At 44.0% G+C, this 71,294-nt stretch overlaps 2 protein-coding genes across 2 annotated transcripts in view; both read left to right on the forward strand.

The window, feature by feature from the left end:
• The first annotated feature begins 6,068 nt into the window (after positions 1-6,068).
• Secisbp2l (SECIS binding protein 2 like) lies at positions 6,069-54,191 on the forward strand. The gene is made up of 18 exons (XM_055620093.1): positions 6,069-6,266; positions 14,231-14,409; positions 15,679-16,003; positions 17,508-17,643; positions 20,893-21,095; positions 21,366-21,390; positions 21,712-21,827; positions 29,191-29,325; positions 31,291-31,371; positions 32,018-32,185; positions 32,323-32,464; positions 36,055-36,227; positions 38,222-38,354; positions 39,809-39,971; positions 42,597-42,817; positions 44,333-44,487; positions 46,225-46,444; positions 50,271-54,191. Exons 1-18 carry the CDS (start codon positions 6,243-6,245, stop codon positions 50,879-50,881), a joined length of 3,210 nt encoding a protein of 1,069 aa, XP_055476068.1. The 5' UTR covers positions 6,069-6,242; the 3' UTR covers positions 50,882-54,191.
• An 11,012-nt stretch (positions 54,192-65,203) lies between these two features.
• The window catches only part of Shc4 (SHC adaptor protein 4), a 92,383-nt gene continuing 86,292 nt past the window's right edge, over positions 65,204-71,294 (forward strand). The window contains exon 1 of the mRNA XM_055620222.1: positions 65,204-65,782. Within this exon, the coding sequence (XP_055476197.1) occupies positions 65,204-65,782 (579 nt within the window). The remainder of the gene's footprint in view (positions 65,783-71,294) is intronic.

Genomic DNA, 71,294 nt, shown 5'->3' on the forward strand with positions numbered 1-71,294 from the left:
ATTACAGGTCTGGCTTAGAGGTGCTGCTGCTTTTACAGTGGTGATCGGAGAGAGCCTCATTCTAAGGTCACCTGCAAGCAGAGGTCTCAAGCAAAGGCCTGAATCCTACCTTATGTGGTGGGAGAGTGCTCCAGGCAGCAGAAGCAGCAAGGCCAGAGCTGAGGTAACAGCTGAGACTCAGAGTGAGTGTGCTCAGAACGCTTGGGGACAAGACTGGAGGTCAGTGAACTGGAGCCAAATGAGACAGAGGTATGGTGCAGCCTTATCAGGGACTCCAGCTGATTTGAGATTTTACTCTGTCTGATTGCCACATTATTTGCCCCAGAGGTTGTCTCCCAGTTGGAAAACTGCCTCCCATAGGGCTGAGGGTGCAGCCCAGTGCCAGAGAGTTTGACCCACATGCCCAGGGCCTTGGGTCCAATCCCCAGAACCTTTTTACTCTTATTTATCACGTGTGTGTGTGTGTGTGTGTGTGTGTGTGTGTGTGTGTGTACAACTTCTGGAGGTGGTTCTCCTGCTGTGGGCTCTGGAGCTGGAGCTCAGGTGTCAGGCTTGGGAACCACTTTCAGCTTCTGAGCCTCTCATCACTGTAATGCAACAAACCAATTCTTGAACAAACATCCAGATTTGGTTTTAGATATAAAGTACTAATTCTGATAGTTAGCCCTTCAACTTTATGACAAATATAAGTTTGTCAAACTTTTTCAAAATTCTCTTTGTGTGTGTGTGTGTGTGTGTGTGTGTGTGTGTGTGTGTGTTAGGGATGGAATCCAGAGCTTTGGCAAGCTCTTTGACCACAGAACTTTGTCCCTATCCCAAATGACTTTTTAACTTTAAATTCAAACACTTTACCATAGATCACATAGATCTGCCATTGGTATGTATTCTCTTTTCACCATTCATTCTCTATTTTGCATTGGGTTTCCTTTCTGTTTCTCCAGTGTGCATTTTTCTCTGTCTTCTCCTCTTTTTTTTTTTTTTTTTTCTGTGTTTTCTCAGGTCAGGTATCATCTTCTCAGAGGTCCACCCATCTAGAGGGACTCCAGCTGCAGTTGCCATAAACAAGGCTTTTATTTCCTTCATGGTATTCCTCTTCGTCACTGTAACCCTTTAAAAATATGCACATTGTTCATCTCCCAGAGGAGCTGGTAAATTGCACGGTAGCAGAAACAGTATCTCATTTACTCTCACAGTCTCACTACCTTGTCCAGTGTTTCCTACATCATTAGCAGTACGCAAAAGATTTTGTTAAGTAAATCACCACGTACGCTTACATTCAAGAATAGTCCTTGGCAGACAACACCTTGGGCACCAGGGGTTTTTACCCTAAAGCCAGGTACTTGTCTACATGTAACAGCCTCTCAGACATCCTCAGACCTGTGGCACTGTTTTCCCACCGCTCACCTCCAGGCTGCGCGACAGTGGTGGCGGCGGCGTGGACATGGAGAGATCTGTTACCTAGCTAGCTTCCACCTCTACCTCAGGACAGAAGAGCCGCTTCTCCTAACCTCCAGCCAACGGAGAGGAGCTTTCAGGGAAATGCTTGGCGACTTTGACAGCAACTCCCAGAACCTGAGAGAATACAGGGACTTTACTGAGATATCCAAGTTCCCAGGAAAGAGAGAAAAGGCTTTGTGGGTTTAGAAAACACCGTGGATGAGCTTCGCTTTTACTAACTGTCACTCTGTAGATGTACTCATTTTCCCCAGGGGAAAAAAAAAAGTGTACTGAAGTTTGCCATTTGCTTTGGTGTATACCTAAAATAAGATGGTTTAATAGGTAGGCAGAGGTAAAGCTGACTAGATAGCCATAGGATAAGAAAGTTTGAAAAAATGCCTTAAAGTTTGATGGGAGGGATTTTTAAAAATTTTTTTTTAATTTATTTTTATTTTTTTCTTCACAATTTATTCATTATATATCCTGATTGAAGCCCCCTCCCTCAACTCTCCCCAGTTCCACTCTCCCTCCCTCTTCCCCTCATCCCCTTCCCCTAGTTCACTGAAAGGGGGAGTTCTCCACCATTGCCATCTACCCATAGCTAGTTAATTCTCATCAGGACTGCCTGCGTCCTCTTTCTCAGTGGCCTGGCAAGGCTGTATCTTCAGGAGCGAGTGATCAGAGAACAGTCAACTGAGTTCATGATAGAGGCAGCCCCTCCCTCAGAGATCCATATGGAGACTGAGCTGCCAATAGGCTACATCTGAGCAGAGTATCTAGGTCCTCTCCATGCATGGTCCTCCAATGGTGCATCAGTCTCTGCAGGACCCCCTGGGTTCAGATCTTTTAGCTTTGTTGGTCTCCTTGTAGGACTCCTCTCCCCTCTATTTCCCTCTAATCTCACCCCCTCTCTTCCTTCATAAGACTCCCTGCGCTCTGCCCAAAGTTTGGCCCCGAGTCTCAGCATCTGTTTTGATCCTTTCGGAGGACCCTCTATAATAGGCTCCCATCCTGTTTTTTCTCTTCCACTGCTTCTGGTGTCTATTCTGTTTGCCGTTCTAGATGAGATTTAAGCATCCTCCCTAGGGTCCTCCTTAGTGTTTAGCTTCTTTAGATCTGTAGATGGCTATCCGGTATTGTATGACTCATATCTGCTTATTAGTGAGTATATACCATGCCAGTCTTTCTGTTTCTGGGTTACCTCATTTAGGATGATCTCTTCTAGTTCCATCCATTTCCCTCAAATTTCATGATTTTCTTATTGTTAATAGCTGAGTAGTACTCCATTGTGTAGCTATACCACAATTTCTGTGTCTATTCCTCCGTTGAGGGACATCTAGGTTGTTTCCAGATTCTGGCTATTACAAATAAAGCTGCTATGAACATAGTTGAGCAAATGTCCTTGGGTATCTTTTGGTATATGTGTAGGAGTAGTATAGCTGGATCTTGAGGTAGCACTATTCCCAATTGTCTGAGAAAGTGCCGGATTGATTTTCAAAGTGGTTGTACAAGTTTGCACGGACGGGAAGGGATTCTGAAAAAGGGTTCCATCTCAAAAGGCTGCCTGCTTGAGTCCCCCAGGGCATGGACTGAGAGTGCCCATACCTCAGAAGCTGATAGCCTTTGATTTCTTCAATACTTACCAAGCACTTGTAATATGCTTGGCATTGGTGTGGCTGGTGAAGACACTACAGCATGTGAGGGAAATACCGGATAGAAAAAGAGACGTTCGAGCAATCACTGGAAACAAGGATAGTATTTTATATCTTCATAAAGACCAGGTTACAATGTTGTGTGCATTTGTTAGAACAAGATTTGGCTGCAACTACATATCGTTTGTGGTAAAATTTACATCTGTTGACATGCACACATCTTCTAAAAAAATATATTAATTATTTTTTAATTAAATTCTTTTCACGAAATATATTTTGATTATTTTTCCCTCCCCCAAATCTTCCCAGATCCTTCCCATTTCCCTACCCATGCAACTTTGTTCTCTTTCTTTCAAAGAAAAAAAGATAAAACACACACACACACACACACACACACACACACACACACACACACACACATACCATGTTGGTTTTTTGAAACAGGGTTTCTTTTTGTAGCCCTGGCTGTCCTGGAACTCACTCTGTAGACCAGGCTGAACTCAGAGATCAGCCTGTTTCTGCCTCCCAAGTACTAGGATTAAAGGCACCAGCCACCACCTCCAGGACTATTTTCTTAGCCTCCCACCACTCTCACCCTCACCCTCAGCAGATAACCTTGCATTCTATTTTAAGGAGAAAACAAAAGCTACTAAACCTCATCTTTTTAACTCTGGACACTAAGCTTAGAGTAAGTACAACTCTAGCCATAAGGTATCTTTTCTTCCTTTCCTTCTGTCACATTGGACTGTCTCTACTTCCATTGGAGGTCAGTTTCTTTTAGTGGTTTTTGTATCCTGCATCTCCAAATTCCTCAGAGAGCTTGTTCATATGTTTCTCTGTCTGTCTGTCTCTCTCTGTATGTGTGTTTTGGTGCCCTGCTAGGGGTTGAACCTATGTCCTCATGTATGCTAGGCATGGAGGCCACCACTGAATTATATCTCCAGCAACCTGTCCCCTTTTATTCTTTATTTTGAACTAGAATGTTAAATTTCAAGCTAGCCTTTGCCTAACTATCTAGCCCAGGCAGCCATAAGCTTGCATAATTCCTACCAAGCAGCTGGAACAGTGACCTCAGTTCCATTACAGTGCTTGCTTGATCTGTTTAGACTTTGTTCTTTCAGACCCACCTTCTCTGGTTTCAATCCCCATCCTTACTGAACTTCTTTGTCACAATATGTCTCTTTTGGAAGCACTTGCTGTGTGTGTGTGTGTGTGTGTGTGTGTGTGTGTGTATCTTGCCCTCACCGTGTCTTATTAATTTCTGTACCTCCAGAATTACCATTGTACTTGACACCTTGAATATATTAACATTTGTTGATAAATGAAATAAGTCATTTGTATCACTTGCAAATGATGCAAATATATCACTTCTTTGTTTTCTTCATAGATTTAATATTTTTTCCAACCCCCATAGCCATCCTTTTTAGGATTACATTAAATTAATATGGTACTGTGACACTTGTTTCTGTAATTCTTGTAATTTACATGTATATTAGACTTAGAAGAGTCTCAGCAAGAACAATTTCACTCACAAAAATCATATAATGTGGAAAGAAATTTAGAAGTTCTGCATTTAAATTTCCTCTTGCAGATCCTTGGAAGAAGGGGGAAACCTCAAATACTATGGTACATTTGTGACTTTTTACTCACATGGGGGTGTCTCGCAGCTAAAGACCACCAGAAGGGACACGGTTCATTTCATCTTTCTGTTGGGAAGGAGGGTGAGCATCTGCTGGCTTATGTAACTACCTTATATAAATAGCTTCGTTTTGTGGAACAACCTTAAATTCCTTCTGCAGTCACTGAATCCCGAGCAAGGGTGTGTGCTAGACTCTAAATGTAACATTGCACGGCTTGCACATTTTTAACGCAAATGCGTGTGCAATTAAAATAAAAGTGTGTATGTGGCGGAAGAATGAAACCAAACACAGGAAACTTTCCGTGTGCAAGCATAAATGATTCTTCACCATGTTGTTTGCATCCCAGCCTTCGTATGTCTTCTTGACATATTCGGCTTCCAGAACAGCTTGGTGAGGAACTTCACCAGCCTCTCCTGGCAGATTCATAACCTGGGCTAACCAAAAAGGCAATTCTAGGCCTTACTACCCTGTCCTGAAGTGTGATGACGAAGCAGTTTTCTTAGCCTTTTCTTTCGCTTTTCTGGACCTTGATCCGCTCACCCATGACCCAAACGGTAGCCAAGTCTATTCTCTTTCTTTACTGAGGTATATATAGTTCAGCCGATTCACTTTATCAGGCCAGGGCTCTTCTGGAGAGCTTGTGTGTTGGAGGCTAACTCCCCAGAGGTGTCTTAACAGCAGGATCCAGTTTCGAGACTGACTCTGTCTTTAAGGAGTTGATGATCTGAGGATTAAAAGGAACACAGGGAAAGCAGAGGAGTGGATAATCACTTCTTGGATAGTTATTCTGATTCTGGTACAAATGGGGTTTGAGATGGCTAGAAAGAACCTGGAATTGAGGCTAGATGTGAGTCCGCACCTGGATAATGACGTTAATTAATCATTTTTGGAGCTTTTTAACAGGGCTTCTTTTCCACGGCTACTCTCTGTGTGCATTTATGTGTGTGCTTTTCTGAGGGCAAGACTGTTGTCTATTTTTTTCAAAGTCCAGGCAGGATCACAGGTCTAGTGAGCAGCTACAAGCTTTTCCAACATCCCTAGTTGGTTTTGGCTCCTGAAGAATTTCTGAGGTCCCGGCAAACTGAACACCGGCGCCCCGGGTTCGAGGCGGCCCAACTCACCTAGTTAAACCACGCTGGGAGGAGTGTAGCTTGGGACACCCACCTAGGCAGTGCCCTTGGCCTTGGCCGCCCGCCAGCTCCCCCAGTTCCGGTCGCTCCCTGCCAGTCCCCGCCTCCCCCTCCCCGCCCCCCGCGCGCCTCCATTTCCTACTGCGCCTCGGTCCTTTCGGCCCCGCTCGGCTTCCGTCCCAGATGATCCCTCCCCGGGGCGGCCGCCGCCGCCTCCACCGCCGCGAGCTGGAGCCGCCTCCCCGGCCAGTGGCGTAGCCGAGTCGGCGTCGGGCCGGCGGTACGGAGCGGACGGAGTCCGGCGGGACCGAGCGGGGGGCCATGGCGAAAGCGGCCCGCGGCGCTGCGCACACCGACTAGAGCCGGCGCCCGTCGCCGGCGCCATGGACCGAGCGCCGGCCGAGCAGGTACGCGAGCTCCCCGGCTGCCCCCGGGCCTCCGGGCCGGCCGGGCCGCCTCCGCTGGAAGGCCGGGAGAGGTGGACCGCGGCCGGTCCGTGCTCGGCGGCGACCAGCGTCGCCCTTGTTAACGTTCTGGAGTGTATTCCTTTTTGTGAAGAGGCTACCGTGGTTTCCCCTTGCTTTCCTACCTAGTTATTTTGCAAATAACTATCCTTTTTGAAAACGGAGCGAGAGTTCATTTTGAGCCCATTTTCGTATGCGCACAGTAGTTCCATCAGTGCCCTCTTGAGTCTTTGATTGCATCGAATTCTTGCTGGAAGTGCCGGGAGGAAGAGCTAATGACAGTGTGAAAAATAACTTAAGAGAATAATGTCATGCTTCCTCCTCCCCCTCCCCCCAGCGTTTTACAGCTTCTCTGGAAACGACTTAATTTGATTGAGTCTAATTTTTGTTCACTGCCGAGTCTCCTCTCCCAGGGCCTTGGTCAGTCAGTGACATAATTGAAGGGAGAAGGAACACGGATGACTTACTTGCCTGTTAGTTTTGCGAATAGTTAATTAACTCGAACAAACGACAAGCCATCTCCCAAGTTCCTGTATATGCCTGTGTGTAGTTAATGACAGTTTTGATTTTGAATTGCCCTCTTTTCAATTTTTTTCCCCCTAGATCTTTTAGGGGCGATCTTCCTGCCTCAGCACTTTGCACAGAGCCTTGCCACACAGACTTTAATTTAAACGGAACGAAAAGCTTCATGCGAATACAAGTCTTTTTTTTTTTTCATTAAGGAGTGCAAATTACCGAAGGAAAAATTGATGCTGGACGTCTTGGTAAATACACACTTTGCTGTGGCCCAGAGTATTCTGTTACAGCTTGTAGCAAATTTAGTTAAAACGTTATTTGTGAAAATAATTCTGAAAAAAAAAAAAAATCAAACCTTGACAAAGGAAAAGGACATTTCCTTGCATGTGCGTCTGTAATGAAAGGGTGGGACGTTTTGGTCCTTCATGGACACTCAGGAACCAGTAATGCATGCGTGTACTAACAGCGCCTTTCATCTTAGAGGAAATGTAATTACCTATTTAGGTGGCAACATTTAGCATAGCTCTCTGCGTGTGATTATCCTAAGAGCAACTGTACCAGACTATTTAGAGAGTCGCCTCCTCTGTCATCCGTCAAACTCCACCATCTCCTAAAACCCTTGGAAGTCCAAGAGCTAGAAGAAAGCCATGTGGAAGTATTTTACATCGAAGGTGATTTGTTTCCCTCCAGTACCTCTTGCTTCAGCCTGGCCTGCAGTGGGAGAAGGACTAAACAGTATTTAGATAGGTAAAGAGCCCTCAAGAAGTATTTGTGGTATGTGCCAAATTCCTACCCCCCCCCCAATGTTTTGGTTTGGCTTATAGTCAGAATTTCCGAAAATGCCCAGAGCTTTAACTGTTGTAGTGCCTAGCAGTTCACGTAAGTTAGTTTTTTTTCATAATTGTACGCATAGACTTGTTGCATTTCGAGTTAACCTAATTAATAAATCCTTGGAGGACTGCACAAGGGTAACTTAAATCTAAACTTTTGTATCTGAAGGCATTAATGCCATATTTATAATTCATCGTTCACATAAGCTCTCTTTATGAAAAGATATGTCTTGTCCATGTGTATAAGGAGGAAGTCATTGTTGCTCTAGTGCTAGATGGATAGCCCTCACTGAGTTCATCTTACAGCCAGAAGCGCCTCTCAGGTGTGTCCTCTTTTACCAGGTGTATCAGCTCAAAATAAATAGCTCAAATGTTAACTGCCAGAGTCACGAGGTAAATTTACTTGTATAGTGTGGATGTAGAGGTCAGAGGTCAAGCAAAATTGGGCAGGTATTGTCCTCAGTTACTCTTTACCTTACTTTTGTGACACAGAGCTCACTGATGGAGCTAGACTGGCTGGCCAGCAAGCCCCAGGGTCCTCCTGCCTCTCCCTGGCAGCTCTGGGATTACAGGGCCCTACCTCTGCACTGGCTTTTTCACTGGGTGCTAAATTCAAGTCTTTGTGCTCCCACAGGAACTTTACTGATCTGCCTGCCTCCATGGCCTCTCCTTGCTCAGTAATACTAATGATGATGATAATAAAGCTGTGTAAAGGGATGTGAGGAATGAATTATGAATTTCATTTGTTTATAGAGATTCAGGGTCTGTTTTTAGGAAACCTAGGACTGTTTTGGAATTTTTAAATAAATAATGAGCGTGGAAGTGACAGGACCCTGAGGTTCACAGGCTGTTTTATAGTGTCCCAGTACTCTAAAGTCATCTTAACTTCAGTGCATTCGGTACAGTCTTCTAGAAGGATCTACAGAAATCACTGATTATTCTCCTCTTTCATTCCTAGAAACACAAGTGCACTGAATGCCTGGCACTTGGTGTAGTTTTGTCACAAATAAGAATGTAAAACTGGGCTGCTGAGGTGGTTCAGTGGGTAAAAGCAGTTGCCACCAAGTCTGCAGACCTGGAACCTGGGGAGAAAGGAAAGAACAGTTCCCGAAAGCCTCCTAGCCACATTTCCATATACACACCACACATGCACGTGAACAGATACAAAATTGTGTTAACTGTGTGTAGCGACACTCCAAACTCAGCGCATAGCCAGTTTTCCGCATCTGCGTGCTCCACCTCTCAGACAAGCAGCTGGGTCAGCAGTACTTTGCGGGAAAAGTTGAGTCTGTACTAAACATGTGCAGGCTTGTGTCCTCGTGCCCTAACCAGCACAGCATAGGAGCTACTTACGTAGCCCTTGGATTTGGTAACTGCTGTAAGTAGCGGAGAGACAGATACACAGCACACATGTGCCTGCCCTGTCTGTAAGTACCACGCTAACTCCAGACCTGCGCATCCGTGGAACCCGCCTTGGGCAGTGAGGGACAACTGTAATGTAAGTGTTCCGATAAAACCTTTGTTTTCCGGTCACACAACTGACATTTTCACGGGAAGTTAACAGACGTACTGTATTTTTAGAATAATACTCTTAATCAGAGAGTGTGTTCATTTAGAGAAAACATTTGGAGATTTAAAAAGATATTTCAAGCCCTTATGTCAAAAACAAAACAAAACAAAACAAAAACCAAAATGACAATTCATTAGAAAAATATTAGCTAAATACCAAAGGTCAAAAACAGACAAAAAATAGGATGATAGGTTATTAGAAAAGCGTAACCACATTATCACCTGTAAAACTATGAGGCATGACTGCAGTTGTGTTCTGACACAGAAGTGTAGTCATTAATACTCTGTGTTATGTAGTTTAAAAGGAAATAAATTATCCATCCAAGGCAAGACGTTGGGGGAAAAACTTATGTAAACCAAGAAAGAAAATGAGTGTAAAAGCAGAAATTGATGTTAGATACTATGAAAATTAATATTACATGTTAAAGGGTGCTTTTTTTTTTTTTTTTAATAAAACACCATCAAGTTGTATAGACAGTAGTAGTCCCGTGGAAAAGTGTGTGGGTTGGGAGGTCAGTGGGCTCTACTGTGTAAACCCCTGCCCGTTTCCTTGGTGTCCTCTGAAGTCTTGAACACTGACGCTTGCTGCAGTTTTTCTTGGCAAGCGGTTCACTCTTAGACAGCGGAGCCAGCAGGTGTCCGAGGCTTCATTCATCCTCCCCTAGCACTTGGTTTATCTGTACATGAGGTGTGAGAAGCCCTTAGTGGTTGATGCATTTCCACCTTAACATGGGGTGTGGAGGTTCCATTGTCTCTTCCTGTGGGTGTGTGGTACATGCTCTGAAGTTTCTCTGTGGGAGAATGGCTCATTATGTTCTACTTCAGTTTTGACTTTAGGTGGGTGTCACTTTTCTGTCGCTTAATCTGGGAGATTATTTGCATTCTCTCTGAGGCTTCTCTGAGGAGTTGAGCTTGCATTCTCTGCTGCTGTGTGCTTCTGAGTGCTCTCTGCCTGTGTTCCTTGCCTGCCTTGGTACAGTGCCTTTGGAGCTCCTGACCGTGTGGTTGTCATCTAGGCCCCTGTGGTCCCACTGAACTACTTAAGGATGCTCTGATAGCATCCTTGCCTTTCTAGATTATTTGTATAACTGACATTTTATTATTGACATTTGCTTTAATAGGTACAACAATAAAAATAAGTGAAATGCATAAGTGTTTTAACAGGTAGAATTAGATTTTTCATTGATTTAGGAAATTCTGAAATAATGTGTAAAAGATAATTTTACCACTGATCTTGGTGTTTGAAGCAGACAGAAATGTAAGAATGGTTATACAGTCATTGTAGTTCACACTTTATATCTTTTATTACTTTTCTTATGTATATGAGTGTTTTGGCTGCATGTACGTCTGTGCACATATGCATGCCTGGTGCCTGTAGGGACCAGAAGAGGGCATCGGACACCCTAAAACTGGAGTTACAGACAGTTGTGAAGCTCTGTGTAGTTGAACCTGGGTCCTCTGGAAGGGCAGCCGGTGCTCTCAACTGCTGACCGTGTCTGCATCCCCTACTTGCATTTTCCTTACAGTAAGATAACAGTTCACTTCTGTAAAATTTATTTTTCTCACAATGCAGGTAATAAGGGGTTGGAGAGATGGCTCAGTGGTTAAGAGAGCATAGGACTCCTCAGTGCACCCAAGTTCAACTCCCAGCACCCACATAGGGTGGCACACAACCACCTTAAACTCCAGCTCCACAGAACTCTACCCCTCTTGCTGCACATAACCACAAATAGTCATACATACATATGTATGACTGAAAAGGAAAGAAACCTTTAAATACATGTATGTAAGTCTATAGATCATTATCTTGATGTAGTGGGGCAAACCTATGAGAGAATGAGGCAGGAGGATCATGAGTTCAAGGCTAGTTTGCGAATAGTGAGACACTTTTTAAAAATAGCAATAAAAATTAGTGACTAAAACATGGACATTCAAGTTGAGGAATAATATGTCAAGTAACTAGTCTAAATTTTCAATATTGTCAAAGACACTTTTCTTTGATTTTTATTAAAAATTTACATTTTGACATTGGATTTTAAAGCATTGTTTGCCTTCAGCATTGCTTTTTGGGCTGTTTGTTTAGATGTATGGCAGATCTTTGAAGGCTCCAAAGTCACATGTTCGGAGAACATGTAAAGCTGGAACTGTAGGGGAAGCTGTCGGTCTGTTCCTTCTGGTGCCGTCTTCTGCCTGTGCATCTGCTGACTACAGCGGTTTCTCTTTTTCTTTGCTAAAAAACAAAGGGTTATTTCAATGTTTGTGACCTTCTTTGTTGAACTTTAGTATCTAACACTGCTTAGAGCAGAAACCAGTACGAGCCTTAGTCTTCAGAGATGCATTCATGTGTGCGTCTCTTCACGTGTGCATGTGTGTGCCTGAACGCCTGTGTGCACACAGCAGCTTAAGTAGCCAGACATTCTGAACAAGTTACCTGGGGTCATAACATGTTTATACAAAGTACAAATTAGCCGTGGGTAAAGTTTGTTGCAACTTTGATCTGCACAAGAATTTGAATTTGTTACCAAAGTAGTTGCTTTGGGTTTTTGTTTGTTTGTTTGCTTGTTTTAAGATTTACTTATTTATTATGTATACAGTGTTCTGCCTGCACGTACACCTGCAGGCTAAAAGAGGGCACCAGACCTCATTATAGATGGTTGTGAGCCACCATGTGGTTGCTGGGAATTAAACTCAGGACCTCTGGAAGAGCAGCCAGTGCTCTTAACCTCTGAGCCTTCTCTCCAGCTGCTGGCTGCTTTGTGGTTGATGACTTTGTTGTTGGTTTTTGTAGGGGGCACAGAAGAGGAGTCAGGAAAGCTTTTTATAGTGAGTTACTATGACTCCTTTCTTCATTATAGACTCTTCTGTGTACTCATAGTCCTTGCTTTATGAAACACTAATAAACATTAGTCCAAATTCTTACAGCTCTTCCATGTTGAGGACTCTGATCTTTCAAGGTTATCCAAAAAGTTACATCTTAGTGTAATTAGGATCGGATTACTCCTTTTTGTGTGTATACATATAAACTTTGTAGCATGAGTTTTCATAATCTGCACTGTTGTTGGAAGTCAGTTTCTTTTTCTGAGTAAGAAGTCATCTGTTGGTATGTTGTATATCAGTGTTTAGCTTTAATGGGTGGCTGGGTGAAAATGGCCATCTCTCTAACACTTGCCGGTATTTGGCCTGAGTTGTATCTCAGGAAACCATCCGTAGCTCTCATAGTCACAAGATGTATGTGTTCTTGCTCCTTCAGGGTTGGTTAGTGGTGTGAATGCAGACTCCATGTGCAGTGGGGCAGGTTGGGAGGAGGGGTGGGGTTGGTACTGCTGTGGCTGCAATCTTCCCACTGTAACAGGACTTTCTCAGATGTGCCCCGGACAGTTTATGGGTCATTTGGATTTTCTAAGTAACTCCTTGCCTTCACATTTTCATGCATTTATTATTTCTTTTATAATTAAAGAGACCTATTTTTTTTTGTGGGACCTTTTATCAAACGTCACCTTAATGAATTTAGTAAGAACATTTAGTAGTCGTCATTAGGACTATTATTTTCTTAAGGTAATTGTTTTGAGTGGTTGAAATGTTGTCTTGCATTTCACCAACCTTGTTTTATTAGAAAAGTGTTTAGTATTTTTTAGTTTGTAAATTTACATAGTTAACATTCTGACTTTAAAAAAATATACCATAGATTTTTGTTGTTGTTTGTTTTTGAGGCATTCTTTAACCCAGGTTGGCATTGAATTCTGTAGCAGAGGTCAGATGATTTTGAACTCATGATCCCCCTGATTTTCTACCTCTCAAGTGCTGGGATTCCAAATGTGTACCACCTTGCCCAATTCATGTGGTGCTAGGAACTGAACCTAAGGCTTCACGCCTGCTAGGTAAGTACTCTGCCAACTGAACTAGACTTCCAGTCTCTCCCAATCTCCTCCCCCCCTTTTTTTTGGGGGGGAGACAGGGTCTTGTTATATCCTGGGCTGATTGGAACTCACTAGTTTTCCCAGGCTGGTCTCAGGCTCATGGCAATCCTCCTGCTCCAGTCTTATGAGGGCTAGGAATAAAGGTATGAGCCCCTGTACCCACCTCCTGTAGCCATTATGTTTTAAAAACTTAAATTTGTTAAATAAAACTTGTAGAAAATTGCTGAAATCAATGAATAACTTGGTAACAAGTTGAATGGCTTTTAAGTTCCTCTAATTAAGATACAGAACTTTTCAGGGACCCCTGAGTCTCCAGGTTCCTCTACGCAGTCACAGCTCCATTCTCTCTAAGAGTGTGTTTCTGTCTGGATAGTTATGGAGCTTATTTTCTTAATATTTTTCCCCGTTTATATTTTTCCAGAGTAGAGTTTTATAGGCTTTTAACTGTCTAGAACTGTATTACAGGAAAGATACACAGGAACCAAGGAGACTAAGATGGAAGTCCACGTTAGGGTCACATTGGTGTGTTCTGCTGTCTACTGGGAAAAGTTACTCTCCAAAGTTACTCTTAATTTTTTCTCCTCCAAGTTTAACTATTAAACATGATTTTCCTCTTATGTTTTTGACTCATCTTAGCCATTTCTCTTCATTGTAATTTAATGATATGGAACTTAATTTCCTGCAGTGGGCAGAAATAGACTACTTTTTCAACTACTCAAAGAAATGTAATTTTTTTCAGAACTTGAGCTGAATGACTTAGCCCCCTTACAAAATTAGCAAGAAATACAGTTCTGTCCAAAGAGCTAGATTTCTTACTACTATTTTATTTTTCGATCTGAGGTGTGAGTTTCTTATACTCTTGATTATTTTAGCAGCTCGATTGCATAAGAAATGATTTCACTGCAGTGTTGACTTTTGAGAGGCCCTTTCTTGTTTTATTGGTTGTTTGCTTACTTCAAATTGATGTTGTTCCTTCCACCTGTGCTGTGGGTATTGTTTGTAGAGACTCTTTATAAGTGCCAAGTTTGCATGCGCTGTTCATTTGTAACCCATGCTTTCTGTTTTCTCTCTGAAGAATGTCAAGCTTTCCGCTGAAGTAGAGCCATTTATCCCTCAGAAGAAGAATCTGGAAGCCTTTGTGCTCCCTATGGCTCTCCCAAGTGATGATGGAAGTGTTTCTGCTGTCGAGCCAACTCCAGTCCCCAGTTACCTGATTACCTGTTACCCGTTTGTTCAGGAGAGCCAGCCCAACAGGTAATTTCTTCATTCTTTATTGGTGGGGGTATAGAACTTGGCAAAGTACATTAGTCTTTTTCTTCTGCAGCTTTCAAACTTTAATTACTTATTTGTGTTTTGTAAGAGGAAGTAAACTATGCGGAAATTTGAAAGCTGTCAACATGTATTATTTTCTTATTCTTTCTAAGATGAAATGGATTTTTTTTCTGAGTACGTCAATGAAATATATTGACGTATAGTGAGCCAAGGCATATGTACAACGTAAACCATTTTTTGAGATTAGGTACTTAATCTCATGACTGCCAGGATGGAGTCTGGCACTAGAAGAAAACATGAGGGACAGACGTTGAGGTGTCATAGTTGGTGAGTATGCACATCTGCTGGTTTTCCTAATCTGGCAAACTTCCAGCAGCTCAGATAGCATGAGCCTGGTGGCACCTAGAGTAGGACGTGTGATTGTCGCAGTGTGCTTGCTGACCCTTGCAGCCATCTGATAGGACTCTCACTGCTGCACTTTATTGATTGACACATAGATGCACTTTCAGCCCGTTTCCAGTTATGCCACATACAGGAAACTGCATTTCTCGGCACCGTGGAATAAATGGTTGAAGCTCCATGGCTTTGTGCCTCTGCACAATCGTCTGTGGGCCAAAGCACTTCCACATGTCCACAGCCCCTTGTGGCACACATAATTCTGGATGTGTGATTCGTGAGGCCACCAGACGACCCTGTGAAAAAGTCCTAGTCCAAGGGCAGCGTCTTGCTGGTGTTCTGTAGGAACTGAATACAGGACAAAGGTATCAGGGAAGTCTTCTTCCTAAAATTTTTGGACATGGAGCTTTAGTTGCCAAGGAGAGAAGCCAGGATAAGACCTGAGTTGGCTAAATGCTTAGGGTAAGGAAAGGTGTTGGGGGCCTCTATGTAAGGATCATAATACCCACAAGCATAGTTGTGGGCATGCTCACAGACTGTGAGCTGTAGACGGGAGCTAGGGGTTTCTCTTTTAGGCAAACAGATCTTGAAGAGCTTGAGCGCAGGTTTGCAAACAGTAAAGGGATGTGGAATGCACAAGCTCGCAGGCTGGATTCCTTTATACTCTCAGGCCCATTGTTACTACACGTGCAGGTCATCTCTAGTGACAGCAAAGAAACTTGGTGATATTAGGTTAGCCCTTCCCTAGAATTATTGTGAAGGCACTGTTCTGTATGTCTTTACTGTTGGTTCTGCTTTAACTATTACTCTTAGACTCATCAATAGATTTTCTTTCTGTTTTGTTTTGTTTTGCAGACAATTTCCTTTATATAATAATGATATACGATGGCAGCAGCCCAGCCCAAGCCCTACTGGACCCTACCTTGCCTACCCCATTATATCTGCTCAGCCACCTGTTTCCGCAGAGTACACCTATTACCAGCTGATGCCGGCCCCCTGTGCCCAAGTTATGGGCTTCTATCACCCTTTCCCTGCACCTTACTCCAGCACCTTCCAGGCTGCAAACACTGTCAATGCCATAACCGCAGAATGCACAGAGCGTCCAAATCAGCTGGGGCAGGCCTTCCCGTTGTCAAGTCATCGGAGCAGGAATGGCAATAGAGGGCCAGTAGTGCCAAAAGTGAGTGGCCACTTTCTTTGTGTGTGGTTTTTAAATAAAATATTTCTGTTGTTAATGCTAGTAAAAGTAATTTACTACTGTACCCATTGGCCTTTAATGCTTAATTTGCTGCAAGTAGTCATCATTTATAGAAAGTATTATAGGCATATTATTTTAAAAACAATTTTTTCTTGTGATAGTCATTGTCCCTCACTCTTGATTGATAATGTAATTTCAAGTCATCTTCATGATCATTCAGAGAGTTTTGCATAAACATAATGTACAATTATTTTTAAGTTATTTTAGCTTAGTTCTAAAATTGCACAGTGGCAATGCCAACATTTAAATGGATCATGTGGTTGAATGTTAATGTACCTCAAGCTGTTCCAGTCTTGTGAAATCAGCAGGAGAATGAAAAATAACCTTAGTGGTTCCTCAGATCCCTCCAACCTCAATGTCTATCTTCTGAATTGTTAGTAGGAACAGCAGTTGTAAAACACAAATAAGTGACGAAGCCACTTCTGTGCAAGGCCAGCACTTGGCTTAGGTTTTAGATAGATAGATAGATACATACATACACACACACACACACACACACACACACACGATGTAAAGTTAATCCTGGCTGCTCTTCCACTGAGGGCTTATCCTGAAGCTCTAAGAAAAGCGTGTCTATAATCAGTGAGTGCTGTTGCACTTGTGGAAGACATTTCTCTGCTGTTACGACCATTGAGAACTGTCACTCCCTCCAGAGTCTGTTAGTTAATTTCCTCAGTAAAAAAGGCTTCACTGCCTTTTCACATAATTTTTAAAAATTAAAAACAAGTAGCAGAAATTATTTTGAAAAATATTTGACTTGGAAACATTGTGGGTCAAGGGTACTCTTCTTTGGTACTGCCAAGAATGAAAGGAAATAGGTACTAAAAAGCAAGATAGTAGTATATAATTGGGTGTTGAAAGAAAGAGATTTCTCAGAATGCCTTCCCAGCAGTTTCAGAAATTTGAAGTTAAATTCAGAGTACTAGTGTGTAAATTACTATTGAGGAATAATACTCTCATTTTGTAAAAACTGAAGAAAGAAATCAGCTTTTAAATATGTTTTTGTTTAGACTCCAAGACAGAAATATTTTGCTCATCTTTCTTATGAGCCTAAATTTAGTATTAGGGTTAACTTTTTATGCTTTTATTACCTTTTAAAGTAAAAATGTATAACCCTTCATGTGGCAGTATTAACACCTTGTTAATTGTAAATAACTGATTTAAAAAAAAATGTAAGTGAAAGCTAAAATGAACTCAGATTTTACTAATCATAGTGTTACTGGTTATCTAGAAATACGTGTAAATGTGCATACGGCACACTGCTTAGTCTCTGAGGCTTTCAGTGATGAATTCCACAAACCAGCTAAGAACCACTGATTTATGGCGTACATTTAGGCCTTTTGTAATGGATGTGCAGTTTATGCTTAATATATTCACTCATTCACTGCTTTTTTTTTCTTTTTCTTTTGTGTGTGTTTAAACTTAGCCACAGCTTTTACAACAACATATAAAAAACAAAAGACCACAGGTGAAAAACGTGGCCACTCAAAAAGAAACAAATGCAGCAGGTCCTGATAGCCGATCAAAAATTGTGCTTCTGGTAGATGCTTCACAGCAAACTGGTAAGGCGATGGTCAGTCTGTCTGTCTGTTTGTTTGTTCTCACATGTGTGGGTAAATGTCAATGTACAGGCTCAAAGCTGACGCTGAGTGTCCTCGTTGCTTTTCTCCCTATGTTGAGTCAGGGCTCTCACTGAATCTGGACCTCACTGTTTTGCCTAGTCTGTCTGTCTGTCTTATGTTGGGAATTCTGTCTCTGCTTTGTGAACTCAAGACCAGCTCAGCTGCATACTGAGACCCTGTCTCCAAGAATATTGTAAGGATTAGAGAGATGGCTCAGTGCTGAAGAATGCTTGCTGCTCACCCAGCAGCCATGCCAGGTTATCTCACAACCTCCTGTAACTCCAAGTCCATGGAATCTGATACCTCTGGTCTCTATGAACACCTGCACTTACAGGCACATTCCTCCCCCACCACATTAAAAATAGACATAAATTAAAAAAAAACTTTGTAAATATCATAATGAAACTCATTCTTACATATAAGTGATTTATGCTTATAAAATTTTATTTTTAATTATTTTTAATTTTTTTTCATAAAATCTTTTTAAAAAAGACTATCACATACAAGAAAATCCCCCAAACAGGGTCTGGACTAAAGTGAGTAAGGTGGCTCATTGCTTTCCATTATCCAGACTTTTCTGTTGGCCATTTAGTCATATGACCTTTTACATGAGCAGAAAGAGGATCTGGGAATGAGTTAAAAGCCATCTTGCTGATGTCCTGGTGCTATGTAGTTTATAGGGCCTAAAGCAGTGGGTTTGATAGGCTGACATGCCTGGACTAGTTATGAGGAGCCTTGTGTTCCGGAGCTGTTCCTCCTCATAGTGACCCATTCCTACATCCCTTTGCAAAACCCTAGCAAGGTTCTTAAAAGTACTGTCTGAGCTGTGCGTGATGGCACATGCTTTTTTGTTGTTGTTGAGACAAGTTTTTTTTGTGTAGTCCTGACTGTCCTGGAACTCACTCTGTAGACCAGGCTAGCTTCAAACAGTCTGCCTCCCAAGAGCCAGTGTTAAAGGCAAGGGCCGCTATGCTCGGCTTTTTCTTTTTTGGTTGGTGGGAGAGCACTTTGTTTTAAATCCCAGCACCAGAGAGACTGGCATTTGGATCTCTGAGTGTGAGCTTAGCCTGGTCTACAGAGTGAGTTTCAGGACAGCCAGGGCTGTGTAGAGAGACCCAGTCTCAAAGAAAGAAAAAAAAGAAAAGAAAAGACTGTCTATACTTTGTTACTTAAATCATCAAAAGGATAGCCTCCTGAAACCTAAGCATTGGAGGCGTAATTTGAGTAGATTGTATATGCTAGCAGCATTTTCAGTCCTTAGTTTGTTTTTAAGTAAGAGATAAAAATGATTCCGTTTTATAGATGTAGTTTTTTTTTCCACTTGTAGCAGATTTTTACTTTTGAACCTACTTGTATTACTATGTAATAAGAATTTAAGCTGGCTAGAATTAAAAAAAAAAAAAAAAAGAACCGCAAGATGGCTCAGCAAGCAAAGGTATTTGTTGTCACACTGGACAACCTGAGTTCTATAGGCAGAACCTACATCATAGGTGAACAGAACCAGTTATCACAAGTTGTGTTCACCCCTCTACTGGCACCATGACCCTCATGCCGTGCATACACATATAACATAAAATTTTAAGATGTAAAAACAAACAAAACCCCCCAAAACCCCACTGTCTAGATACAAGGTAATATGCAGACATTAGCTGTGTCCTGTATGTTACAGTTGGAGAAGTAGTGTTTGTGTGTGTGAGAATCAGCGCATCCTTATTCTACTCTTGGAATGTGGGTTGCTTTAACTACTTTCATTATCAAGTTTGAATCTGTGAGTCCTGAAAGTCTCAGGACTCAGGACATTTGCCTTACAGAAACTTCCGTGTACACACATGTAAGTCAAGAGTCTCAGACTGTTAGCTTTCATTGAGTTCCTTCTTTGACAGTTTTATGTGCACGATTGAATTATTATGCACCCCCTCTCCAATCAACATTGGGTTGTTTGTTTTGTGATAGTCTCTCAGTGTAGCACTACATAGCCTGGAACTCAGCTGTAGAGAGCAGCCTGGCCTTGAACTCACGGAGGTCCTCCTGACTCTGCCTCCTGAGTACTAGAATTAAAGCTGTACACCATCTTAGCTGGCCAGCAGTGTTGTTTTTAATAGCAAAACAACCAGGGTGTGCTGGGAGTGGTAGAAAGGATAACTACATTGGGATATCCATGCAAAAGCTGTCTGTACTACAGTAGCATGTTGCAGTTCTTTTAAAAGTGTGGTCTAATAATGTTTGTTATTAGCCTATAATTATTACAGTGGTATATCTCACCTGCTATCATAATCAATAAAAGACAGAGACACCTGATAGATTTTAGAATAGCCTTATCTTTCCTGGGACAGGGCAGATATTAACCCTCTAAACTACCTTTATCTCCCAGCCCCATCCCAGGCTCCCTCCCACTCAGAATTTCATAAATACTTGCTTATTCTTCATCTGGGCCGCTTCCTCCATCCTTGCTGGCCATGTTCTTCTTTCCATGCTAACCATGGCCACTCTCCTTCCTTCTTCCTTCTCTTCCTGTTTCTTTCTCTCATGATCCTTCTGTCCTCAAAGCCCTTGAACGTTAGTCTTGCCTACCTCCTTCTGCCCTGCCTACGTATAGGCCTTTTAATTAGCCAATCAGGAATAATTGGGGAAATTCCTTCTCATCACATGCTTACAGGAGATAGGTCAACATTATAACAATATCCATGGCGGGATGGTAGCCAGATCTCAAGGAACTGAAATCAGCATTTGAAAACACAGTTGGACTTTTCCTCCACAATAGCATTAATTAATTGCTCCATACAACGGAATTTGAAACTAATGTTGAGGAAGCAGGGAACGAGGTGATATTTCAGTAATACAGTTAAAAGCTGTAAAAGTAGATGTTTCTGTTTCAGAAATGGAGACATCCATGGAAAAATCTGTAGAGGAGAGTAAGTGAAACTGAACAGTGAGGAGTGATGGAGAGGGAGGATGGTACACTGGTGAGCATGTGTGGTGGCTTTAGATTTCAGTGTTCTATGATACACAGATTTTACTTTCCTGATGGCTCCGTGTTTCAAGTTATTGGGAGCATTTTAAATGATCTTTTCAAAGAGTCACATGTTCGTTTACAAACTGTCATTTTAATTTTCTTAGAACCTTAATAGTTGAACAAGAATGTATAAACTTGGTCATCACAGAGAATTGTCCACTTGCCTTGCCTTGTAGATTTCCCGTCAGACATTGCTAACAAGTCTCTCTCAGAGAGCACAGCCACAATGCTCTGGAAAGCCAAAGGCCGGAGGAGAAGAGCGTCCCACCCAGCTGCAGAATCCTCCAGTGAGCAGGGGGCCAGTGAGGCGGACATTGACAGCGACAGTGGCTACTGCAGCCCCAAGCACCACAACCAGCCTGCGGCAGGGGCCACGAGCGTGCGTAATACCCAGCTGCTTTGCTGTGTTTGTTTGCTTGTTAGTCTTGCTGTTAGTACTTTGTGTCCTTTGCTGAAGCTGAGGTATTTTGTTTCTTCTTTTTTAAGCAAGTCTTTATAGCCATAGTACTTTACTATTGAAAATATGAAGCACTATTTTAAGTTAGTAATAAGTATATTTAACACTAGGTTAAGTTATGAAACATTTGCAAAGAGGTCATGTTGACTCTTCATTAGAAAGTAATCATCCTTTTTGTTTCATGTTTTTTAGCATTCGGAATCATCTGGCTGTACAGGTACTTATTTTTTAAAGTTTGTGTTTTTGTATTTTCTCCTTTGTCCATTTCAAGTTTTCCTTTTAAGTGTGGAGCTTACCAGTGTTATAAGAAAAACTGTAAGTCTCCAGTGATTCAAGTTCATTGAAAATCACGTATACTTTTACCAGACATGTTGAGAAAATGTGATGTAGGTCGTTTTGCAGCGTGATATTTGTGTTAAGAATGCGTATACCACTTTAAACTTACAGAAAAATTCTGTCTGTAGTGACTCAGCTGTTTAGAATTTGGACTCCTTTATCAGCAAATCTTATCTTTAATATCTTTACATGTTTGATACAGGTGGTGTAAACTGGCCCAAAGTAACTTGCCAGGCAACTCAGAAAAGACCTTGGATGGAAAAAAACCAGGCATTTTCTAGAGGTGGAAGGCAAACTGAACAAAGAAATAATTCACAGGTACTTTGAATGAAGTTGGAAATAGGTGCAAGGTGAATAAATTAAATTTATCATAATAATGGTATAGCCATTAGGAATCACAGTATCCCTGTTTTAAAAGTACATAAAGTCACCTAAATGTGAACTGCTGTGGGCTGTCAATAAAGCATGGGGACCTGAGCTAAGATCCCAGCATCTTCTTAGACTTCTGTGGTGCAACAGTGTGCATCTATATAACCGCAGAGCTGGGGAGGCAGCCTGCTTGGCCAAACCGGTGAGCTTCAGGTTCAGAGAGAGGCTGTGTCTCACATAATGAGGTAGAGAGATACAGAGGAAGGTACACACACATGATTGTATACTTGGCATGCATGCCCAAGACCAGTGAGAGACCCCGTTTAAAAAAAAAATGTGGTTGCCTTCTGAGAAAGGACACCTAAGGTTGTCATCTGAGGATTCACACACACATGTACATGCATGAGGCGCACACATGCATGCACATCACACACATACACAGGAAGTTCTCATATCTATAACTTCTTAAATGCCTTAGCCAGTAAGCATAAATAATGAAAAGGCAGTGTGTTGAGTGAACATGGTGAGAATACATGTGTAAATGCCACCATGTTTTTACTTTGTGTCTGGGTGAGTATGTCATAATTTTAGAAAAGGGTACTCTGCCTCCTTTTTCCCTGCTGTGTTGGTTTCCTTCTCCATCAAAACCTAGACCCTCTTCTCTTAAGGATGGCTGTTTGAGCTTAAGGACTACAGGCTGGTCTGCAGATTCGTAAAGATGCAGCGGCTGTGAGGTTGACGAGGCTTGCAGGATAAGAGTCAGTCTCTGCACCTGGCTTGCTAGCAAACACCTTGCCTGTTGAACCACCTCTTCAGTGGATATTTTGATGTGGCTCACTAACACTCTGCTATCCAGGTGCCATTGTCACATTGCTGGTTACCTGTTGCCACAGTGTGGCAGTCGCCTAACAGTCATGCAGAGTGGGCTCAGCTCTGCACCAACAGTGACTGTATCTTCATGTGTTACTTGGCTGTCCAAATCAAGTTGGAGTTGTTTGTTAGACATTATTTTTCCTTTTCATTTTAGATAGACTTCCTGGATTTCTTACGACTAGTTAAGGAATTAAAGCTGCCATATAAATATGAATGGACCAAAAGAAAGAGCCAGATAATGGGCTGTGAATACTAAGTGCTGCCTGCTCTTGGCCTCCCTGAGATGGACACTTCAGATAACTTCTTGACAGTTCTTAAGCTCCCAAGAAAACAGGAATATTGCCCCTTCCCTGTGATTCTTGCAGTCAGGCCATTTTTGTTCCAGGCTTTTGAGGCTTTAGCTTTATTTGATGATAAAGGTTAAACACAACCTACACGATGTTTACTGATTTTTTCTGTGGAATATGTAACTGTCTGCCTTGCCAAGTTCCTCCTCTGGTTTTTGTTGTTGTTGTTTGTCTGTTTTGTATCTGTGTCCATTCAAGGAATGACCCTGAGATGAAGAACATTCTAAGTGCTTTATCTCTGCCTAATAATTGGTGAGAAAAAAAAGAAGCCAAGCATTGAGTTTATTTATTTATTTTTTTGGGTGGGGGGGCTTGCCCTAATGTTGAGGCTAGTCTGGCACTTGCCCCGCAGCCACGGAGCAAATTAACACGTTGCTCCGAATGTGTCATCTTCCTGCCTCAGTGTCCCAAGTGTTGCTGTGTTCACTCTACCTAGCAGGTTGGTTATTTTGTGTGTTTCTTCATTTCTAAAGCATTAGAGGCAGATTTTGAGAGTGTATCATTCTGTCTACTACTGATGTTTTCTTGTCCTAACACTTTCCTTAACTATATACTTGATTTTTTTTCTAAGTGCCAACTTTTTTTAAGTCAAAACATATGCCCCTTTGCAACTTCTACTTGTTTTTTAGGCTTTAAAGGCTTTTAGAAGATAAATCCTACAGAAAATATTAATCTTCATTTATTTATACTAGTTCTTTGTGTGTGTGTGTATATGTGTGTGTGTAGGTCAGCAAAAAGCTTCAGAGTTAGTGCTCTTCTTCCACTTTCAAGTGGGTTCCAGGGGTCAAACGCAGGTCAACCAGGCTCCACTGCAAGCAAGCACCTTTACCTGCTGGATCTGTCACTGGTCCTTTTGCTACTTTTTATAGTACAATGTTTTGAGATTTGTTTTTACTAACACTTAGCTTTGATGCATGGTAACACATGGTGGTCTAGATTTTCAAAGTAGCAAACAGTTTTGCTCACTGCAGGACTGGAGAGATGGCAGAGTGGGTCATAGCACTTGCTGTTCTGACTTGAGCTGTAAGTCTCCAGCACCTATATAGATCATCAGGCATGGACATGTCTACCTCTAATCCTGACACATCTGGGCAGAAACAAGACTGCTGCAGCTTGCCGGTCACCAGTCTGGCTCCGGGGTCACTGAGAGGCTGTTTAAGGGGTAAGACTGAGCGTATGGAGCAGGACATCCAACGACTCTCTGTAACCTCTGTCTGCAGAGACACGTGCATCTATGCAGACAAATGTGTGCATATGCTACACATTTAAAAATACAAGAAGAGAAAGGAAGCCACCTATAGAAGGCCAGAGAGACCTAGGGGTCATATTCAGCTTGAATCCCACCAGGCCAGACTAGCTGGCCAGCATGCCCAGACTTCCTCCTGCCTCTGCATTCCCCAAAGGGATTAGAAGTGTGGGCCACCACACCTGGCCTTTAAAAACAGAGTCTGACGATCAAACCCAGGTCCTCATGCAAAGGCAAGACCGATACTGCCTGAGCGCTTCCCACAGCCCCAGGCCCCGCCTCTTAGACGGTCCACACCTTTTAGTGCCACCAAAGCCTTCAGGAATCAAGTTCTAAACAGGGTCACTTGAGGAGACAACATCCAAAACAATCAACAGGATGATTAGATTTTCAAAAGGTTTAATGTAGTTGGACATCTCCATGTTTTTGAGTCACTTGTTTTTCCTTTTCTGTGAACATGTCTGATTATGTCTTTACTTACTTTCTGACGCTTGATCTATTTCTTCATACTTGATTTAGCTTGATTTATCTCAATCTAAATTGAGTCTAGGAGGCCTTAAAGCCTACTACCTTAGCCTCTGAGGAACTGGGGTCACAAGTATGCCATCATATCCAGCTTGAATCTTGATCTCTTCCCTGTCTTCTTTCCCCCTGTCTCCTTTTATTCCTCTGTTTTATTCATTGTACCTGCTTCTCTCTTGAGCAGAGCCCCACTCTAGCCCTGTCTAACCTGGAATTTCCTATGTAGATCAGGCTGTCTGAATTTGAGGTGAACCTGCTTCTGCTTCCTGAATACTAGGCTGTTTCTGGCTTGTGTGCTTTTCTAGCAACAGACTTTCTTAGAAGGATTGATGGAGGCCCTTAGTTATCATGAGGTTATTCTGTTCAGAGGCTGTTGGAATGTTTGGTTTTCATGAATCTTATCGAAACTGTTAATTTGGAAGTTTTAGGTTACTGGCTGTGTGTGTGTGTATGTGTGTGTAGCCTTAACTGGCTTGAAACTCACTATCTAGACAAGACTAGCCTAGAACTCACAGAGATCTGCCTGCTTCTGCCTCCTTAGTGCTGGAATTACAGGTGTAGTCATCATGCCTGGCAGTCCTGGTACTTTTTATTTCTATATTTAAGAATCAAGTTGCATTTATTTTTTATAATACAAAATAAGTAATTTTGACACCATTAATACATATATACTCAGTGGTTCACAGCAGCAAGCATGAAAATAGGCCAGGTGTAAGTCTGTGGGTGTGTTTGATTTCAGAAGCATATGTCCTTACTTTGTCTCCATGGCTGCCTCACATTGTTCACTGTTAGGATTTTGAGGTAGGTATCTAAGAACTACCTTAGATGGAGAGGAACTTCTCATGTCTTTTGTCTTTTTAATTTCTTCTGAGGGGCATATAATGTCAGCTGACACAGGTTTCTTAAAAGACTGTTAATATCCAGAGGTGTCAAAGTCAGCTTTGCCATGGTCCAGGAAGAAAAACTGAGTCAGGTGTATGTCTGGTTGACAGTGGGTGGGGCCAGTCAGACTCTTGACTGACAGTTCTTTTTCTATACCAAAACTTATTCTATTTGGGAGTGGCTACTACGAACTCAGAAATATTTTTCCTTGGGTTTGAGTCCCATACCTCCAGACTTCCGGCCTGGTGCTTTACCAACTGAGCCACCTAAGGCTTCTGGTCTCCTGTTGCTAAAGCCACTCTTTAGCTAATCTCTTTATTGTTTAATAACCGGTGGTCTTAATTAGACTGACAAAGAGCTCCTCCTTTGTTTACCCAGAGATTTTTTCTGGTGTTTACCAGCTCAGTGCAGCAATCTCTGTCCTCACTCTGAGGCTGGCCCAACCAGAGCTGATTGCTTGGGGCTGTGAAGCTGCTGGTAGAAGCTAGAGGCCTGTTAACCCTTTGTGAACCAAAGAGAAAAGGAGAGGAAAGGAATAGGTCTCACACACACATATTCACTCAAAAGATGGATGAAACACGAAATTTCAACCAACAAATTCTCACAAGCTTACATATGATGATGCTGATTTCAACTGGAATCTCCTCTGCAAAAACTGAAGCAAGTTCAGGCCGCCCTCAAGGAAAACCTCTTTTCTGACCAGCTGTTATGGCTGTTTCCATAGTATCAGCCCCTATGTACACATAGACAAATGATCAGACATACAGACCTGTACATATTCATACATATTCAATGGATGATACAAAGGAGCTCCTTACATACAGACAATTAACATACAACCGTGTAACATGTACAAAACCAGGCAGATGGATACATTTACATGCAAACACCTATCTTTATACATATTTACATACTTAAAACTCATGGATGAAGCAAATTCCAGCAGGCCTCAATCAACGTTTAGTGTCTGGTTATAGTTTTCTACTTTTGAGACAAAACTCTATGTCAAAAAAGGAATTATCTCAGTTAAAAAGGTAATTAATCACAAAAACGGATTAAAAAATGCAACAGGTTACATGTTTGTTTTTATTTAAACTAAACATTTCTTCTCTATGTATCCATTACATAAGTTCATAGTGAGTTCAGAATGACAAAGGTTGACAAGGCCTAAAGGTTAACAGGGTCCAGAAGGTTACAAGTATATGTATACACACACACACCCACACACACACCCACACACACACTATATATATATTTATATTTATATATTTATATTTATTTTGTTGGGGTTTTGTTTGTTTGTTTGTTTATTTGTTTTAATTAGGACTGACCTAATTTTCCAGTTCTCTCTTAGTTTATAGTGAGTTCAGGGCAATAATTTTATTTGTCTTTCACTCCAAGAAACAAAATAAATTTAGAATGACTGTTAAAAACTAAAAAGAAGAAGAAGCAGGGGGACAACTGATATATTCTCTTCGAGAGGTTTATTAGGGGGTATGGAGGAAGTGGGTAGCAGGGCACGGTGGGGAAAGAGAGGGAAAGGGGGGGGATGGGGCCTCCCAGAGAAAGAGAAAGAGAAGAGTAAGAGAGAGACCATGTGTCCTATCGGCCCTTTTAAGGGGCACGATAACCACACCTTCCAGGTGTGTTCACCTGGCTGGCTGGCGACACCTGATGACATCATCATGGGTTGCTAGGTAACCCAGAAGCAGGTTGTGTTCCAAAATACTAACAATGACAGTATTTTATGCCATAAGCTGACAAGGTTACTTACAACGAAACAGTTTATATTTATTGACATTAAGGTTTGTATTTAATGTAGACATTTCCTGGTAATCCCATTATTTTCTGGGTTCATGGGAAGTTCAGGCCAACTTGCCTGTATTTATGGTGCGTACCAGGATTCATGGTTCTATCTTCAGAGTGAAAGATTATCTGAAGCCACAAATCTGCCTCAGCTGTAAACTTTCTACTAACTTTTTAAACTTTTACTTCCAGAATAGTTTTAATCAAGTCAGAAATTCTGTAAAGCTGTTATCAGGAATACGGAGATGATTGTTCATCTGAACAGCAGTGTATCTTCATAAAGATCTCATAGGAAGTTTGCTTAATCAGAGTGGCAGTTCACACCATGCTGGATTTTTGAGAGATATAACAGCACAGAAAGAAGGAGTACGAGAGCAGAGGCAGGAAGCAATTCTGGGGGTGCATCATGGTAACCTTGCAAAATACTGGACTACCTTCCAGAAAGCCCACAAGCCTACTGAACTTCCCTGATTCAGTGACTCTTGGCAAGAGATGAAAAGTATCTTCAGGTTCTTAGAATACATGCTTTTTCTCTGCCTCTGACAGTGAAACGTTTTTCAGACTTATTAGTAAGATCTCTTGATCTGTTGGGCTACTATAAAAAAGTGTCAGAGAGTTGGTGCTATGAATAGAAAGATATAGAAGACCAAGGTCAGGTACAGGAAGATTGGCTGTCTAGTGAAGAATTGTCTGCCAAAGGCCTGCTTCTTGGTTCTCATTCTCACTGTTGCCCTTAAGTGAAAGAGTGGCTGAGAGTTGTCTGGATCCCTTTTATAGCTTCATAAATCCCATCCATGATGCTCTGCTCTCTTGACCTAATCACTTCCCAAAATCCATCTCCCAGGGCTTAGGATCTCAACACCTGAATTTTGGGAGATACAAACAGCTCCTGCAACAGGGAAATAACACTTTATATTATTAAATGAAGTTCCATTTCCTTTAACCTTTCTTCTTCTTTTTGTTTTTTTGGTTTTTGTTTTCGTTTTTTTTGTGGTGGTGGTGTCTCTTTATTTAATTTCTGACTGATGTTCTTGCCTCTCTTCGTATTGCATCTCTGGTTGGCCCCGACGGTACGGTCCTGTCTCTCTCTCTGTACTGCTGATGTCATAGGTCTCTGCCACTTTTCCTCTCCAGCCCATTTCCTTGAAGGCAGGCCTCTTACTAAATAACTTTCTCTAGAGAGGCTTTTTAGCCCAGGCTGGCCAAGGATAACCTTGAGGTTTTGGTCCTCCTACCTGTACTTGTTTGTGTAATCTTTTCAGGGTTGGCTCTCCTCTGCTCAGCTGGTTCCCTGGAGATGTTTCAAGGTGATTGGATTTCCTAGCCCCTCACACTCACGACCGTGTAACGAATACTCTGTTGTATTGTGGGCATAGCCCGGCAGTGGGGCTGTTCACGCCTGCAGGACTGAGCTTGTCGTCAGACTTTGGCTCGTGTGAATAAAGCTGATAAAAACGTCCAGCTTCTTGGGAGATGGGTGTACACTGCAGTGGTCACATTTGTTTTTGCCCTGTCTCATCAGAAGCCTTGCCTGTTGGAAATAAAGTTATGTGCTCCATGTGTTTCTATGCACGCTTTCTGTACCTCAGTGAACACTTACTTGAGAATAATATTTTCTTTCCCCGGGGCTACTTAGGTTGGATTCAGATGCCGAGGACACAGTACTTCCTCAGAAAGAAGACAGAATTTGCAGAAGAGACAAGACAATAAACACTTAAACTCCACTCACTCTCATAGAAGTGACCCAAACTCTGAGTCTTTATATTTTGAGGTAAATTTTCAAATTATATTTGTAAACTATTCTAAAATAAGTCTTTGTTAAGAAGTTAATTTGTGGGTCTGGAGAGATGGCTCAGAGCACTGGCTGCTCTTCCAAAGGTCCTGGGTTCAATTCCCAGCAACCACATGGTGGCTCACAACTATCTATAATGATACCTGGTGCCCTCTTCTGGCCTGCATGTGTATATGCAGGAAGAACACTATAAATAATAAAGAAAAATCTTTTTTAAAAAATAAATTAATTTGCTATGTTATAAGTAAGTATTGTATTTTCATGTCTTAACATGTTATTCTGTTAGATTATTGATGACATACTGGCTCATTTTTTTTTAACTTTTTATTGATTCTTTGAATTTTACATTATGCACCCCAATCCCAGTCATCTCCCTATCCCTTCGTATCTGCCCTCTGCCTTTGCAACCTCCCCCCTCAAAAAAAAAAAAATAAGTTAGAAAAAAATTTTCATTGTGGAAGCTGTAGTGTGTCACACAGTATAGCCTTTTTGTCCACATAGCTTTACTTGCAAACGTGCATTACAATGTTTCATTGTTCTGGTTTGAGGCCTTCGGCCTCTGCTACTCTATCATTGCTGGATCCTCACTGAGGCTCTTCTCAGACATTGTGTTGTTGCTCTGTGGCCTGGAGATCCTGCAGCTTTGGATCTGTAGGACCAATCCTTCATAGGGGCCAGCAGATCATAGAGGAGGTAGATGTTGCGCTAGGCCTGGATCTGAGCCTGGGAGGTCGCTGAGTTGGTCAGCCTGCCAGCTCTCAAGACCATGTTTCTTTGTTTACTGTGTGTGTGGTTCCTGCCTGTGGGCATGTGGAAGCCAGAGGACACCCTCAGGTTGTGGCCCTCATACCATCCACCTTGACTTTTGACAAAATATCCCTCATTGGCCAGGAGCTGTGTGATAAGTGAGGCGGGCTTGCTGTGAGCCTCGTGACTCTGCCTTCACTTCCTCAGTGCTGGGGTCTCTGCCTGCCACTGTGCAGCTGCTTTCCAAAGGTAGCACTTTCCCGTGCAAGCCATCCCCCAGCTTTCAACCTACTCAACTTAGTGTTTCCCCTATTCACAGAAACGGGGGCTTTGGGCATAATTGACTGAATTGACCAGTTTTTCTTTCCAACACTTGTGGATTTTGTACATGTTGAACATTTTCGTATTTGATAAAATGTTACTTCTACTCCTTCCTTTTAACAAAAGTTAATCTTAATCTCAGAGAATAGTTTAATTATAAATATAACAATTTAATTATAGGCCACGTATATGGTTATTTCCATAAAATCAGAAGGATATTGACTAAGAAATTGATTTGAATAATAACATTTTAAACATTATTCTCCAAATTAAATGTAATAGGGAATGGAATACATTTTTTTAAAAATGAGTTCTAAACTATTTAAAATCTTCTCCAAATTATTTGAGTGTGATAAAATCGATTTTAATTCTTTTTAGTTACTTGCCCATCTTAGGATAGAATTAGTGTAAAATGAAAAAGTGGTTACAGAAATCTAAAGGATGAATGGATGTGGGTATGACTTCATACATGAATAAAAAATAGATTTAGCATGGGAGAAATGAAATCTTTTTAAGGCTGATTTAAAATAGCTCAACAGTAGGGCGCAAACATTATTCCCTGCCTCTCAGAACTGTCAGATGGGATAAGAAGTCTCTATACTGGCAGGTTGCTCACTGATAGAGTAGTTCCCTAGAATAAGGCCCTGCGTTCGATCCCCAGCAAACACACATGGGCGTGTGCGCACACACACACACACACACACACACACACGTTCACACATGCAGATATGTGTGTATACGCATATACACAGCAGGTATGCACACGTGCACACCCCGCACACACACAGCATGTACCCCATGTAGACGTGGGCACATCCTCACACACCCCTTTGTTGGATTAACCAGAGCATCTTCACTGACATGAAACTATTTCAGGATGAAGATGGGTTTCAAGAACCAAGTGAGAATGGAAATTCTAAAGATGAGAATATTCAACAGAAACTTTCTTCAAAAGTAGTAAGTAACTCCTTCAAAATTATAAGAACAGTAGCACACCTTTCAGCTTGCACTCTGTGGGAAAAAGGACGGGGCGGCACGGTAGGCGGGGACAGTGGGCTCAGTGCTGACTTCCCGCACCTCTACAATTTTTGCAGCAGTTGTATTTACTCTGGGTGTGTTTGTGAGTGGTTGGGTGCACAGTGTACTTGAGGAAGACAGGACAGAGGACAACTTGCAGGAGTTGGTTCTCTCTGTCCACGTGTCACAGGGACCAGGGTTTCAGTCTTGGCAGCAGACTACTGTCCCTGTTGAGCCTTAACGTCTTTTTCCTAAACAAAAGTAGTTTTGTGAAAATCCACAGTTGTTGTTAGATGAGAAAACCGTAAGTACTGTCATACAATGTGCAATTGAGAAATACATAGATTTTAGTATGTTTTTATATATATATCCTAGAAATCTGGAAATCTCCAGATGGGCATCACCTGTTGTTTTCAGCTTTTGTCCCTTTGTCACCCCTTCTAAAATGGTTCTGCTCACCCTCTTATGGATGACTCCATGCACTCTGAGTCCTTCTGTAATGAGAACTGGCCTCACTCTGCACTGGCTTTCATTATGGTTTGACTTCTGTGAAATGATGACCAGCTGTGTTTCTCCCATTTCATAGTTGGATGACTTGCCTGAAAACTCACCCATCAATATAGTTCAGACTCCAATTCCCATCACCACCTCAGTTCCTAAGCGAGCCAAGAGTCAGAAGAAGAAAGCATTAGCTGCAGCCCTTGCCACAGCACAGGAATACTCAGAAATAAGTATGGAGCAAAAAAAATTGCAGGTATAAGTCATTTTCTGCACAGTTGTGATTGTCTGCTGGCCTTGGTGGGATGAACAGGAGTGCCAAGTATAATTGTAATTTGTCAGACTTTCCCAGTCATAAAAAAATGAATCAGTCCTTTCTTGTCCACCTTTTAGGAAGCTTTATCAAAAGCAGCTGGAAAGAAGAATAAAACTCCTGTGCAGCTAGATTTAGGGGATATGCTAGCTGCTCTGGAGAAGCAACAGCAAGCCATGAAAGCACGCCAGATCACCAACACCAGACCACTTGCATACCCAGGTGACTCCCTAGTGTGAGTGGGTTGCAGCCTGTACTCATTCTCTCTCTCTCTCTCTGCACTCGATCATGAGTGGCTGTGCATGCCGCTCACACGTGATAATGTCAGAGGACAGCTTTCAGGCGTCAGTCTCTTTCCAGCATGAGCTCTGGATCGGCTGAACTCAGGTCATCAGGCTTGTAGTACAGACACTCTTGAGCCAGTTTCCTGGTTCTGTCCTCTTTTTTTTTTTTTTTTTTCCCTTGTTCTTCAAAGGTTAAAATAAAATCACAGGGTAGTTTGGCTGTGTTAACTATGAAAGTATCCAATTAAATGACAAATTTTGGTGGTGTCAGGTGTGTGTGAGTGAGACACTGATGTAGCTTCCCACTGAAACTGTTCCTGTTTTAACCAAGTGTCAGGTTTAGAACTCAGTGTTTGAGCCCTCTGCTTTTCTTTAAGAAGAAGGGGACAGCATAAAGGAGGTAAGGGCACCGATTAAAAGGACTAGTGCTGAGAAGCAGCATTTTTGGTCTGTTCCGTTCCCAAATTGTCCTGGTCCCAGGATTGTTGCAGAACTGGTGAAAAGACAGGAATGTGTGACTGTGTCTGTGCAGAGGGCTGAACTCTGGAGCCGTTCCTTCAGTTAGTGGAGACCTTTGCTGTGAGTAACTTGGTAGAGGTGACAGTGACTGCAGAGCTGAAGCTGCTGCCGTGGGAGGAGTGGTAGCCCCCCCCCCCCCCCCCCCCCGGGTCCAGTGGAGGAAGTGTGGCCCTTGAGCTCACAGCTGGCCCTGGAGTCAAGCGGGGAGATTGGGAGCCCGCCTCAGGCCAGCGTAGTGATGGTACCTACTTCAAGGTTGTGTGGGGAATAAATGAGGTGCTAGATGTAAAGTGCTTAGAAAACTGGGTTATAATCACTCCGCAAACCAACGAGTGTTGTGGTGAACAAGTGTTTTTACGTGTTAACTTAGGACCATTACAACTTGGTTGGGATTTTGTTGTTATTATTGCTGTTTTTATTTTTGAAACAGGGCTAAAGTAATCCCTCTGCCTTAGCTTCCTAAATGCTGAAACTACTGGTGTGAGCCACCACTCCCAGCTATGGGTCATTTTAACAAGTGTTTTTCTTTAGTTGCTGGGAACTAAACCAAGGGCCTTGTGCTTGGCTAGGCAAACACTTTACCATTGAACTACATCTCCAGCCACTATATATATATCTTCTGTGTGTGTGTGTGTGTGTGTGTGTAATACAATCATATATATATTAAAATGTGTGTATATTATTTTTCAATGCTGGGGCTTGAACTTAAGGTCTTCTGCATAGGAGGACGCACCCTACCACTGAGCTATATTCCCAGTTCTACAACTTTGATTGATTTAATACATGTAATGCTAAACAAATCTGAATATCAGTGTGTAGAATGTGCTGTTGGGATTATGGAGATGATGAAGACACACTCCTGAGACTCAGAACTGGCTTAGCTGTGAGGTGGCTCAGCAGTAGGAGTTTGCTCTTGCGGAGGAGCTGGGTTTAGTTCTCTGTACTGTAGGCAGCTCACAACCATTCATAATTGTGGTTCCAGAGGATCTGGTGCCCTTCTGATATAGAAACCAAACATCCACGTAGTACACTCTGTCCGTCTGTCCATCCATTGGTCCATCCATCCATACAAAATATTCATTTACAATAAAATAAATCTAAAAAAGGTTTGTAGTCTTAGAGAAGACATATAAATAACTGATCAACAGTGGTGTCTTAGAGCTATAACGAGTTCTGTGAACTTGAAGTAGAGAGTGGTGTATGGCAGTAGATGAAGAGAAAGGCTACAGGTGACCTCATGGAAGGCAATGTTTGATGGACTTCGAGGAATGAGTACGATTCCTGGCAGACAGACATGAGATTCCCTTCTATTACCAATCTTTATTTACAAATTTTTAATATAAAGAAAGCTCAAAAAAGAATACAATTGTAGGAGTGAAAATTTTCGAGGAATTGATGGAGTGTGGAATGGAAGGCTGTGGAAATAAGTCAAAGACTATTTCAAGATGTTGGAGAGATGGCTCCATCAGTAAAGTGCTTGCCAGGTGAACGTGAGGACCTGAGTTTGGATCTCTAGGACCATGTAAAAGCCAGGCATGAATAATGGTGCGTACCCTCAATCCCAGTGCCAGAGAGGCAGATCCCATCAGATCCCGTCAGCTCATTATCCAGCTACTGTAGCTGAGCTGGTGAGCTACAGGTTTCATGAGAGGGTGTGCTTAAAAACTAGGATTGAGAGTGATTGGGATGACACGTGCTGCTGTGTCCTCATACATGCTGTGCTAGGCTCTTTGGCCTAGTGAAGAGTGTTATGCGGACACTGCAGTGCCATAAGGAGAGTTGACAGTGGACTTGAACTTGAAATGCTAACAGCGGAGTCCCCCGGGTGACTCTATTTGTCATGTGTTTCTGCACAGGTAGTTGAGGTTAGAGGTCAATGCATTTAAAATGGAGGGACCAAGTGTCAGGGACAGAAGAAGAGCCAGACAGATACGCCTGAATGAAGGAATGAAAGAGTGAATGAATGAATGAATGAATGAATGAATGAGAGAGTGAGTGAGTGAGTGAGTGAAGTCAGAAGAGGCCTGGGAAGAATTTTTCAAGATTGGGAAATTGTGTTTGGCAACTGCATGGTTTTGTTGGGTCTTGACAGTATATTTACAAGAGAGTGGGTAGGGCTGAGGCTAGATGGTGTCAGAATGATGCTGAGAAGTTTTCCTGGGAGGGAGGGAGCAGTAGGAGCATCTTGGGCTGAAGGCAAGCTTTAAGGGACCAGGCTTCATGGGTTTGCCTCCCAACCCCTCTTCTCTTTTAAATAGGAGAGTAGTGGAGAGTGGAGGCTCGGAGAAAAGAGACTGGGGTAGGGGAGACACGTGAAAAAAAAAAAAAGGGACAGAACAAGGTCCCAGAGGAACTGAGGTGGCATTAAGAGCTGAGGTGGTTAGTGGGCCGTGGACAGGAGGAGTAAGGATATCTGTCTCCCTTTGTGGATGTTTTTTTCTAACTTGGGCAGTGTCTTCTCAAGGAAATGATGAACATTCTGCTAGAGTGGAGGGATGGAGATTGGAGGCTTATAAATGTTGAAGAGTCAGGGGTAAAAGGTGAGTGTGTAACAGTTGCTGGGTAGCACCGAGCATGGGTGAGAGAGTCAGCACTCCTTCCTGAACTGAAGGGAGGGCAGGAGCCATAGGCTGCAGCATTATGTGAGGAAGGGTGAGTGGCTGCCTCTGGAGGCGTGTGGAGAACACAGAGGTGGGCCTCTCTGACTGCAGGCTAGTTGCAAGAAATGTGCATGCTCCGGTCGCTGTGGTGGAGTTGAACTAACAGTCCAGCTTACTTCAGACCTCTCAGCTGGCTAAGTGCATTGGCTTACCTTCCTCATCCTTGGGAGGTGAAGGACTTGGAAGGAAGCTGTGTCTGAAGGCCGCCGCTGAGCCTGTACTATGCTGTCCTGTTGTCTTTTTCCACAGGAAGAGAATGCTTGTGTTTTTTGAAGATTTAGTGTTGGAAATTGTCAAAGTGTGGGGATTTTGCTGCAGTAGTAAAGCTAATGTTCTTGATTTGTTTTAGTCGTCACTGAAGCTGCTTTTCACAGTAAAGACTCTGCTAACAGAAAGCCTTTAACCAAAAGTCAACCATGTTTGACCTCCTTTAATTCTCTGGACATTACTTCCTCCTCTAAAGCAAAAAAAGGAAAAGAGAAGGAAATTGCAAAGCTAAAACGACCCACAGCGCTTAAAAAGGTAACACCAAATCTGGAGATGTTTCTTTTATAGGATAATTAAGGGTTTACTTTTTTCTTTCTTTGCAAAATTACTTCTGTTTTAGAAAGCAGATGTTGATATGTATTTACACATGTGGCTATATGTGACTGGTTAATTCAGAACCAGCATACTGTATGGCAGCCTTCTTGTATGTAAGAAGGCCCTGCAAAGTGAATTTTTCTGTTATGTTTGAAAAATAAAGAGCTGAACAATTTATATCCAAAAGCATTAAACCCTCCTTAGGAGTCAGAAGCCCAGCTCTTTCCTTCCTTTGCATTTTTTCTCTTCTGTATATGTGTGGGCATCCGTGGACATACTTGCGTGGGAGCCTGCATGTAGGAGCCTAAGGTTCCTGTCCGGAGTTTTCTCAGTTGATCTTGACCCTATTCTGTGAGGAAGGAAGGGTCTCTCAGTTGAACCCAGAGCTCACTAATATGGTTGGTTTGGCTAGCCAGCTTGCTTCAGGAATCACATCTCAGCCCTCTGGGTCCTGCGTTCATGGGTATGAACACAGAGTATGAACACACCCACCTGGCATTTTTGTGTGTTCTAGAGATCCAGGCTCCAGCTATTCTGCTTGTATAGGAAGTATTTTAACCACTGAGCCACCCTCACAGCTGTGCCTCTTCATTCATTTCTTTCTTTCTTTCTTTCTTTCTTTCTTTCTTTCTTTCTTTCTTTCTTTCTTTCTCTCTCTCTCCCTCCCTCCCTCCCTCCCTCCCTCCTTCCTTCCTTCCTTCCTTCCTTCCTTCCTTCCCTGGCCAATCTTTTCTTTCTTCCCCCTCGCCTGGCCAGTCTTCCCTTCTGTTCCCTTACCCTCTCACCTCTTTCTCTCCTTCTCTTTTCAGTGTTGGAGATCTGGCTGAAGGCCTCGTACATATGAGACAGACACTCTGCCTCCTAGCTAGCTAGTCCTGGAACTTAGTAACTCCATTGTTTGCTGTGTGTGGAGTAGAACACTGTTACACTCGTTTTTAAACTCTGTTTTCTTTAGGGTGTTTAAGACTCTACTTCCCTTCCTTCAGCCCTTTAACCCTGGGTAAGAGAGAGAAGGTTAGTAGGGAGAGGGGCTGCAGACCCCTTTACTTCTCTTGGCTGTTTAGGGTCAATGGGTTCTTTTTGGGGTTATACCAGTCTCCATCAACAGCAAATGCTGCAAGCAGTCTCCTCTAAGCCGCCACACCGTCTGTCCATCTCTGGTCTCTCCAAATTGTCACACTTTCTCTTTCTGGATATTTATATCCTCAGAGTCCTGGACCAGGTCCCTCACCATGCTGCATGAGGCAGGCCATTACCAGCTGGCAGAGACCATGCTCTGCAGAAGGCAGTTATCAGCTATGGACAAACTAAAGCCCAAACTAAAATCCCACACTTGGGATTAAAACAAAAACATATTTACATAACATAACTGGGTTTTTAAAAGAAACCCAAACTTCTATTACAAACACGTATAGGCCCACATTTTACCTTCATATTCTGTACCTATAAATTAATGATGGTATCTGCTTTGGTTTAGTGTTAGAGGGTCAGAATGAGGTAATCCATGCCTGAATAATTGAAAACTGTAGAGTGTAAATCACATGATTTGAATGAGTCATTTCCACACTTAAGGTTAGTCACTGTTTTGGAAATCTTACTTGTTCTCCTAAGATTTAAAGATGTGTAGTGTTTGCCTGTGTGCTCTGGGCATCCTGCTTCCCTTTATTTGAAGGTGGAGGCAGATGAAGTGAGTCAGGTTGTGACTTTTAGCAGAGTCTCTGTGTATTCTCTGTACAGTATTTCCTTCAAGCTACAGTTTCCAAAATAAAATAGTCACCTTTTTATAGGTCAGCTTCTGTGTAACCAGGTAAAACAGCCAACTGAAATCATCATGGCTGTGCCTGTGTTTTAGTATAACACTGTAATGGTTTGTTGAAACTATTGCAAGAGTGAGTAGTATATAAAGTAATAAAGACTGGTATAATGGCTTTCAGGTTATTTTGAAAGAAAGAGAGGAGAAGAAGGGACGTTTGACTGTGGAACACAGTGTTTTGGGAGCTGAGGAGCCGACAGAGATGCATTTGGACCTCGCCAATGACTTACCTCAGGAGTCTGTCTCCCAGGAAGGTGAGGATTCCTCCCTCTGTCCTGGCCGTGTGTGGTGTTGCCACTGAGAGGAAGGCCTCACTGGTTGTGCCTCAAGTGGAAGTTGCGCACTGTATCTCGTCTATGTTGATGTATGTGGCTTCTTTTGAAGGCAGATGGCTGGGAGGGTGGGCAGGTGTTACAGAGCAGGTCGCTGATACTTTGGAACCTCAGCTCTGTCAATCGTCGTGACATCTAAAACACTAGGATCTTCCTGGTGCCTGGGGCCCTGGATGGTCATCAGAGCTCTGGCTCAGGATCTTTTATATAGGGAGTACTATTTATTAGTTGTTTTTTCCACAGGACTATTTTCAAATCATTTTTATTGATTTTCTTTCTTGCTTTGGGAGGAATTAATACATAAGGCATAAGGAATAGAGAATTGCAAAGCAGAACAAAGATTCTATTCATACCCAGCATGTGTGATTCCAGCAGAGAGGTTTCATCTGGTACAACAAATAGCCACACGGCATTTTGCAGCAAGGTAAATCTAGTTTGCACAGTTACCAAGCAGGAGTCTTTCAGTGCTTTTAGGAAAGTTTATTTATTCCCAAGTATTAGTTATCTAGGGCATGCTTGGCTGGGGTTCCCTTTTATTCTCAGTATGAGATTTATGCGTGTCCATCTATCCATCCATCCCTCTGATGTTGATTGGATAGCTACAAAATGTGTTCAGTAAGTAGTAGAAGAGGCTGGAAAAAAATGATGGAAGGCTAATGTGATGAGCTGATAATCCGATAAACAGGATAAATGTGTAACTCTGAATATACATACTTACTGAGTTTACCTGTTGAAGACAAGCAGTAACTTAGGAAGAAGAAGTGGAGTTGATTGTTTTGCATCTACACATATGGCTGCCTGAGTATAGATGTAAAGGCCAGATAAGTAGGTGGGGTCAAGGAAAGCCAGGTGGGTGAGCAGCTGTTGGTAGAGAGTTAGGGAGGGTGAGCAGGTGGGGGTCCTGGAGAGTCGGGGGTGGGTGGGTAAGGTGTAAGATAAGGAGATTCAAGGGAGGGTGAGCAGGTATGAGATAAGGAGAGTCAGTAGAGAACGGGTAACCTAGGGTTGTCATTACCAGGTAAAATTAGAAAGAATGATTTAAAAAATAGATGGCTAAGTACAGATGTGTAATAATGCTGTGCAGAAAGGTACAAATTCCTGGGCATACCTGTCCTAGATAATTTCCCTTCCCCATCTCCTCTGTGAAAACTGTGCTTGATTTTTTTTCTAGGTATGCTGTAATAGATAGTGGTAGGAATGCTTCCGTTTTTTTTAATAAGAAATAATAATTTGTGATAGAAAAATGCCTAATTTACTAGCATCCGCAGGATTAGGGTGTGGCCTAAGAAATTCTACCATCTAAAATGTCTGCGTCCCTCTGGATCTTCTTAGCGTTTGAAATTTCCAGGTTCTTCCCTTTCACCTCACATTTCCAGATACTGGACTGAGCATGCCCAGTGATGCTTCACTGTCTCCAGCGAGTCAGAACTCTCCATACTGTATGACACCCGTGTCGCAAGGCTCGCCTGCTAGTTCCGGCATAGGCAGTCCAATGGCATCGTCAACAATAACCAAAATCCACAGCAAAAGATTTCGAGAGTAAGTTTTTTTTTTCTCGTTATTGAGGTCAAACAGCTGAAGGATCTCAGTTCTGAATTTACCCTTGTTACCTCGTAAGCCCAGCAAGGTGAAGCAGGGAGGTTGTGCCGCTCTTCCTCCTCCTGTTCAACAGCTGGGTTAGGCCTATTTACAGCAGTTCCTTCTGTCAGTATCCATGGAATGAGATTTCACAGTAGTATGTTTTCTTCACAATAAATGGAGCTTCTACCCCAGGATTCTGGTCTTTTACATATGTATATTATGTATCATGTATGTATATGTATGTTACATATATGTGCATATAGAATGTAATGTTTTGTGGGTTTTTTGCTCCTCCAAATTTTTTTTTTGGCATATAATATAGGTATTTTTTAAAAGCTTGCAAACCAGTAAATAACTTGTAATGGGGCTCTTTGTGTAAGACCCTGAATCTGTCACATAAAGCCACACCATTTTGTTCTCATTTGTTGTTCATTTTTGCAGTACTCAAGATTGAATTCAGGGCCTCCTGCTTCCTAGTCAAGTGTTTGAGCACTGAGCCACACAGTTAACCCAAGCACTTGCTTTGAAGCAAATATGTCTAGGTTTAAGAATTAGAATAATTAGAGAATCACAAAGCAGCTACTTTAGTATTTGGGTGGAGAAAGTGGTTTTACCTTTGAAAATGGCTTATGAAGGAATTGTGGTGTGAGCCCTTGTGGGGCCACAGCCACTGCTCTGTTCTGCTTCTCCTCAGTGCTAGCGTTTGAGCAAAAGCCTCTCTCCAGGCTCCGAGAAGCTAATTATATGTCAGGCAGCAGATGTGGTGCAAATGAGACACATGGAAAATAAATTACATATGTATGAAACGAACAGCTTGAAACAGGAAGGAAGGAAAATGTAGTTTGATATTGACTTCCTTAATTTTGGGTGTTTATAACATTTAATCTTTCCTCAATCCACCCATTTCTATCTCCTGAAATTGTGTCATACTTGCTTGAACATTTTCGTGTACAACATGAAATTCCCTGGACATATTCTGAGGCCCATGTTTTTCTCTGGATGATGTGGACTGCCTGCCTGGTGGAGTGAGGTGGGACTTAGGACGGTGGATGGTCCACAAGTAAGTTTGTGACCACCTTGGCCTGCAGTTAAGTAGATACACAGTGACGGCATACTTCCTTTGTTTTCCAGCCGACATGTTCCCACTTCTCACTCAGCTGCTTTGTTTGGTGGAAAAGCCTGTGACTTTTGCCTGAAGACTTCAGTTTACCTATTGAGTTCATCATCCATAGCCATGGGTTTTCAGAGCATCTAACCAAACTTATTTTTGTGGTTGGAAATATTTTTGTGGCTGAGACTTATTCAGGCTCAAAGGAATAAGTGTTTTTAGTTTTCTTGGCATGTTTCATAACTTTTTTTTTTTTTTTAGCTGAAGGAAACAGGTTTATTGGATACACTGTAAGAATTGAATCAGCAGGTTGTGCAGCAAGAAGCACTGACACAGCCTTGATTGTTTTCTTTAATTTAGCACATAAAGGAATGGGTTTCATTACGTCATTTTCAACATATGTGTCATTACGCTTTTGCTCACTCACACCCTTTTCCAACTGCCTTGCCTGTCCCCGCTGTCCATCTTAGGCTGCTTTACTTCTTTTCTCAAATTGTCCTTTTCTCGTGTCCCTTCCATTCCATGTCCTTTCCTTTGATCCCAGCACTCAGGGGGCCAGGGCTGCATAGTGAGACCCTGCCTTAAAAACAAAAACATTTCATTACCTTTTGTTTTCCTCGTGTCTCTTAAGGTCTCTTCTGCCCTCTTGTATTTTTACTTGCATGACTTACTCATGTGTGTCCATGCACACACATACAAACTTAAATCCAAATTCTACAGGAGAGAAAGCATGTGGTGTTTGCCAGAGGCTGTGTTACTTCATTAACATAACGGTCACTGGTTCCATCTGCTTTCTTGCTAATGTCTTGATTTTATTTTTTTCTTGGCAGCTGAATAAAATCCCAGTATATATTAATAAATTCTCATCAGTTTTATTTAGCCATTCATGCTGGAGAGCATCTCAGCTGGTTCCATTTCTTAACTGTTGTGGATAGTATAGCAGTGAACACGGGTACACATTGATCTCTTTGGTCTGTTAACTTGGAGTTTTATTGACCTCAGGCTTATACCCAAGACAGTTCTGATGTCCATGGTGGCTGTGCCAGTTCACATCAACAGCAGGCCAGGACACATTCCTCCCCACTCAGCGATGAATCGTTATTAAGAAATTCAGAGAGTTGCAGTTCTTTCCTACTAGAAGCATTTATCACAGTAACATTTAAAAAAAACCAAAAAACTGTAATCTCTTAGCAAGCCAGCAGTAGGTTTCTATTGCTAGATAGTAAAACATTAGAAGTTCAGAAGTACTTCCCGATGAAGCTTGTCCTGGATTAAAAGCTACGTCATTGAAGTTCACAAGCAAAGAATAGTCAGCATTGCTGTTTTTCTGATTGACATGTTGAGAAATTGGAGGCACTGGTGACTTTTGATAAAAATGCCTTGTTCGCGCTCAGAGATACTTTCCTAATACCAAGTCTGTAATTACAGGACAGTGAATTAGGATGGAGTCACCTAGTTCTTTGCTTCTTTTACAGATACTGTAACCAGGTTCTTTCTAAAGAAATTGACGAATGTGTGACCCTCCTCCTGCAAGAGCTGGTCAGTTTCCAGGAGCGCATCTACCAAAAGGACCCTGTGAGAGCTAAAGCCAGACGGCGGCTGGTCATGGGGCTGAGGGAGGTCACCAAGCACATGAAGCTGAACAAGATCAAGGGTGTCATCATCTCCCCAAACTGTGAGAAGATTCAGTCAAAGGGTGTGTATGCCTGCTTTGGAAATGTTTACCATTGCAGGGAATTTGATCCTTGCAGCTGGAAGCCGTATCTTTCTCTACAGTATAGTTATGAAACAAATATTGAGCATGAGAAATGAAATTCTCCAGTTAGTAGACTAGATTCTGAAGGAACTGGTTGAGCATCTCCTTTGGCCCCGCCAGGTGGTTTCGTACTGTGATCAGACTAGAACTAGCCAGGGAGCATTACTTTGCATCAGTATATTCTGCTCTCAAAACTTTACATACCCTTCCTTTAATGACTTTTTCCTCTTTAAAAACAATTAGAAAAAAGGTAAAAGATCTCAGCTCTGCTTAGAGAGGAAATCTGTCTCCTAGAAACCAGTGGTTACTTAGTATCTTAGGGTTTTTGGGTTTTGTTTTGTTTTGTTTTGTTGAGACAGTTTCCCTGTGTAGCCCGGCTGTCCTGGACTCTTTTGTAGACCAAGCTAGCCTAGAACTCATAACAATTCACCTGCCTCTGCCTCCTAGAGTGCTGGGATCACAGGCGTGCGCCTGTGAATCTTAGGGTTTTTATTGCTGTGATAAAGCACCATGGCTAAAACAACTTGGGGAAGAAAGGGTTATTTCACCTTACGTCTTATAGTTCATCGTGCAGGACAAGAACTCAAGGCAGTAGGCTGGAGGCAGGAGTGGATGCAGAGGCCATGGAGGAGTGCTGCCTAATGGTTTGCTCCATGCCTTGTCCACCAGCCCAGGAGTGTCCTCAGCCGCAATGAGCTGGCTCCCACATTAATCACTAATTAACAAATTAATGCCATATGCTTGCCCATAGGCCAGTGTGGTGGAGGCATTTTCTTAATTGAGGTTTCCTCTTCCTTTAGCTTGTATCAAGTTGACATAAACCTTGCTAGCCCACATAGCAAGGCTCTTGGGTAAGCTAGCACCTCGAATAGTGTGTAGCAATGTTGGTGGAGCAGACAGAGCTAGGCAGCACTGTAGACACTTGCAGAGAGAAAACACCTGTGAGCCACTGCGCTCATCTGTCGCCCTAACTGTGGCCAGTTGGTACTGGAGCTTAGAGGCTGTGAAACAGAAAGAACTAGCTACTGCGGCGCTTGCCTGTAAGACCAACACTCTGGGAGGCAGAAGCAGGTGGATCTCTGTGAGTTCGAGGCCAGCCTGGTCTACAAAGCAAGTCTAGCACAGCCAAGGCTACACAGAGAAACCCTGTCTTGAAAAAAACAAAATAAAATAAAACAAACCAATTTTAACTAGCTTAGCTAATTAACTAATTTCTTCATAATGAATGTTTGTTACATTGAAACTGATTCCTGCTATGCTAATCCCTACCGAGAAACTAAAGTACTGGGTTTGAAGGCTTTCGGGATTTAGTTGTGGGGAAAGACAAATGCCTAAGTGGTGTGTGTTACAGTTCAAGTAAGACATTCCTTTGCTGTGGTATTCTGTCTTTTAGCTAGGTTAGCTCCACCATGTGGGTGACTGAACGGAGGCTTCTCCATGTGTTGATTTCCTTAGGTGGCCTAGATGAGGCCCTCTACAATGTCATAGCCATGGCCCGGGAACAGGAGATTCCTTTTGTGTTTGCCCTCGGAAGGAAAGCTCTGGGGCGCTGCGTGAACAAACTGGTTCCTGTTAGTGTTGTGGGAATCTTCAACTATTTTGGTGCTGAGGTAAGAACTTACAAGACAGGGCTGCAGATGTGGCTGAGTCAGTAAAGGCCCTTCAGTCTGATCCCCAGAACCTGCTTCAAGCCAGGCAGGGTGCTTACACCTGTACTCTCAGCACTGGGGAGCCAGAGACAAGTAGGTTTCTGCAGACCAATGAGAGATCCTGTCTAATAAGCAAGCTAACTGGCCTCTGAGGAACAGCACCTGCCATTGACCTGTAGCGCGCGCGCGCGCGCACACACACACACACACACACACACACACACACACACACACACACCTTAGGAGGCGTAATGTCTTGCTCTCTTCTGTTAACACATGCCAGGAGTGAGTTAATGACTCAAAGGCGTGGACCAGAGCTGCTCTCCTCAATAGTTTCATTTCTTCCCTTATGTCCTTTAGTTTTTAACTGTCTGTCCTGCTTATAATACCCATGCTAATATTCTCAAAATAATAAGTCTGCATGCTTGTCTGCTTTTTCCTGTTTTTATTTAAATGCACGATTTGTTACACACTACAAATAAAGTTTGTATTATTGGTGGTCCTTGAAGGGCTGCTCTTCACCATTCTTCTTTCTCTATAAAACAAATCATGAGTATGTGTTTGATAGCTAGCTACAGCATTTGCCTGCCTCAGCAGTCAGCACAGTCAGCAGCATCTTTCATTGTTCCTGATCCTCTAAGCAGCAGTGTGACACCAAGATGTGAAAATACTTACCAGGAATGCTGGCCATAGTGGTACACATCTCTAATGGGAGTCAGAAGCAGGTAGATCTCTGTGAGTTCCAGCCAGGTCGACATGGTGAGTTCCAGGACAACTGGAACTGCATAGTAGTGAAACCCTGTCTGGAAAGAAACCAACAACAAAAACCACTTACCAGGAGTTAAGTTGTTGGAATGATGATCTGGGAACCATTAGGCTTTGTCATATGGGTTGTCTTTTTTGGTATCTGAGGATGTCATGAGATACAGCTATTGAAATGCAGCTTTAGTGATGTTTAAGGATTGCCACTTTTATTAAACATGAGAATGCCCTACACCTGGCTAGAGGACTTTTAATTCCTTTGGAAACTGCCATCTTCTACACCCCTGCCTTCCTCCCTGCCCATGCTCATTCCCCCATGTTCTAACCCAAGTAAGACTGTTGCTGCCCCCCAGCTAGCCTGGTGCTTCTCTTGTGTCTCCTTTAATTTATGATTTCATATGCCTACCGATTCAACACTGCCCTGTCCTTCCTTCTCAGAGCTGTACCTGTTTTTTAAGTTCTGCATCAGATGTTAGTCTCTTGAGTCCCTCAGTGATGCCCACAGTCAGATTTTAAGGTCTCCTTTAAAAGCTAGTGTTGTTAATTTGTTGATGTTGTTTGTTTTGTTTTGTTTTTGAAATAACATGCAAAGAAACAAAAAGCCAAAACCTCTGTAGGCGTTTATGCTACTGTAGTGTAGCTGCTCCTGTCTCTTCCTTGTAGTCATATGTAGAAGAGTTGATGCTCCCTTCTTAACGCTCTGTAGAGCCAGACTAATGGGAGCACATTTGTTGAACCTTTTAAATATAGCACAAATAATGTTAGAATCAATTGTCTCAACCCTGTGAGAATTAATAAGCTGCATATGTGTTCAGTGTATTTTGTAAGGTTCTATGATTTACAGAATGCCCAAATTTTATCCAGACTAAAAATATAAGAAGCTTAATAGTTTAAAAACAACAAATCGAGTATTCACGGAGGAATCTGTCTTTCTAGAGCCTGTTTAATCGATTAGTGGAGCTCACTGAGGAAGCCAGGAAGGCATATAAAGACATGGTTGCAGCGACAGAGCAGGAGCAGGCGGAGGAAGCACTGAAGAGTGTGAAGACCGGGCCTCACCACATGGGCCACTCTCGGAACCCCTCTGCAGCAAGTGCCATTTCTTTCTGCAGTGTGATCTCTGAACCCATTTCTGAAGTAAATGAAAAGGAATATGGTAAGTTGTCCCATACCATTTTAAATGAAATAATTTAGATAATTTAAATGAAATAGTGGTTAAAGCCATTTTGTAAGTAACCTTCAAATCTGCTTGTTGTTTGTTTTAATACTTTTTTTTTTTTTTCTAAGTCTGACTCTCAATTTATTGTGTGGATAGGATGATCTTTAGATCCCCCAGTATTTATCCTCCAAGCACTGAGATTACTGCTGTGTGCTATTTATGTGATGCTGGGAAGCAAGACCGGGACTCCTTTTAGCTTAAAAAATTCATTTAAACATTATTATTGAAAAATAGAATATTTGGCTGGGTGTGGTAGTGCATGCCTTTAATCCCAGGACTGGGGAGACAGAGATAGTAGGTCTCTATGAGTTCCAGGGCCAGCCTGGTTTATGTAGAAAGTTCCAGAACAACAAGGGCTACATAGAGCCTGTCTCAAAAAAGAAAAAGAAAGAAAGAATATTTGGAACTGAGACCATTCTTTAAGACCCTGGAATTTAATCACATTTTGTTTTAGTCACATACTCCAATGCTGTGAAGAGACACCATGACCAAGGCAACTCTTATAAAAGAAAGCACTTAATTGGGGGCTTGCTTACAGTTTCAGAGGTTAGTCCATTATCATCATGGCGGGGAGCATGGCCACATGCCTGTAGGTGCTGGAGCAGTAGCTGAGAGCTACATCCTAATCCATAGGCAGAGGGAGAAAAAGAAAAAGACCGAGAGACAGAGGACAGATGTGGGCTTGATGTGCACTTCTGAAACGTCAAAGCCCACCTCCAGTGACACACTTCCTCCAAGAAGGCCGCATTTAATCTAATCCTTGTCAAATGGAGCCATTCTTACTCAGATCACCTCATAGTTCTAAGGATCTTAAGAAAAAGCCGAACAGGCTCTTAAGAGCAGAATACTTAATGACCCTATGGAATAAATAATAGGAAGTTTTATTCTAATAATTTACTTGCTAATTAAAACTTTAGGTTTAGTAAGCCACTTAACTTTGTTGTACTACTCAGTCTGAGCTTACGAAACCTAGACGGCTGATACTTGCTCTGAGTTCCTACGTAATTGTAGTAAAGATACGTGCAGACTACAGAAGTGCTTGCGTTAGTGCGCAGCGTCATTTGCCGTCGCCCGCACTGCCTTTCCCTGCCTTGATTCTCTAGTGGTTTGAACTCGAACTCACTTTTTGAATGACTTGGTATTCTCCTATCTTTTTTAGTGACTTTTCTCCTTGCACTAATAAAATAACAAGAATTAACTATTAACTTGAGGAAGGGCTTAACTTTGCTTATAGGGCAAGGGGGTTAGGTCTGTCATGGAGGGGACAGCAGGGGCATTGGTGGCTGGTCACCCAGTGAGGAAGCAGATCGTGAGTGCAGGGGTCAGTTGGATCCCTCCTTGTTTAGTCTAGGACCCCAGCCTAGGAATAGTGCCGCCCACAGTTAGGGCGGGGTCCTCCACTTACATTACTCTGATCGCAGATATGTACTGTGATTCCTGTGTCAAGTTGAGAATCACTGTCACTCATCACGTAGAGTCACTGTATTTTTGCTTCTTTTTTTCATTTCATCTCATTTAAATGTTACTTGTGAGTTTATCAAATGGGTAGTTGCCACCTGAATTTAAACTGTAAGTCTCCTCATCTCTGGTGTAGCTAAGTGTTCGGGGATGCTTTCAGTGGCGCTGAAGTGTTGTCTGCCTTTAAGAAGCTGCTGCTCATAGGTGTTACTACCTAGAGGTAGGCGTGCTGGTGCTGGGTAACTAGTTCCACACGAAGACAAGGGGCTAAGCATGGAACAGACCGAGTCTGTGGAGGGGGAAATGCCAGTGTTAAAAGCGCACGGCAGCGTAAGTCCGCAGGGCTCTGCGTTTGGAGAAACAGTAGAGTGATGCTTGCTCTCCATGTGGGCGCAGGAGGAAAATAGCCCCAAGAGTCCTCAGAGTGTGCACACTCCACATAAGGCATTCAGAGGTGGAAGGCAGCCTCAGCTTTTCACACTCCACCTAAGAAGCATTTAAATGCCGAACCTCTCTTTAGGGAAAGAAAAGCCAATGGGGGAAAGTATGTAAATGGGCTCTAAGGCTCTAGTTTTCATAATTAAATGTATATGTGATAATAATTTATTTTAGGATTGTATTTATCTTGTGGACATGTTCATGATAGGGCATGGCACACCGGTGCCACAGTGTCTTCTGTGGTGGTTAGAGGACAGCTTTGTGGAGTTACTTCTTCAGGGATGGAACTCAGGTTACCAGGCTTGTGTTGAAAATACCTCTACCTGCCGAGTTATCCTGCCAGCCTTTCGTTGCTGTTTGTAAAATGATATTGACTTTGTGGCAGCTACAGGAACACAGATAGGGTGGGAGTGAGGAGGGGTGACGGTGAAATAGCAGACACATAAGTATTTCTTAACGGTTATGTAAAAGTGCTGTGGGACAGATCAGTGGACAGGTAGGAAGATGAGGAAGGAGTGCTCCGAGGAGTGGGCATCAGGGACAAGTCGGCGCCTAAGTTTACAGCTTGCACTGAGCAGCATATGCTGAGGCACAGCTTATCCTGTGACTGCATGGACCGTGTGGGGGGCCTGCATGGTCAGAGGCAGGATGCAGAGGACCAGAAAGACAGATGGGTAAGAATCAGGTCCTGGAAACCTTAGAGGTGCTGTCTATAGAGTTTAACTCTTAGGGTCACCAAAAGCTAGTTGGACAGAGGTAAAGCCGGCTTGCAAAATAAACTAGGAACATACAGAAGAACACACAGGACAGAAAGATTGAGACCTGCGTTAAGACAGCAGTGACCAGATGGAGTTTTCGAGGTAGAAGTGACAGAAGGTCGCGCGTTCCATGGTTGGTAGGTACAGAGTAAAGAAGAAAGACAGGACAAGGGTTAGCAGCTAGTTTCTCGTGCTTTGACACCGAATGGTTGTGTCACTGGGCACATAGGAGGTGTAGACTGTGTCTGTGAGGTGTGAGTGAGGGTGGGACTCACCTGTCCTCTGCTGAAGGAGCGGGAGGGAGGACAGGCTTCTTGTTTCTTTTCTCTTTCTGTGTAAACTGTCCTGACTAAAGTGCCCCAAATGCGATCTGCATCAGTGTGTATAGTCTGTGGGGATAATAATCAGGTTAAATATATTGTGTGCGTAGCTTTCTCTTCTCACTACATGATAATCTGTAAAATGCAGATTGCTGTAAAATAGTTGGATCTCTTTATTTAAAAATAAACTCAGAAGAGTGAGAGAGCCGCACTCATCCTGCAGTCTTAGTCCTTAAGCTTGATTTTGTCAGTACTACATTATGTAACACATGCCGTGTAAACCAAGTTACATGTAGTGTAAATCAGATTGTCCCAGATACTAGAAATGCATGGTTAGATTGGTTGTGTATAAATGAAACATGGGACCCAAAGCCTAGGTGATGTGCTTTTCTGTACCTTTCACATGAGAACTGTTCATGCTGGGCATCTTGACTTGACTGTGAACTGGGGATCCTTGAAGTCAGCATAGCTGTAGGGATACAAACACAAGAGACTGTGCATTGATTGTCATATGTGACACATGTGCGTCAGTGGCTCTGTCGGCATTTGGCCTCCACTTTCTGACACTGGTGCATTTCATCTCTTAATTCTTCATTTGAATACACATTGTTTTGAATATTACTCTCCCTTTATTACATTTAAACTCATTGTAAAACAAATTAAATGTTTAAGTTACTGAGCCGACAAATTTCTATTTTCTGTTCCTGCCCCTTATTTTGTTGTTTGAAATAAGTTCCATGACTCTGGGGTAGTGTTTCCGGTTCTCAAAAATGTGCTTCCTGCTTGCAGAAACTAATTGGAGAAGCATGGTGGAGACGTCAGATGGCTTGGAAACATCAGAAAATGAGAAAATGGTTCCCTGTAAGTATGGCCCTTCTGAGAAGCCCCTTGACACCACCCTGGTGGGTAAGCAGCCAGCAGCGGCTGCAGGGAGCTCTCCCTCAGCCCCAAGCCAGGGGAAAATTACAGGTGACAAGGATGAACTGAAGCCAGACGACCTGGAGTGGGCCTCTCAGCAGAGCACAGAGACCGGCTCCTTGGACGGCAGCTGCCGAGATCTTTTGAATTCCTCTATCACCAGCACAACCAGCACTCTTGTACCTGGCATGCTTGAAGAAGAGGATGATGAAGAGGAGGAGGAGGAGGATTATACTCATGAACCCACATCAGAAGAAGTGCAGCTCAATAGTAGAATCGAGTCCTGGGTCTCTGAGACCCAGAGGACTATGGAGACCCTGCAGCTCGGCGAGGCCCTTCCTGGCTGCGAGGAGGATAGTGCAGAGCAAAGTGGAGATGAGGCAGCAGATGCGCCCGAGGGGCTGGAGTCAGGGGGAGATGGTGAGGCCTGGACTCTTGAGCAGCAGCCTGAGCCCAGCAGCTCTGTGAGCAAAGAACACTGATTCCAGTTCTCCCCAAAGTAATAACTCAGGAAGTGGCAGCTGTCTCCAGCTGCAGCCATTTACCTGAAGCTCCAGCTCAACATCTTCCACTGTCCAGTTACTCACTGTGTTTTTAATTCCCAACAGACTTTTTGTAACTCTTATCTATTTTGTTATGATCTATCTCTAGCTTTGCTTTTAACTAGTGTCCAAGTCTGTTTCTAAGAATTGTGTAGGAAATTCAGACTTTGTTCCAACTTACTTTGTGATTAAAAAAAAAAAAAAGACTAAAGAAAGAAGACCAAATTCTAAGGAAAACAAAACAACTAATGGCTATTTAAGGGTATTTTACAAACTAAAGATCAAGGTTCTAAGGACCAGTGTTTGTTTGCAGATCCATCTCCTTCAGGGTAATCTGTCGGAGTTATGGAAGCTGCTTTTGAAAAGAGCTGGAGGTAGGTAGCATCAGGGACTAAATGGCCGAGGGCAGCAAGGCTGCCCAGTGCTGTGCATTAAAAAATGGATACAGATTTTGCTTGGTCCACAATGTTTATTTCTGAAGTCACTGGTCATCGTAACTCCTGAAGGTCAGGATGGACCAAAACAGCCTGCAGGAGTTAGGTGAGCACCAAAGCATTACCATGCTGGTGTTATCTGTGGAAAGGGACAGAAGTAAGAGCAAACAGTCACCATGGTAGGACTTGCCAGGTTCCGTCTGACACTTGCCTCTTACCTCAGGAATGCTCTTGTACATAGTATGTAAAGTTAGGCAAGCTCTGACAGGTGAACAGTGAGCAAGTTTGTATCAGCACAGCGCCTCCCGTGGGCACCCAGAAGCAAGGCTGTCCGCTGTGCTCTGCTGCTGATGTTTGCTTTAGACCCTCTTGGTTTGAGGTGTGGATCTGTTTGCATATTCAAACTCGTCCACATTGTAAGTCATTTCATCTTTCTTTAAATGTACATTTCTGCACCTTCCTCATAGAAGAACCACAGTTACAGGAAGTTGGGGAAAGGAATTTTGCAGTCTGTGATGTGTTTGGGGAAGGCTGGGAAGAACCTGTAGAAGAAAAGAGAGAGGTTTTCTGATTGTGTTGATCCTTCAGATGATTTATCATATACAAATATATGCAGAAAGTAATTTTATTCACAATTATTTATCTCTGCCTTTCTCTAGGAATGTGTGTGTGTGTTTGCATGGGAGAATCTCAACTTAGCTGTTTGTTTCTGTCCAGCCACCACCTGGCTGCTAGTGTCCTCAGCAAGTTTCTGTAGGATGGGAAAGTCATACAACACCCATCTCTTGTCTTCCATCTTCTCCTTCCTTCACCCCCAGCTTCCAGTACACAGATGGACACATGAACTTTCCTACCCACAAGCTCCCAGAAGCAGGCAGCAAGGGTTTGCTCTCCTCCCCCTGGTTATGTGGGGCAGGATTTTGCCTCCCAGAGGCAGAAGGGACAGCTAGAGAGTCTTTACTGAGAAAATTGGGACCTACTGTCATAGTTCCGAGTTTGATATTCCTGGCATTTAATGCTAGAGAGAGAACGATTCTTGGCTGATGTTATAGTATTTGTGAATTGTGAAGATTTAGGAGCATTGCTCTATAAAAAATGTCAGTCTGTCAACTTCATTAGTGTGCTAAGAGACAGTAGTTGGCCATCCAGTGTGAACTGTTGTCCAGTGTAGATTTTAGGCACCAATTATCTGATAGTTCATTTAGACGTAAGGAATGAAGCTGACATGGCGAGCGTGGATTTACACGGGCGGATTCTTACTGTCTGCATATTTGGAAGCCTTAACTTGTTTAAAGAAATGATAGAGGTTTTGAACGACTGACAGCCTTGAAAGTAGATTTGAAAACTTTCACTACTTTTCATGATACTATTTCCTGCTTGATGTCAGTGGTTCAGCTAGCCCTTGATCTTGAGGTAGTGGCTTTTCAGAGGTTTCTTGTCTTTTATTCTCTTCTGGACATGAATCATCATTTTAGAATTTTGACACTTGTACCAAAAGAGAAGCTGAGGAAATCTTGAAAACACCAGTAACTTAGTTTTGCTGTAGTTGTCAGAAGCTGAGTGAGTATCCTCTCGCAGGCAGTGGCTTTTCTGCCACAAGTCCAAGGGACCACAGGCTTTATGCAGGGAACCGGTCACTTCTGGAGGACGGCCCAGATTATCAAAGGAAGCACTACCATGCTGGGAGTACCCTTAAGTACGCATCAGTGCTGTCTTATAGTTTGTTTCCTTTGGGTAAATTTGGGGGATATTTGTGTATATTGAGTTCCAGGCCTTCGAGGAGATATGAGAAATAGGAAAGTTTTATTTTTGGAAGTAGGTATGATTCACTCTTTGGAGTCTTAGAAATAAATCTAATGGCAAGAATAAGAGTTTATTGGCACAAGAAATAAAAACTGATCTTTTTTATTTTTTTTTAGTGTGTAGATGTAGTTTAACTGGCAATAATTAGTGTTAGGTTTCTATCAGTACATGAATTACAGTATAAATTACACTCCCCTGGTCAGACTCCCTCTTGGTAGGCTTGTTGTTATGAAGATTACTCCTTAAAGACAGGTGTTCATAATAGCTTAATTTTTTTGTTTTAATCTTTGTAAATGATGTAATATAATTTCTTTTGACTAAATATGGAAAAATAACGTGTGTTATACATTGAAAAGTTTTTACAGGCTTTGACTGGAATCATTTTTGAAGAGATGGTATTTTATATGCTTCCAGTGTTTGGAAAAGAATTAGTCAAAAGGAATTCAAATAATTTAAATATTGACAAATTAATATCCAAATAACATACTTGTGTGATTTTTTTTTTTTAATAATCTGGGGAAAGTGGGAGGTGGGAATTACAATGTGCAAATAAAGAGCGATCTTTACATTCATTTTCGACTTGACACAAAACTGCTAAATCGTAACACATTGTTACTTTAATATATGTATAAAGTATTACTGTTTGTAAAGCTGCTGTTTGCTTAAGAAATTATCATGTAAGTATTTTCTGTACATTGTGCCAACAGATTAGAACATTAATTTAATTCGCCGAAGGCTTATCTTTTTATTTAAATTTTTTTTTCCTGTGGAATATTTTATTTGCAGACATCTTTCCATCTCCCTTGTTCCTTTCAGCCTTTATGCCCATCACAGATTCTGCAGAATCTAAACCTGAACCCTGGTTAATAATAACATTTAAACTTTGTTGGCACATCACACCTTAAAAGTATTTGTATTGTTTTGTAATTTAATTTCTAAGTATACCACCTGAATTTATAATTTAATGTCTTAATTGTAATGCTCTAATAAAAACTAGCAAAATTAGTGGATTATATCAAGAGAGGATTTTGTGTTCTTTTTCTGTGTGGTGGATAAAAGTTACCTTGGGCCCAGAGGTTGATAACAGCCCTTTGCACAGTGCGAGCACTGGTGGTTATTGACATGCCTTCTGCCGTCGCCCACTCCCTGACCTGCCTGCTGTGGTCCTTGCATTCACTGGGTTTGCCAAAATTCTCACAGAGGACCCAAGAGCAGTGTTTGGAGTGGTCAGCGTGATCGCCGTGTGCTGACTGTCCCGGTGTCAGGCTCCTGTAGAGCCTAACCCCGTGGTTGACAGTGTCATGTTGATGTGGTTTGTGCTATCCTTTCCTGATGATACAGCTATAGGAATTTGTCCCCCAGTTTGTGTTCAGATTAAACAGAAGAGTGTGTGTAGCTCCTGAAGACAGCCTGAAGGTGCCCTTTCTGATGAAAAGGAAAAGGAAGTGTATTCCATAATAGCTTTTCTGCCACATGCTTATTTCTGAGTCTGGCATGCTATAACTTGGAAACCGTGTCCACAGGTGGTGTTTTAGACCATCTGTTGAGTAGTTAATGTCCTGAAACTTTCTAAATTAGAAATATCCTAAGCTCGGTTCCAGACCCCTCAAGAAAGCAACATCACAAAGAGGTCACGTGACAAATTTGGTTTCTCTATGCCTTCAGAAGTTATGTTTATACTATGCTGTAGTTAGGAGTGTGATAGAATTGTGTCTAATAACGCACGGGACATCATTTCAGAATGTTTTATTACTAAAAACACATCCGGTGAGTTGTCACTGGAAGAAAATGAACTCTTGGTGTTGGTGGCTGGGAACATCAGTGTTGGTTCTGGTGCTGGGATGCCTATGGCAAGCGTTGGTTCTGGTATTGGGGTGCCTGTGGTAGTTGCTTTCATAAAGCAGTGAAGTTGCTGCATCCTTGGCTCTTCCTTTCACAAAGCATTTCCCTAGCATGGCATGCTGGGTTTTTCCGGAGTCTGGGATTCAGCCCATGCTCTGCTGGGCAAGCACAGCTCTAAGCCACAGCTGGCTCAATGGCATTTCAGTGTAAAACCTGACAAGTCAGACTGAATCCTTCCTGCTGCTTTTTCAGCTGATTGCTACTTCCATTTTGTTCCCATGACAGCCGTGCTCATAGTTTCTCTGCCAGGCATAGAAAACCACTGGAAACCACTGCTTTTGTGCCCATGTGTAAGAGACATGCTAAGGCTTTGTGTGAGAGAGCAGCTGTCCTGTCACACCCCAAGTCCTCTTCTCTTTCTGGTTCTTTTGCTATTTTTGCCACAACCACAGTTAAGTGCTGAAATCTGGAGCCCTTCAACATCATCCATGAGAGCTGGAATCAATGCTGACACGTCTCCAAATAGTCATGTTTTTGTATGTGGTGCTGCTGGGGATTGAACCCAAATCCTTGCATATACTAGGGACACACTCTGTCTCTGAGGCACATCCCCAAACCGTGACTTCCTGTTGGTGTACTTTTTAAACTATTTTATTTGGGTTTCTTAGGCTACTTCCTTCTGGTTAGGGTCATCTGGTTCCTTGGGACAAGTCTAGTCTTCGTTTTCAGGATATCTCCAACTTCTCATCCAACTGCACCAACAGCAGCCAGGAGGAGCAGGGGTGGACCCAGCAGCCTCCATTCTCAGAGTCACCCTCAACATTCTCTGGGCTCTGGCTTTTATTCCCTCTCCAGATCCTCAAGAGTGGAACTATGTGGGAAAGAGCTCCTCTCGGAGCCCGCAGGGGGCAAATAGTCTGCTGCTGTGGTCCATCTTAATCAGTCCCACATCCCACACCTGGGAGCAAAACTAAACCAGGTTTACATCCACAACAACTGCCTGATGACATCTGGAGTGGTCATTTCCAGAAGGTTCTGAAGTTCTTTCATCCAGATCCATCAGAGGAATCACTATCTATGGCAGCTCCAGCCTTTAAAAACATATTGGCCTCTCTGTTACTTTAATAAAATATTTAGTATTAGCTATGTAAACAGTGAAGAGGCCTCTGGTACTTGTCAGTCTAATCTGTTCCGTTCTGAGATGTCTCACTAAGTTGTTTCCGCTTCCTTTCCAGACCTGCCACACCCAGCCAGTTTGACACAACTACTCCACGTGCCCTTTCACCTTGCTCTTGCATGTCACAGGAGCAGCAGCTTTCTTCAGTCCCCGTGAACCAGCGTCTGCATACTCCCCTAAGTCTCTGAGCTTCTCGGAAGTGAGAGTTAAGAGTCTTTCTTTGGGTTGGGCTCTATCTTAAGGGAATGCTGTAGCTAATTTGAGGTTTTTTTGTTTTGTTTTGTTTTTTTTTTTTCTTTCTTTTTGTCCATACCACTAAGCTTGCCTCAGCTACCTGGCCCTTTTGCCCTGCGGTCATTTGTGTGTGCGCTGGGTTGGTATTTCCAGTCTCCCTCATGAGCCTTCCCTTTAGGTTCACTGCTTGGCCAGCTGGTGCCAAAAGCCCAGCTTCCAGCCAGTTTTATAGTCTTAGACCTTCTCCTTCTTCATCATTTCTAGCTTGTGATGGAAAGTGAGAGATGTGTACCTTTTCCTTTCAGTTCAGCGCTTACGAACTGTTGCGTGGTTATCAATTTCAATATTGTTCTGTCTTGGGGGACAGGGAGGCCCGAAGAGACATCAGCTGAGGTTGGTGGAACAGCAGGAACACTTATTTATTGATGTGCGGGTTCTCTGTCTTACACAGGCATGGTCATGGGCACCCCAAAACAGTTACACAGCGCAGTACCATCAAATGTTGAGGCCAGATCACCAGTCCAGATGTAATGACAGTGTACACATTTGCAACACTGGTGGCTTTGCTGAAATAAAGACTGTGAGAATACGCTGAAGTGAGCGCATATTACCACCAGATGTGCTCAGCAGCAGGTGGGCGCAAACCTTCAGACTATGTAAAGCACCATGTTCATGAAGGGCAGTAAAATGCGGAATGGCTGTAATGGCCTAAGCCTGTCTCTTGAAGATTTGACCCTCAGCTCAAATCTTCCCCCATGACTGACTTACGTGCCCTCTGTTAATTTAGTTTCTTATCAGCTTTTTAACAACTATTAGATGTTACCGTTAAAAGGCAGTGGGTCGCTTATCCTCCGTGTCACCCAGTGTCAGGGAAACCAGGGTACAGGTGTAGAAACACCTGGAGTTTTGGCTCTGCCATTTTCAGACAGTGGGCCTTGATCAAATCACAGGACTGGTAAGAGGGCATGAATGAGTGAACATGGAAAGATGCCCTGTTGCAGGGTTAGAAAACTGATGCGCAGGAGCATAGGAGGAGAAAAGGGAGGAAGGGAGGGCTTGGGAGGAGAAGAGGGAAGGGACCACAGCTGGGATACAAAGTGAATAAACTGTAATAATAATTAAAAAAACTTAAAAATTCTCATATATCTGAATGCAATAAAGAACTTTCAGGAGTTTTCAGGGAGTTTTCAATGTGGCATGCATTTAAATTAAAAAAAGAAAGAAAGAAAACATGCACATTTGGTTGTGTGATGTTGGAGGGGGAATTCATATTGCTCATCACAGCTTCTCAAGCCTCTGGGGTGACTTAGGGAATTCAGCCAAGAGCATGTTGCCCCTGTTGGTTGTGTCAACAGAGGTCTGCTCCAAGACGCCTCATCTTGTGCCAGCAAAGACCAAATGTAAGGATGGTGGCCTTTACCCTTGTCCCATTGGCCTTCCCCTACTGGCCAAAGGGGTGCAGCCGTCAGGCCAGCATAGAATTGCTACTTTGGTAGGAAGAGGCAGTAGCCACAAATGAATGGCTGGCCGGTCAGACTCTGCTGGGAAGAAGAAACAGGCCTGTCTCCGGATCTCCCCACTTAATGCTGCGTGTGTGTATCTCGTGTGCTGGGGCCCTTCCGGACCACGGGTTCCCATCCTTTGATCTGGCTCTCCCTCATAGGGAGCCCTGGCCAAAGGACGTGCCTTCTACACAACTGACCACTGTCGCAGCAACCAGGCAAGCACATTTCTATTTTCATCTCAGTTCCCAGCATCTTGGGAAAGAACTTGGCTCTTCCTCTGGACCAGACCCCTGGGGAGAGAGGAGCGCCTGCAGGCTCCTTCGGTAACCTTTCTTTGACTTGGACTCAGAAGACAAAGGTGATCTTGAGTGCTGCGGAGACACAGCGTCCTTTATGCTACCACCAGGCCCCGGGAGCCGCCTGTTCGCCAGCACTGAGGCCCCTTTGTCCTGGCTGGGGATTGTGGCCTCCCTGCCCGTGCCCCTCCCCGCCAGTCGCTGTGCCTGAAGAAGCCTTTGGACTTGCCCGGCGCACACTGGCTCTTTCTTCTCGGGCTCCTACAGCTTCGGTGCTGCGCGTCTGGTCGCCTGGCCCGCCGGCTCGATCCGGGCAAAAGCGCGCGGAGCCCAGCCTCCCCGGCCAGCCCCAGCTTCTGCCCGAGCCAAGGCTACGGCCAGTGGCAGTCCAGGGCCGCAGTTCCCGCAGCAGCCCCCAGGAGGCGCAGCGCGGCCCTAGGAGGAGGCTCTTAAACCGGAGCAAGCAAACGGCTTCTAGAAAGTCCAAGAGAACAGGGGCTTATGCAAGGATATTAAGAGAGGGTGAACTCATTCAAATCTTACTGTAAAGATTCCAGACATGGCAGAAAAGACGGAAGCCAGGGAGAGTGGACACGCACGAAGGTTTATTTAGAGCCCAAAATGACTAGCATTTTGGACACCTCAGTCAACGTCCGTGTGAACCTCAGTGAAAAACTGGGTAAATGATGGTGCATTTGCACAATGGCATTACAAAGCCATTGAAATAACCTATCTGCAAGTGCATGAGAAAGATAAGGATTTCGCCAAGCAAAATAGGTTAAAAATGTGTGCGATGTTATTTTTTTTTATTTTATTATCGTTATTATTATTGTTGTTAGGGAAAGAAAAAAAAACAACATAGTTATGTATGAGGGCAATATGTGTTCTTCATGGCACTAAAATGCCAGGATTGTGTCTAAATTAGAATGTGTATGAATTTAATTTTCCCTCAATAAATAAGGTACTTCTATGTAAAATGAAAAGGGGGCTTAAAAGGTGAAGTCAGCTCAAGAGGCCAAAAGGGCTCATGGGATTATGACAGCAGCTTTACGGTGGTGTGCTGGTGGAGCCCAGCCTCTTTCTAGAGGGCTTACGCGTGTGGCTGAGTCCTCACTCCTGGCCGTTTGCTTTCCTACCAGCCCAGCAGAGAGCAGGGCACTAGGGCTGCCTTTCTTCTCCCTGCCCTGCTCTGAAAGGTGTGTGCCCACCCCTCTGTCCCCTCTTCTGAGGCCCCTCCAGCCTCACCCTGAGCCTCAGCCCTGAGCCTCAGCAAGGGAGGAGCAAACTGAGCAAAAGGCCTTGTAAATGGATCCCTCAATCCCAGCACCCGGGAGGCAGAGGTTGGTGGATATCTGTGAGTTCAAGGCCAGCATGGTCTACAAAGCAAGTCCAGGACAGTCAGGGTAACACAGAGAAACCCTGTCTCAAAACACCAGGAAAAAAAAAAAGTTCTCTGGCTTAGCTAAGGGCCCTGTGTCCTCTCTGATCTACCAGTCTTTCCTAGCTAAACTCTCACCTAGAACCCTCACTTTAGGGAAGGTGATTCGGCAACACTTAGCATTAGCTGGATGAACTCAATTCTCCTGTCTCAGCCTCTTGAGTGCTAAGATTACAGGTAGTGCTAAGATTACACTTTGTTCCCCACAGCTAACCAGGGGCTATACAGCAAGACCCCTGCCTCAGACAAAAATCCTAAAAGAGACAACAAACTATCCAAATAGTAGGTTTTGAGCAGAAATTAAAGAAACACGAAGTTGATCTAGTCTGAGAGTCAGTGTGAAGGGAGCCTGCCAAGCCAAGAGACGGAACTCGGTAACAGAGGCAACAGAGTGACAACATTTGAGGAATGATTAGTTTGAAGAGTTCGAGCCTCCCTTTATTTTTATTTTATTTTATTTTTTTTGTGGCAAAGACACCAAACCAAACTCCCTGGAATTGGAGTGGTAGATAGTTGTGGGCTGCCATGTGGATGCTGGGAATCCAGGTTTAGTACTCTTAACTTTGGGCCGTATCTCTAGCCCCATTTGTTTACTATTTAGTGTGTGTGTGTGTGTGTGTGTGCATGTGGAGGTCAGAGGAAAACTTGCAGGGGTCAGCTGTTCTTTCATCGCGTGGGTCCCAGAGTTGGAAACTCAGGTCGTCATCAGGCTTGGCAGCCGAGTAGTTTTCTCCGCTAGCTCGTCTCACTGGCCCCTTTCCTACTTTGTGTTTAGCGATAGGCTCTTGTGAAGTTGTGAAGGCTGGCCTCGGATCCTGTGTAGGCCAGACAGGACCTGAAGCCAGGCTCTTCCTGCTTCAGCCTCTTGACTCAGCTGGAGTTATGGACGAGCACACGGACGCCACATGCCGCGACTACGGCCCTTCTTGCCACCCACCTTTTCCAACATTTTGCAAAACAAAACAAAACAAAACAAAACATTTTATTGGCCCTTTCTAGAACTTACTCGCCAGGGTGATTCCGTAAGACTTCTGCTGAACTAGCTGTGGTCACCTCACTACTGATCCTGCGTCTGGCCTCAGTCAAGGCTGCCCAGCCAGAGCTTCCTGTCTGCAGCGCTGCAAACTGCCCACACAGCACAGAGTACTCCAGGCTGCAAACTACATCTCTGCAGTCCCGGATCGAAGCCAACCTTCCCATCATCTGGGATTTATTTTCTTGTAATTCGTACTCACATGCCTTTAGGACTGGCTCAGGACTGCCTTCGCCACGACCCACACACTATGTAGTGGCCTGTGATTTTTTTTTTTTTTCATTTTTCCCTGATGCTGAAGGACCTGAGAATGTAGGTGGCCTTGGAAAACATAGGGGTCTGCCCTGAGAGCTGTTCCAACACTTGAGCTTTTGGTGAGTCTATCTTCGCTCTCCCCATACGAATTCCAGGCAGAGGCTGGTGGATGGAAGTTCCCATGTGAGGTTCTTCTCTCACCTTGATCTGATTTGATGGAGAATAGGAAGAGAGTCAAGTTTCCAACCCAGGCTGCGCCTACTTTTTTTTTTCTTTCTTTCTTAATATCATGTGCAAAATGTTCTTTTCTTTCTGGTGTAACACAAAAATTCACTCTATTGCCATTAAAACAAAAAAAATCTATAACAAATGTAGCAAGTTAACTAACACAAATTTATCAATATTTCATAGGTTAATTAGTTCATTCTTTGTCCATTAGAGGTTTTCATATTTCATGTGCAGCACCTACCCAGCTCATCCCAATGTCTTCAAAATTTCCTGCTTACTCGCCTACCAAGTCAAAGTCCAGAATCTCATCGAACTCATCTGCCCAGTTGTCCCAAATCTCATTAAGCCATCTAAATTAGAACTGGCTGAGAAGGAGCTACCCAGCGACAAAGTAGTCTCTATTTGTGGACCCGGAGAAAGCAAAGAAACATTTCCTGCTCTTAAAATATTAACAGTTGAGAAGGCATGGGAGAGCAGCTAGCGAAAATCCAACCTAAGAATGAAGAAAGTTAAAAGCAAAAAGCATCATTATGTTTCAAGCGGTTTACAAATGTGGCCAAACTCAGGTTCAAAGGCCTAACGACGGTCATGGGAGGTCTGTGGATCTATCCCCTGACTCTGTTTGTCTATCTTAAAATAGAGAGAGGATGCAAGCTGTGGAGTAGAGGCATTGATAACCATCTTTGTAGAACCTTCCACAGTAGTGACAGATTTCACAATTCAGCTGCAGTGTGGAACCATTTTTTGAAAAGCTGCTTACAAATCTGTTTGGGGAAAAGGAGTTGTGGATTCTCATGGTGAGCTTAGATGCAGCCTCTAAACAAACTGAAGTTGGAAGAGGTTGCTGTAACCATCCCATGACAGGTTTCTCTGTGGGGACAGGAGGATCATGAAATAGCACCTTCACACTCTGGGATGTTGTTGGCCAGGACAAAATTAGACCTTTATAAAGACATCATTTCCAGAACACTGGCAGTAATGACAGAGGGCAGATCCAAAACTAGCCAGAATGTTAGAGCATGGTTTTCTGGAGGTATGTGAACAAGCAGGATCTTCCCAAGTCTAGGAACACAGCAGATACCAAATACATTTGCCTGACATTCCCCTCACCAGAGAAAATGGCACCTGCGGGCCACCTGTGTCACCAGTGGAGATGGCATTGACTGGCCCTCCAACTAACTCAAACTTCAGAAGCAGACAGTTGCCAGCACACTGTGGCAAAGCCAGCTGCCTTTTCCTGGATACATCTGCAAAAATGAGCAGCCCATGGGCTGTAGGGCTGGGAATGGGGACAGCTTTCTCATACCATGCCTTTTACACACTACAGCAAAACCAGAATTAAATTAGGAAAAAAAAAAAAAAGAAGAAGCAAAAACAGTGTTAGATTTTGAATGCTATCTTCCATCCCTCTAGCCTTGGTGGCTATTTCTGCAAATCCCTGTGGGAATATCTTTGAGTGGAAATAAATGAGAACTGGAACTGGGCAGACCCCCTTGTTGTGGTCTTGAGTCTGCCATTGGACTGTAATATCTCTTTGCAAAAGGAGAGGAAGAAACAGCCATTTACCTCCATTTTTCCAAAGCTAGCAGCTCACTCTTCAGTGCTTCTCAAGAAGAAACGATATTTGTATTGCGACCACAGTGGTGAAGAGGATCAGAAAGGAACCTTTCCCCTAAGTTCTGTTTTATCCCCAGCTTCCTGCTTTAGCTTGTTTTGGTCCAAGAAACCAGTGAGCATTTTTAGTAGGGAATCAAGACTGGAACACTGGAGAAAATTTCAGCCCTTCCCTGACCTGCTTTCTTTGGAGTAGAGATCTAGCAGGGGGTTCATACTCACCCCTAAGCCTCTGGGCCCCAGCGGAGCAAAGGTCAGCTGGAGGAAGAGAGGCAAAGTGGCTTTTGTGTTCTGGTATCACCAAGGAGCCATCACCATGTCCATCTGTCCAAGTCTACCACTGGCTTTGGTTAGTATTTGTTCCCAGAACTGCACACCTGTGAGATTTGAGAATTTATGAGAAAGTCACAAGGTTAGCTCAGGGGATCAAGTTCCTGGCCACCCTCCGTTCTCCCTGAGTTGGGGTTCAACTTTACTCCAGAAACCCATCTCTTTTCTAGCTGCTGTCATGGCACAGGCTCCCCTTCTACTGGCATAGCCTAAGTGAGGGAGGAACCCAGAGGACATGAAAGAGAGGAATGGGAGCAGTCAGAGGCCGCCAGGGGACTATTTCCGTCTTACCTCCATTCTGTCTCCCTACGGCCCCAGAATATGAGTTCTGGTTTAGCCATTCCCTTCAGTTTTGCAAAGTGTGGAGATGCAAAAAGAAAGTCAGTAAAGACTGAAAGGAAGGCGGATAAAGCTACAAAAGGTCTTCCCAAAGAAAAACAAATTCTAACAAAGTTGGCAGACAGGATGCTGAAAAGCCTTTCTGAGCCTAAGAGCAATGGAAGCTCGGAGGTGAGGCGGCTCATGCCTGCACTGGCTGGAAGCTGAGACTAAGGCAGCCTGTGGTCAGTGAGAAGATGAGGTGGCCTTCTTCCCAGATTCTCTTGGCTGCTGGCTTAGTGTTTGAAATCATGAATAGTCTCAGGTACTAGAGCCAAGGCTCACAGAGAAATGCAACCTCAGCGGCTTCTCCCCTGAGGATTTCACCCCACCTCCACCCCAAGGTCTCAGCGTTCCCTCTCAGCTCCTGAATGAACCTGCATTTCCTCTGCCCAGCTGGGGCTCTGGCTTCCTGTGCGCTCAGCCTTCACTGTCATCTTCCCCGGGCATTTGATGGGCTCAGGAAATTGCACCAGACGGAAGATGGAGCGGCAATCAATTAAAAAAAAAAAATTACGTTTCTAAGATAAATGAACCTAGCCTTCGCACAGGCTTTCTTGCCTACCATATGCCGTAATATCCGCGGAACAATACATCCAATTTCTAGCTGTTCCCTCGCCCCTCCCATCTGAGCAAGAAGGGAAATAGATTTTTAATCTTTTGCTTCCCAGCATACTGACGGTCCAGGAGCAAAAACTGCCTTTACTCTTAACCCATTCATCAGCTATCACCCTCCCTCTGCTCCGCCCGGCTTCGTTTCTCCCGGCTACTAGTTTAGTAGAGTCACGGTGCATGACTCAGGAAGCTGCAGCCTGATTGGACGAAAACCAAGCAGTAGCCCCCCCCCCCCCCCCCAGCTCCCCCGAAACCGGTCAGTCAATTACAGCTGTTCTCAGCTCCATTCACAGATTTATTAGCTCTCGCACGACGAGGGAAATTCATTCGGCAAAGTTCATTCATAAAAATTTCAGCAGCCTGCGCACCACCCGCCCAGCTAGGCTTGCCACGACGCTCGGGCTCCTCCCGAAGGAGACGGCGGGAGGGTCCGGGAGGGAAGTTGCGCCCAGAGGAGGGGCGGTCCGGCCGGGATCCGACCCGAGCTGCAGCGAGGATGCCCGGACCTCAGGCGGGAGGAACAATGCGGACCAGCGCCCGCCGCTAGGGCTCCTGGCTGGCGGCCCGGAAACCAAGATCCTCCGAGAGGGGGCAGCCGTCCTAACCCCGGCCCGCACAGAAGGGCCTTTGACTCTTGTGTGCTTTTTTTTTTTTTTTAATATAATTTATTTATTTATTTATTTATTTCTCTCTCTCCCTCTTTGAAATGAACAATCGCGGGAACAAATAAAGGGTTAACGGGGCCGGTCGCTGCCCCGCCCCGTGGGAGCTGGAGGGAGCAGGTTTGAAAGTTCCTTCGCGCAGAGGGAAAGGAGGGGTGTGTGTGACTATTTCTGCTCAGGGCTAGAGGCGTGGCGGCACCCGCTACCCCAGCCCGGGGAACTCGGGTGCGAGGACACCCCCCCCCCCCCCGGGGGCCTCTGCCAGGGCCGGGAAGGGCTGCAGCCAGGGCCGGGGAGGCGTCCTCCTGGGCTGTCACCCTTGTCCAGCTGGGGGACCCGGGAGGGTGGCTGTGCTGTGGGTCCACTGGACGGCGAGGCAGTGGAGGCTTCGGCGCCCCGTCTCTGCCCCGCCACGGCTATGCGAGAACGCAGCCAGGACAGCCAGGCAGGACTCGCGCTGTATGTAGGACTCTTTGGACACCTGGGGATGCTTCACAGGGCCAAGTACAGCCGCTTTCGGAACGAGTCCGTCACGTCTCTGGACGAAGCGAGCCCGGAAGGCTCGGTCGGAAACAAGGGCTCCACGCCGCCTCCCCACCCAGCCCTGGCCCCTCACCTGCCGGCTGAAGATGCCGTTGCGCACGCCCAGGAGAGCCCCACAGCGCTGTGCACCTTGATTCCGCGTATGGCAAGCATGAAGCTGGCCAACCCAATCACTTTTCTGAGTCTGAAAACCTTTTGCCTGGGTACCAAAGAGGTGCCCCGGCAGAAGCTTCAAGAGAACCAGGATCAGAGCAACCCACCGTCCCCGGAATTCAGTCTGAGCAGGACTGAGCCTGCACCTCCATCACATCCGGACCAGGTGGGTCGCAGGGTCGTCTCCTTGCCTTCTGATATTTGTCCACCGCCTGGCCCTGGAGAACAGACCCTCAGGAGCAAGCAGGACCGGCACGCTCTGCAGCACCTGTTGGGGACCGGTCTGAACTACTGTGTGAGGGTAAGTCCTAGAGGCCTGCTCCCTCCCTGAGCGCTGGCTGAAGGGCAGCTGTGCTCTCCGTGGGGCCTTCGCTTTACCTGGCGGGTCAACAGAAGGGACACTTGGCCTCTCAGATTTCCTGCAGGGATCTGTACCAGAGTCAAGACCCCGTTTGCTCCGAGGGTGTGAGCTGTTGCTAACCCTTAGGCAGCTGTGGGGGCAGACATAGTCTCTCGTGGGGACTTCGTAGTGACAGCCTAGTAGGTTATACTTGACATGACTACAGTAGCGATTTCTGTGCTAAGGTAGAGGAGCCTGTGGCACGAAAGGGATTTGACTTAGTTTAAATCTTTTTAATTTGACATTTAACAAGCACTTCTGAAAGCCTAGCGAAGTCCTGAGTGTTATAGCTGGAGCTGGCCTAGGCGCTTGCCCACGCAGCAGGAGGTAGGCCTGATCCGTGTGCCAGGTCTCGTGTCAGGGTCCTCACTGATGTTGGGTCCATCTTTGCCAAAATGAGATTTGAATAAGTAGAAATGCAGCTTCCCAGCTTCTGTCTTTTAGAGCTCAGATCTCAACTTACGCAAGTTTGACAACAGGAGAGCACGGCAAGCGATGTATAGTGTGAGAACCCTTGGAGACCTTGGGACGTGGTGGGGGAATGTAGCTGGGTTTTGGGATTTATGAGAAGGTGTGTCGTGACAATGGCAAATCTGCATGGTAGTGAGGCAGGTTCTGGACAGGAGCAAGAGTAGGATCAAAGATAGGCTAAACATACTAAAATCTGTACACCTAAAGAAGCTAAACACCTGAAGAAGCTAATTGAAGGGGATCAATCCTCATTTAGAAAGACAAATGGGATGGACATTGGAAGTAGGAGAAAACAAGTAACAGGACAGGAGCCTACCACAGAGGGCCTCTGAAAGACTCTACCTAGCAGTGTATCAAAGCAGATGTTGAGACTCATAACCAAACCTTGGGCAGAGTTCAGGGAATCATATGAAAGAAGGAGGAGTTAGTAAGACCTGGAGAGGACAGGAGTTCTACAAGGACCAAATATATCTGGGTACAGGGGTCTTTTCTGAGACTGATTCTCCAACCAAGGACCATGCATGGATATAACCTAGAACTCCTGCTCGGATGGAACCCATGGCAGCTCAGCATCCAAGTGGGTTTCTCTAGTAAGGGGAACAGGGACTGTCTCTGACATGAACTCAGTGGCTGGCTCTTTGACCTCCTCACCCCCAAGGGAGGAGCAGCCTTGCTAGGCCACAGAGGAGGACATTGCAGCCAGTCCTGAAGAGACCTGATAAGCTAAGGTCAGATAGAAGGGGAGGAGGACCTCCCTTATCAGTGGACTTAGAGAGGGTCAGGGAGGAGATGAGGGAGGGAGGGTGGGATTGAAAGGGTATGAGAGAGGGGGCTACAGCTGGGATGCAAAGTAAATAAACTGTAATTAACATAAAAAATAAAAATTTAATTAAAAAAGAGTAGGATCAAAGTCACTGTGGGGGCTACAGGGAAGCATGGGGTTTGTCCTGGAGGGTAGGTTGCGGGGGGGGGCCAGGGGTTGGTGCATAGTCATTAGAACTGAACAAGTTAGATCGGGGAAGAGAGTGATCATCAAAGCCCATCCAGGGCCAAACGAACAGGCTGTGAACACTGGTGAGCAAAACCGCCACAGGTTCGCAGACAAACCACAAATGTAGCTTTAAAAAGATCCATCTGCTGGCTTATTTAACTCATGCCGGAGCGGGAAGAAATGCCCGAGGCCAGTGAGAACGCTTGCTGTTGTTCACGGAGGGTGTAGATGAGTTAGGACGAAGACTGGCGAATGAAGAGCAACTTCTAAAGTCAAGTCTTGGGTGACACTCATGATGCCAGGGAGAACAAAGTGAACTGGGAAAGGGCACTCCTAAGCTCAGTTTTGATTTACCAGATTACAGCTGAGGTATCAGAGGTGCTGGGTCTTGTCAGCCCGGCACTGAGCTTGCAAAGTCAGAACTGAAGGTAGAAGAGAATGTCTTCACTGTGTACTGACAGCATGGAGCTCAAGGAGGCCTTAGTGATGGATGCTGGAAGGACTGCAGAGAGATCAGGCTTGGGGCTGGCTTGGCAAATCGATGCCTACAGCCCCTAAGGAACGGAAGCGTATGCAGCCCAGCTCCTGCCCTGTGCAGTGAATAGCACACCATGGCCAGGCTTGCATGTGTTTGTGGACCGTCCAGAAGCACTTGGCATTTGTCAGGCTCTAGGGTGCCAACCCTTTATGGTTTGGAGCGACTCCCAAACCTGTGCTCTCGACACCTGTCTATCGCCTTCAGATTTCTACCCCCGGCCCCACCTTTGCTCCCGCACCCTCTGCTGGCTCCCCACACTCACACACCTGTAAACTTCCACAATTGTGGAAGGACTTGCTGGGTGATGCCCATTTTCCCTGGGAGGTCCCCTTAACCGGTGTCTCTGCGTTTCTGATGAGGATGCCAGCTGTCTTCTCTAAGGGGTGATAACTTACCCCGGAAGAAATGCTGACCCCATAACCCAGAAGAACTCACAATTTTGCTGCGATATTGTGATGTGCACCTCCAGTTTCAGCTGCCTCTCTCACAAAACCCTAAAATATCTTAATGTCTATAGATCCTAACTTGAGAGACAAAAGGACTGCATTTGTCATGTTATCGAGTTAAAAATGTCTCCGAGGAAACGGAATCCCGAAGGAGTAATTTTTCAAGTCAAGAGCAGAGTGAGGTCTGGACTCATGTCTCCTATATACCATTCTTAGCTCTTTCCTGCAGGGTCCACCCTGGCTGGCGTTCTGTTCCTGAGATTTCTACTGGGAAGTGAGCCAATTACCTAAGATGAAGCATCGGCCTCTTAATTTTCAGTGAGAAATATTGTATCGAGCGAGACAGCATGATTGTCCTTGTCTATAGGAACAAGCCTATGGGGATATGAACAAAAGCTTGTGTGGGGTGATAGATTCAGGTCAGGGGATTGAGCAATGCCCGGAATGGCAAGTGGACACAGGGCCAGTGAGGAAAATTTTTGTAGGTAAAAGAAGTCCCCGTGTTCCTCCTCCCTATCCACATATGTGACCATTGCCCTCTACTCCCAGGCACTCATTTGTCGAACCTACACCTGTCATGAGCCAATCACACTGCAGGAGCTGCCGTAGACATTGGTCAGTGAAATAGACTAAGCATAGGTGTTGTCCCTGTGGAGCTTTTAATAAACAGAGAAGTCGGTGTCCTGTTCAAACATTAGTGGTGCCATGGATCTTGGGTGGAGAGGGCTGTATCTTTGGGGTCAGGACACCATTGCGATGGCCTCTTCATTTACTGCAACGGTAACTCCATTTTCCATCTACCCAAAGTCAAGAGTTGGCTTTGGGTTAAACAACTTTTTTTTTTTTTCAAGATTCTTCCTGTGGTCTTATGATGTAGAATTAGTAATGCTATCAAAATTTTTGTGTGACTCCTAAGTGTCTATTTTTAAGGAACTTTCTCCTTTGAGTTCAGATTTTGATTCTCTTGGAGGTTTCTCAGGGGGGCTGGCCTTTCAAGCCAACTTTGTAAGACAGCAAACCAGGAGTGGACCAAGTAGAGTCTGGGTAAAGTCCCAGCATGAAATAGGTTCATCCTATAATGTCAGATGGCGAATTTCGTCTTCACAGTAAGACAAAGCCTCCTGTCTCTGAGGCCTTCCCAGGGCGCTTTAATCAAGAGACACCGGTGCCAGTCTCTGAGGTGCCCAGTACAATCTGCAGAGTGTTGGGATCAAAGGAGAGAGCCCTGAGTTGTTGTTGTTGTAGTTGTTGTTCTGCTTCTTCTTGAGACAGGGTTTCTCTGTGTAGTTTTGGCCTCTGCCTCTGCTGGGATTACAGAATGCACTATCATGCCTGGTGAGCCCCGAGTTCTCACCAGGTTCCTTTCTCCTTTGAAATGTTAATTTTATTTCCCACCACTCTCCAACATCGTCCATAACATAGTCCAAAGACTAAGGCAGAGGGAGCTACCTTGGAGTCCTCCACCAGTGGTCTTCCCCGCTATCCTCTGGGATAGACTGTTTTCTCTAAAAAAGCTCGGAGAACGGATGGTGCCTGTACTTGGCAGCTAGTAAGTGGCAGACTGAGGCGCCCATCCAGGTTTGCCTCACTCTCACCCCCTTCTCTTCCCATCAGCTCTCCCACCCCAAGACCTACTGCCTAGAAGCTTCCTGGTGGACAAGGCAGTGCTGTGCAGGATCAGCTCACACAACTGGCCTGGCTGCCATCTGCACAATTATGGACTCCACACTTTGCCTCTCTGAGCCGTTGCCCCAGACTGGACCCCCAGGGCTCCTGTGGCAAGTGCCACACACCGGGTGGTCAAAGACTCAAGAAGCCCCGAGAGAAAATGTTAGAAGGGCCGGTTCAAGGCGACTCTACACCCCTGCCACCCAGCTCCCCTCACTTCCACTGGTTGTCTGCACCCAAAGGTGGCCAGGTTCGCACTGCTGCCCTTGGCATAGCCGTGTGAAAAAACTTCCAACCTCTTTATCTCTCATTTTCCAAATGGGCAAACATGATACACAAGCTGAGATGTCTTTTTGAGTGAACTTACTGTTTTTTTCTTTTATGTAGTGGGACAAACGGTACTTGGGGACGAAAAGGAGGGAGGGATCCCGCCTCCTCGGTGGGAAAAGCCTTTTCTGGGCTGTAAATGTGGCGGTGTCCTGAAACGGGCTGTCCATGGTTCACAAAGAAGTCGTATGTCAGAAGTTACTTTGTACGCCAGTCGGTGGGGAGCTCGATAAGACTTTTTAAACAAATCTTGCTTCGATGTGATAAACTTGTCTTGTTAGGAACAGGCTGAGATGAGAAAAGAAAAGGATTCAAAAAGCTTTGTATAAAACTTGTCATGGAGACAGGTGGACATTCAAAGGTCTAGGTATACCTAGGTATATTAGAAGCTAGGTAGGCGTGTGTGTGTGTGTGTGTGTGTGTGTGTGTGTGTGTGACTAAATTTGGCCTTGGTACCTCACCAGGTCCCCTCCCTGGGGCCTAGCGGAACCTTCTCCCTAAGTTTTGGCTGTGTTTTCTCTTAGAGTAGCCCATCTTCCATTGGCCTGCTCTGATCCCTCAGAGCAATAGACTGAAAACCCGTGAAGACATTTATCTTACTGACTCTTCATTGTGTTGTTTCCAAAAGCCTTCCAAGGACTCTTTACATTGTTAAAAATGTAGATTTCTAGCTTGCACCCTGAGACAGGGGATGCCAGGACCTGCATGTTAAGTCCCTACAGGGTTCTTATGCACATGAAAATGGAGAACGCTGACTTGGATAAGTGTCGTGGTTCACAGCCTGGGATGCCTTTTGCCTCCCTGGCAATTTGGCAATCCCTGGAGACGCTTTTGGTTATACCTGGGAGGGAAGGAGTGCTTCTGGTCTCAGTGTTTGGATGTAGCCAGGCGTCTGGCTGGACACAGACAGCTCCCGTAACAAGCCTTGTGCGGCCTAACCTGCCAATGGTGCTGAGTCACTCAGAGACAGCA

Source organism: Psammomys obesus, unplaced genomic scaffold (genome assembly GCF_907164565.1).
Source record: "Psammomys obesus unplaced genomic scaffold, mPsaObe1.curated_primary_1811, whole genome shotgun sequence".
NCBI classification, from domain to species: Eukaryota; Metazoa; Chordata; class Mammalia; order Rodentia; family Muridae; genus Psammomys; species Psammomys obesus.

Coding starts and splice junctions, on each gene's coding strand:
- Secisbp2l (XM_055620093.1), top strand. CDS start 6,243: ATGGACCGAGCGCCGGCCGAGCAG. Junction 6,267..14,230: donor ACCGAGCGCCGGCCGAGCAG/GTACGCGAGCTC, acceptor TTCTCTCTGAAG/AATGTCAAGCTTTCCGCTGA. Junction 14,410..15,678: donor CAGGAGAGCCAGCCCAACAG/GTAATTTCTTCA, acceptor TTTGTTTTGCAG/ACAATTTCCTTTATATAATA.